The 72089-nt window shown below is 32.9% G+C and overlaps 4 protein-coding genes across 5 annotated transcripts in view; 3 read left to right on the top strand and 1 right to left on the bottom strand.

Moving 5' to 3' along the window:
• The first annotated feature begins 3729 nt into the window (after positions 1-3729).
• LOC128200725 (cytochrome P450 4C1-like) lies at positions 3730-12646 on the top strand. Its single transcript, XM_052895047.1, has 9 exons — positions 3730-3921; positions 5726-5835; positions 7378-7468; positions 7779-7961; positions 8494-8882; positions 9293-9361; positions 9682-9850; positions 11214-11393; positions 11881-12646. The coding sequence occupies exons 1-9, from the start codon at positions 3768-3770 to the stop codon at positions 12042-12044; spliced, it is 1509 nt and encodes a 502-aa protein (XP_052751007.1). The 5' UTR covers positions 3730-3767; the 3' UTR covers positions 12045-12646.
• Positions 12647-31890: 19244 nt separating this feature from the next.
• On the top strand, positions 31891-40542 carry LOC113513211 (cytochrome P450 4C1-like). Its single transcript, XM_031911263.2, has 9 exons — positions 31891-32089; positions 32863-32972; positions 34266-34356; positions 35103-35285; positions 35930-36318; positions 37702-37770; positions 38138-38306; positions 39381-39560; positions 40148-40542. The coding sequence occupies exons 1-9, from the start codon at positions 31924-31926 to the stop codon at positions 40309-40311; spliced, it is 1521 nt and encodes a 506-aa protein (XP_031767123.2). The 5' UTR covers positions 31891-31923; the 3' UTR covers positions 40312-40542.
• Positions 40543-45094: 4552 nt separating this feature from the next.
• On the top strand, positions 45095-55972 carry LOC116413258 (cytochrome P450 4C1-like). 2 transcript variants are annotated; one of them, XM_031911264.2, is made up of 10 exons: positions 45095-45299; positions 46334-46576; positions 49294-49403; positions 50547-50637; positions 51214-51393; positions 52607-52995; positions 53290-53358; positions 53446-53614; positions 53972-54151; positions 54877-55972. In XM_031911264.2, exons 2-10 carry the CDS (start codon positions 46423-46425, stop codon positions 55047-55049), a joined length of 1515 nt encoding a protein of 504 aa, XP_031767124.2. In that variant the 5' UTR covers positions 45095-45299; positions 46334-46422; the 3' UTR covers positions 55050-55972. The 2 variants fall into 2 exon arrangements, with proteins under 2 accessions (XP_031767124.2, XP_052751006.1); XM_052895046.1 differs by having other exon boundaries at positions 45095-45254.
• Positions 55973-71436: 15464 nt separating this feature from the next.
• LOC113511501 (uncharacterized) overlaps positions 71437-72089 on the bottom strand; it is a 10704-nt gene continuing 10051 nt past the window's right edge. The window contains exon 6 of the mRNA XM_052895069.1: positions 71437-71601. Coding sequence (XP_052751029.1) covers positions 71437-71601 — 165 coding nt within the window. The remainder of the gene's footprint in view (positions 71602-72089) is intronic.

Here is a 72089-nt window from a genome sequence, read left to right on the forward strand (position 1 = left end):
ATTGCTGACTGTGAAGCAGTCCGTTAACCCTGAAGTGTTGTAACATTTGATTTAACATTATCTTTTCAAACACCTTACTTAGAACTGGCAAAATAGATATAGGTCTATAGTTCCCTGGCTCAAATTTATCTCCTGATTTAAATAATGGGATTAATTTGCTAAATTTCATTAAATGTGGAAAAACGCCATTATCAATACATTTATTAAAAATAGTGGCTAGATATGGAGCAACAATATCTATGAAAGAACTAACTACTTTTACAGACATGCCCCAAAGGTCTTCCGTATTTTTTAAATTTAGCTGTTTGAATATTTTTATGATATGAAAGGGGCTAACATGTGAAAATTTAAATCTTAAAGAACAACAACCGATATTAGTCTCTAGTAATTTTTTTGCTCGAGATTGAGACGAGTCCAGAGAAGATGTAATATCAATCGGAATATTAGCAAAAAAATCTTCAAAAATATTAACTACATCTTTTGTTGTTGTTATTAATTTATTATCATAATTTAATGTAAATTGATTACAGGCTATTTTAGATCTTCCAGTTTCTTTATTTATAATGCTCCAGATGGTTTTAATTTTGTCAGAAGACTGCTTAATTTGTTTATTAAAATAATTAGACTTAGCCATAATACAAACTTTTTTAAAAATTTTAGAATAATTTTTCACATAAGTGGTGAATTTGTCATCAAATCGATAGTTTTTTTGATCGTATAAATCAAACAAAATATTTCTACTTTTAAGTATTCCTACTGTTGCCCATTCCGTGAATTTAGATTTAACATGAACTTCTTTTTTCTTGAAAAATTGTTCATATTCTCCGGATAAAATATTAATTAGCTTGGTGTAAAGATAATCAGGATTATTACTAGATTGTAACAGCAAATCCAATTTATTTTTAATCGCGCTTTTGTATTTATTAATATTGTAAACATGAAAATGAGATTTAACAGGCCCATTGCTAGCAATACACCCTCTCAGGTCGACCTCCACGCGATTCCCCCTGAAAACCATAGTGGTTAATTCTTGTTACCAATTGAGCTATGGGCCTACTGACCTGTCTTCATCCTCACCTGTCACCCTTCACTGGTGCTCCGCCAGCGTATACCGATTGCGCATGCGGGGTTACCATTCTATCTTCATTTATTAAAAAAAAACCAGGTTGACCGCTGCATGTATAAGCTGGTGAAATGTAGTTTTATATCCCAAGAGGCCTGCAACTGTAGAGCGCAATCGTAGACTATGTCTCACTTTCTTATCTGTCCTTTATGTCCCTAACCTTGCATTGTGTCTGACCTCTCGTTCTGTCCTTTATCTTGCACAAATGAGAACTTAAATAAACCAATAAACAGTGTTATGCAAATTGCTAAGTTCTGGTCAAGTATATTTAAATAAATAAATAATTAGTGCAAGGTGGAAAATGAAAAAAAAAAACAAATAAAACAAGTCGAGACATAACTGAAGGGAATACGACAATAAAAATATAAAAATAATATTATTTACATGTTATGGTTAGAAGTCATAAACTCTCATGGCGACATGCATCTGTGGTACGCGATGACAGTTTTTAACCGACTTCAAGAAGAGGAAGGTACTCAATTTGGTTGCATTTTTCTTTACTGTTTGTTATCGCATTACTCTGTATCTAAAAGGTTTTATCTTAAAGATTTTTCAAGAATCAAAAATCAAAAGATTTTTATATTTTTTTCTTTTTTTTTTAATATGAGTGGATATAAAGATAAAAGGCCGGCAGCACATCTGCAATGCCGTTAGTGTTGTGGGTGATCATCGGCGACGGTAGTCACTTACCACCAGGTGAGCCGCATGCAAGTTTGCCCTCTGTGTTGTAAAAAAAAATATATAAAGATATAATAAACATGAAAGTTCTACCATATTCTACTTTTATAAGGTGAAAAAAAAAAATTCTTTATTGCATTTGAAACGATACAACGATTAGTTCAACAACTTGTTAGCAAGGGTGAGCTTATCTCTGAAAGATATCTCTTCCAGCCAATTTTAAAAAATAAAAAAAAATATAATTCATTTATATTATTGTGGCATATATACATATATAAAACAATCCATTTCCTAAATTATTACATATACATTTCAGATGTCAAAACTTCTTTTAGCTTTATCAATAATTTAGTAGGCATTCTGATATAGTATAAACACATTTGTCAATTAGCTAGTAAAAAAAAAAACTCTCTTAAATTGCCGCAAAGGAAAATTTTTGATATTGTCTGTCCCATATAAATTTTAACATGATAACGAAATCATTTTAGTAAATTAATTTTGAAGTCAAAACATCCCATTTTGCCACAGTTTTGTCAGTTTTTTTTTTGTACAACGTAATCTTAAATTATTAAGTCTAAAAAAGTAATACGTACATATATGTACATAGATAAAAACACTACTGTATGAGACTACTTTTTTCTAATAAAGGTTCCGTACTAATAAAACTAAACTCATAATTTTTTAAAATTTTATTTTACCTTTGTTTTTTCATTTGTTTTCAGCAACATTAAATGATAAAGAGTCTGATGATGTGTGGTAAACATCGCTTATAGACATAAAAAGCATCATGAATATCAGTACACTGTAATGTGAATTCATGTATTACTAATTTTCTCAACTATGGTTCTATCCGGTATCCTGCTTTTGAAATGGAAACATAATCATGAATAAATGAATAAATATAGAACAAGGCATTTAGCCTTGCTCAATATTCTATACTCTAAGTATTGTGTATAAAAATTTTATAAGCCCATACTACCATTGGCTTATCAAATAATGTGTAATGCTATGAGGTGAAATTCTCTGAGCCTCTGTTTTTTTTAGAGCATTGTAATTTGAACAAGCCACCTCTTTAAACTCATCATAATTACCCATGTCGTGCCATTTATTAATCGTTTTTTATATATAAAAAAAGAATTACATTTTTAAAACAGTTTTTGACCATGAGCCAGGTACAAGTATTTTTTTTATATCATGTAAATGGCAAACAAAATGAAAGTCTTTCTGATGGTTAACAGTCGCTATAGCTTATGGACGCTTGCAATACCAGGTATGTATGTTACGTGCGAATTTTTAATCCTAAAGAAAATTTAATACGCCCTTTCTGACGATCCTCATATCATTTCTTGTAATTGTTTATATGTATAATAAGTTTACTATTGTAATCTTTTGGAGGAAAAAAATATCTATCTACAGTCTCTAGGAAAACCTCGACTGATTATAATATTTAACTTATTGTTAAATATTATAATCAATAAATTAATAGCAAAATTATAAAAACACAAGTGTTATTTATTTTATAATTTATTTAAACTTTAATGCACAGTAAAATTCTATGAACATTTGGCGGGCTTAACACTGGACGGAGTTCTCTACCAACTCTCTCTACGGAGTCAACCATTGGGCAAACCGACAAAATACGTAGGAAGTGCTTTTTTGAGTAAAGGAAAAATAAAGCAATACTTGATGAACTCATATAATATGAACATACATAAAATATATTAAATAAATAAATATATACGTACAATAAATACATACTTAAATAAATACATAAAATTTTACTATATAAAACAATTATGTGTATATATGTTCACTTTTTGGTTAAGGAACCCTAAAAACAATTGAATCAATTATTATTTTTACTTTTATATATTATTGTATTAACTACTCTATAAATTCATGATAACGCTGTGTATTTAACAGTACTAATCAGTAACTTTTGCTCAGTTTTGCAATATCTTTGAATATGATATACGTAATATTAATAATTATTGTGGTAACATTGGTGCTTTTGCACCTATACATCAACTACCATGAGGAGGCCAGAGAGTTTCTGAAGATACCCGGACTGAAGGACAGATTCTTGATTGGGAATGCTTTGGAAATATTTATATCGCCAGGTATTTTAGTATTGATAAATAGGTTGGTTTTTATTGTAACCGGAGTTTTGTCTTCGATTTGGTGTTACCACTTTCTAATATAGAAGTCTAAAAGCAGATTTTATACAAAAAATTTCTTTTTTCCCAATTTTGTGTTTCATTCGTCAAACAGCCGTGCTTGCATGAACGTGTTTCGGTTCGAGGAGTGAAATGGCAGTGAAGTTATTAGATACGCAGACATATTATCTAGTTCTCCGAAATATCTCTTAAATGCAAGAATTATGAGCGTTATATTGCATCCTGTAATATGTTGTGTAATTTATAAATATTATGGAGAGTAAATGACCAGAAGGAGACTTTGTACAAAAGTCGTTTGCTTGAGCACCTCTGTCCCATTCGTGTTTCTACCGTGAAGCAGATGTGTTTGCATGACTGTTTCGGTTTGAAGGGTGGGATATGGCAGTGAATTTACAGGGTACAGAGGAATAACACATTAGTCCTCAAGAATAGCAAAGCATGGGGAGTATCATGGGCGAAACAGTATACTCTGTTATGTCCATGGTACTGCTCATGTCTATAGGCGACGGTTACCACTTTCCATCAGGTGGGCCGTCAATTTGTTTGCCATTCTAAGTTGCTTAAAAAAACAATGTTATTAATACTATAAATGTAAAAGTGTTCGTGATTCCTTTTATAATACAAAATAAATAAAACAATGGGCAGTTAAAAATATCACTTTCTTGGTAGAAAGAGTTAACTGTGGCTAATAGTGTTCTCTTGTAATTTGCTATAACTAAAAAATAAGGTGCCACTGTTCCGAGTAATTTCTAAGCTATTTCTACTTGTGAGTAGTTTGTTATTTCCTTCGATTTTATACTACAATAATGAAAAACAAGCATCTTATGGAAAATAGCCCTCGTGGCTTGTAGATGCTTGTAATAATATGATGCTCACAGCCACTTTCTACCATCGTACGGCTCGCCATCGACAGGGAGTTTATCCTCATGTCCTACAGCTTCAATAGTCGCGCGGTTTCAGAGATGTTTCCTCCCACGAACACTCAGGTTGTGGAATGAGCTCCCTGCCGAGGTTTTCCTAAGAGCCTACAGCATGGGGTTCTTCAAAAGGGGGATAATGAGGTTTCTTCAGGTTCAGCAACGCACGCGTAATACCTCTGGTATTGCAGGTGTTCATAGGCTACGGTAACCACTTACCATCAGGTGGGCCGTATGCTTGTTTGCCACCTCAGTGGTATAAAAATAATAATAATAGAGACCTTATATTTCGATAATGAGGAAAGTTTAGTATATACCTTCTGAAGTGCACTTTACCACTATTTCTTCATATGTAAGGGTTTAGTCTTCCAGTTATACATGGCTTTTGATGTGGCTTTACGTGCTTTCCGAAGAACGATGCAAGTGATAATAATTTTGAATCGCTGCAAAAAAGAAGTTGAAAATTTATAGGTTTAGGATCTAGCCTAACTTTCCAAGGTCAAATTGGAATTTGACCTTGGAAAGTTAGGCTAGGATCCCCTGTTCGCGGTCAAGTGTTATTTTACTGAACTAAGATTGTTCTATTGACCTTTATTAGCTATTTTGGATTTTATTTATCCATTTAAAATTTAATGTACAATACGAATATATGTGTAACACTGTATGGTATTCTCTACCAGTAAACCATTGGGAAAACAAATAAATAAGTAGGTGGTGCATTCGTGAGTTAAGTAAACATAATCTGATACTTGATATATTTATATATTATAAACATATAATTAGATTAATATATACATATAAATAAATACTAATAATTTATGAAATTTCAGATAAACTTTTTGATTTAAGGGCTGCAGTGGCTAAACAGTTCAAAGGGATATTCAGATTTTACTCGTACCCTTACAAATCTATAATTATTTATAATCCGGAAGATGCCGAGGTAAGTTAATAAAGTTATTTATGCTTTATTATATCAATTACATTATATGGCCATGTGATATCAGCATAGAATAGGCCACCCCTTCCTTTCCTGTGGGTGTCGTAAGAGGCGAGCAAGCGAGAGCGAGGGATGGGTAGCAGCGTCTCTCTTAAAACATCTCTAAAGCTGATATGATGCTGATGATGATGATGATGATATCGATTACATAACGTTATTTAAAATACTTTTAGATAGATAGATATGTAATTTATTTATATTACTTACTGCACACAAATAATATAGACATAGATAGACATACACAAAAAAAACAAAAAGATTAAAGAACATATATACAAAAAAAAGGAAAATACATAAAAAAGTAACAGAATTTTTCCTTTCATGCGTGTGCCATAGCAAATTGCTTTGCCCTTAAAAGAGAAAAGCAATAATATTGTTGTGGCCAAAAGCGAGTACTTTGTTCCACTGTTTCTGTCTCATACTTTTTTATAAATATGGTTGAGCAGAACGTGTCTAACTGGTAACGTGTATTTTTGTGTATTTATCTTACTTATATAATAAAATTGTAAGTATACTATATATATATGCGAAGGATATTAAAGAACAATGAATATGAAGGGTCTTAATAATCCTAATACAGACCGAAAAAAATAATTTATAGAAATCTTGTCTGTCTGTTCATCTGTATTCCAATGTCACGCAAAAACTACTGTACTAATCTGGACGCAGTTTTTACACTTGTGTTTCTGACAAACACACACACATACAGAGATATAAGACAAGATGTGTTTCAAGCATGACAACTGCTGGCTAAACCCCTTTTTTGGGGGGTTCAGTGGACATGCTGATATATTAAAAAAAAGAATAAGAATGCGTAAAAGTGGCATATAACAACTTTTGTATTGCTGTATTGTGTTATCATCTGTATTAAAAACCTGTATTAAAAAAAATATCTGTATCGGAAATAAAGTATTTGATGCATTGATTTATCAAACGTTTAATTATTTCATTTATTTGTTAACAAGTTTTTACCCACAAGTTTGTTCCCTTAATTGGAATTAAAAGAAGTTAAATGTGCTTTTCCATTCCAAATATTACGTATATGATAAATATTGAGACGATCAGATGAGCCGGTTATAAATCAACTGATGGCAAACAAATTTACTTTCTCTTTATTAATATTGATAAAGATTTGAGCGCACCGATATTTTTAACCTTGACCTTGGCAAGAGTTGTAGTCTTAACGTAACTGACCTAACTGAGGTAAATAACAGATCTGATATAAACGTGACTCTTGTCACAAGGTCGAAATATTGATAGTGAAATCATTCTTAATATTATAAATCTGAAAGTGTGTTTGTTTGTTTATTTTGTCCTATTGCTAAATTTAATGATTCCATCAGTCGTTATTAATTGGCATACGCAATGCTTTATGATACTCATGACGCTGTTCTTGTATGTATATGATTCCAAATTCTAACTGGGCGACCATCAGCTTGCCTGTCACTTCTAAATGCAAAATAAATTAAAATATTATTTTTACAGATTATATTGTCTGGTATGAAATTTTCCGAGAAATCTCGTATATATGAAATTATCAAGCCGTGGTTGGCAGATGGATTACTTCTCAGCAGTGGTATGTTCATATCCATATAATTCATAATCCTTTATGGCAATAATCTAGATTAGGATTTTTTTGTCTGTTTCGTTAGTAACAATGTTTTTTTCATATTTTCTTTAATTCGCGGTAGACCTCGTATGGCATGGACAGACAGGAGAGATGATCTGGATCGCTTGTTTGGGTTGGTACGGCTTAGTCAGTAATCGTGTAACATCGAAACAAATTGGGAAGGCCTTTGCCCAGCATTGGGATACTGGATATATTGAGATAATTATTTAATTTAACAGAAAGTATTTTCACTCAATTGATTGTTGCTTAATTTTAGGTGCAAAATGGCAACAAAGAAGAAAGATCCTGACACCTGCCTTTCATTTTGATATTCTTCGTCAATTCCATATAACTATGGAGGAGAACAGTAAACAATTGACGGAAACCTTAGAGAAGAATATAGAGGAAACTATTAATATCAAGCCCGTTATCACTGATTACACGCTCAACACAATTTGTGGTAAGACATATCTATTATTTAATTTTAGTAAGTATATTGTATTCTGAAATTATACAAACGATATATTCATTTCTGTGGATACAATTCATCTAATTCGAGACTTAATTCTTACTTAAATTTACTGGGTTTACCAGAGACTGTATAAAAATTTTATGCTTGTGTCCCATAGCATAGCAAGCATATGCATAGTTGTTTTAGTTTGAGAGGTGAGATTTTAATATATTATAAATAATATATTATAAGGATGGATCAATGAAAGGAAGGATGGATAGATGTTTTGGACATTTGTTACTTTTTCACACAAGAAGTACTGAATGGATTTGAATGAAATTGTACACTGGTATTAGTTATATCCTAACTTAGCACATAGGATACTTTATATACTAATTAATATGTGCAAAACCACTGAACATAGCTAGCATAATAATAAAATTACAAGAAGTATAACTTATTTACTATTTATATTAAGGGATAAAAGTATATTATTTCAAATAATTTATGCTCAGATTAAATCATACTTTATTTTATGCAGAAACAGCAATGGGAACGAAGTTGTCAGAGGAAACCTCAGCTGCAGGAAAGACTTATAAAAATGCAGTACTTGAACTTGGTAAAACGTTTGCAGAGCGCTTCATAAAAGTGTACTTATTCTTCGAGTTTATTTTTAGTTTGTCTTCATTGAAGACTAAACAGCAGAAGACTATACAAATTGTGCAAAAATTCACAGAAGAAGTTATTAATAAGAGAAAGGAATACATAGATCAAAATGGGTCAGTTATTAATCCTACAGAACCGTACGGAGATGGTGTTTATAAGAAAAGAAAGAAAGCTGCTTTTTTAGATCTATTACTTGCTGCTGAGAATGAGGGGCAAATTGATAGAAGCGGAATACAAGAAGAAGTTGATACATTCATGTTTGAGGTAATCTAAATTTGAATTTACTTAGACAATAACAGTGGTATTAAATTTATTATTTTAGAGGATTTTTACTACAAAACTAGTTTTGTGTATAGTGTGTGTGTGTGTGTTTTATGTATATCTGTCAATGTCTCAATTTCGATAGTAAAATATTACACAATTTTTGATTATGATATAGTTAAGTTCAAAATGAATCAACAGTTTTTAAAATGTGATAGAATACTATTAACAGGGGAATGTATAATTAAATATATTATTTACAGGGGTATAATAATGCAAATATGAGCTTACTAGTCTCCATAAGCAGGATCTATTCAAGAGAATGACGGATGAGTTAACCAATATCATAAAAAAAGCTATTGATAGAATTTCATTCTGCTCTAATAAAAAATATTTTTTTATATATATTTTAGGGCCACGACACAACAGCATCTGGGATTACATTTCTACTTCTGATGCTTGCAAATCATCAAGACATACAGGTAACTGCCAGAGAGAGACTTTCTATGAAAATCGTCTGCTTTGTTAATGTACTGTTTTGGCTAGAAGAGAGGGATTTGTGAAATTACAGGGTACGGAGTCATAACATTCAAGTCTTCTGGATCAGCAATGCTTGAAGAGTATTATGGGCTTCACAGTATATTATAGTATTCACGGTCATGGTATTGTCCTTGTCTATAGGTAGCTACTTTCCATCAGGTGGAATATATATATATATATAGGTTTATATATAAAAAAAATTCATTTACCTCAATTCCCGTTTCATTATGATAGAATATCGTTAATATATGTATATTTTTAGGAAAAAGTTTATCAGGAAATGAAGAGCATCTTTGGTGATTCCACGAGACCAGCTACTACTGATGATTTAGCTCAAATGAAATACTTGGAACTTTGTATAAAAGAGACTTTAAGGCTTTATCCACCAGTTCACTTAGTGGCAAGGAAGTTAAAGGAACCGGTAAAGTTGAGTAAGTATTACCTATATATTTTTGATAATTTACAATATGTTAGTATATAAATAGATACATATTTGTTTTAATTTAAATATTCTATACTTTGTGTCATATAATTTAAAATTCAGTTTTAAAAATCTCGACTGTCAGTTAAGAGAATTGAATATATAATATATATAATGCTGTCAAAAACTTATATATTTTTTATTGTAAAACTTGGTCAATAAAGAATAAAAAAAAATATGTTTAACTTTAACAAGTAATGCTTTATTGTAAGAAATTACAATAGTAAATTTTTAATTAAAAGTAACAAAGACTGTTAATGACCTAGGTAAACCATACCGCATGTAAAAATATTGTCAGTTGAGTTTTGTATAACTCACTTGAACTAAACATACTACAATATATAACATATTACAATATCTAAGTCTTTGTGATGTTTTAAGAGGGACGCTGTTGCCTATCTTTCGACTATTAAGTTCCTTTAGTCGCCTTTTACGACATTAATCCTTCGTCTCAAAGTGGATTGTACATAAATCTTGTTCGTTATTTATAGTCAAAATTTAAAAGAATGTTATGGATAGAACGGCCGTGTGGTCCCGCCATAGAATAGGCCACTTCTTCCTTTCCCGTGAGTGTCGTTAGTCGCCATTAAGAGAGGGCGAGGGATGGGTAGCAACGTCCCTCTTAAAACATCTTCTAAACCTATATGCGGTTGCCAATCCACCTGACAAGCTAGGCAACAACTGGCAAAACCCCTCAAGGGTAGTCTTATGCTCAGCAGTGGACAGATAAAGGCTGATATGATGATGATGATGATATAGAATGATTGTATCTTTATTAGACTACCTGCTGAGTAAATTAATCATGAATTGAGTAATTATGAATGTCACAAACATGATATTGCGTTGATTTGCTTTTTATACTTTGGGTCACTGCGATACACTTTGTGAAAACATATTTTATCTTTTGATTTATATTTAAAAAAGTGTAAATAATCTGATTGTATAAAGTCGTTTGTTAATTTACGTGTGTCATTAATGGCTCAAAGAAAGTGTTTATCTATCTATCTATCTGTCTATCTATCTATCATCTATCTATCTATACTCATCCCCTTATTCTATCTCTAGTTTCTCATCTCGTCTTATGTATGAAGTTGAAATTCTTACTAATACTATAAATGGGAAAGTAAAGTTTTTTTGCCTTATAGGTTACTTTATTACGCTTTAATGGCTTAAACATTCACTGTGTAATTTAATACATACGTAATATATGGGGCGGAGAAGGATATAGGCTCCTTTTTATCTTGATTAGTAGACATATCCCAGGCACGTGAACGACGTCGTAGATAAATTCTAGTTAAATATGTATTTTTTAGGTAATTACAATATCCCAGCTGGAACCGAGTGCCTAATTTTTATATTTGACCTACATCGCCGCGAAGACTTATATAAAAATGCTCTGACTTTTGATCCTGATAGATTTTTACCTGAAAACAGTGTTGATCGACATCCATACGCTTACATACCTTTCAGTGCTGGACCTAGAAATTGTATAGGTAAGTTAAAGTTAAAGGTAAATATAAATATATTAAAAATGTGGTGGTATGGGTAGAATTGTTTTTGAATTAGAGATATCACCAGACTATACCAGATTATACCAGGATCGACCATATTTGATGAAGTACTAATGTGATTATTAATATCAATATTATGATCAATTGAGGGTAGGTTGATATAATAATTACAGTTTTTTTTTATGAAACTCAGAATGATAAAAAAGCTAATAAAAAAAAGCTAAAAAGCTAATTACTCCTCTCCATCCAAAGGTTGCCTGGAAGAGATCGCTCTTAGCGATAAGGTCGCCCATTGTTTTCTCATTGTGATTATTTCTTGTAATTATTTATATTTATAATAAGTTTATGTAATCTTTTGGAGGAAACAATAAAGAGTATATATCTATCTATCTATCTAATATATGTATTTCCTGATGGCGGCAAGTGTCATATGCTGCTTATGTCAATAATTTATATATTTTATTCCCAGGTAAAAAGTTTGCAATCATGGAAATGAAATCAGCAACATCAGCAATTATTCGACGTTTTAAACTTGAAGCAATAACCAAACCAGAAGAAATAAGGTTTGTTGGTGATATGATTTTGCGATCCATTGATCCAATTTATATGAAGGTTGTCAAAAGAAAAATATAAAATCTAAAAATTATTACAGAATCTCCCTAGTTCACTATATTTTTAAAATTTTTGTAAAATGTCAATATTTGACTTGTAACGTTAAAGAATTCCACTCGCAGTTATTAGTTTATTTTTATATCCATATTTTTGATAATCATACGTATTATGTAAATAGTAATTTTACATTTTATAAATTCATATCTATGTATTATTACATATATAATATAAAATAAAAATAAATAATAAAATAATAATATAAAAATCAAAACAGTTGCTTATTACTACGACTATTATCCACTACTATACATTTCTGAAAGATGACCCGAAATTTCTCAATTGGCTGTGCCCTGTGCGTTCTTAATTACACCACGAGACGGATATAACTAGTTCTAAAGCCTGATGTAGTTGTGTTTACCGTGTTATGAACGGGGGTTGAATTCTTGTTGAAAATATATAACAGTTCGAATATAGGTAGGTATACATTAATAACATTTTTTTGGAATTTGTGTTTGTTAAGACAAAATTCGTAAAAGTTTAAAGTAACATATGTACAATAATTTTAATCCAAATGTATTTACATGAGCAAAATTAATATTGCATAAACTTTTAGAATGTACAAATATAGATATTAATTTTAGTACGGAATTAATTAATTTAGTTATTATATATATATATATATATATATATATATATATATATATATATATATATATATATATATATATATATATATATATATATATATATATATATATATATATTATTACATTTAGCTATGTATAGTAGCAGCCATGAAAAACATGGGGAGTAAGATAACCGGAAAAATTAATTGATGTAATTATTAAAGAAGCTTCAATCAAAATGAACACAAGTAAAAATAAAACGCTATACAAAATAGAAAAAAAAAAAAAAACAAAGAGAACTGATATACAAATAGCATTCTTTTTGGTTATGATAGAGAACGCTAGGGAATATTAGGCGATAAATGCACAAAAGCAATCGTAAACCAGAAATAAAAGAAATATTTAGAATCACAATCTTGTAAGGAAACAAAAATTAAGCACTTGAAATGAGGAACAGAAGGAAATAGAAATAACAAACTAGATACAGATAATACTGAACAAGGAGATAATAAGAACAATAAATGAGATAAGATTATTGACGTAAGTAATTGAGTATAGAAAAAAAAATATATGTCAAAACACTAATGGTTAGCTGGTAGAGAATGCCATATGGCATTAAGCTCGCTATTTGTACAAAGTTTTATTGTGCAATAAAGAATAAATAAATAAATAAACACTTGGGATAAGGATATTTTTATAAAGACCGATTATTGGAATGAAAGATATAATTTAAGAAAGGAAATCGAAGATTTGAAAAGTAATAAAATAAGAAGGAAGTGTTATTTACGTGAAATTAAATTTAAGCATTTTTTTTATTTTACCGCTTGTTTCTTTCCAAAAACTTGATTATTATGAACAATAAAAAATTAAATAAGTCGTGTAATAAAAAAGGAGAAATGAGCGGGAAATTTGAGAAGTTGTTGACAATATGCGAAGTTAAAAAATATATAACAATATGTATTGTTTGCTTCATCTTGGGTGACAGCGTAGTTTTTAACCTGATAAGAAAAATGGTCACGGTTAATGGCTGTATACAAGATAAGAGTTAAATTAAATATATAATAAAACAACAACATACTTATGCAATTCCTAAAGGTTGACTGGTAGAGAATGCATATGTAGCATTAAGTCCGCCTTTTGTATCACATTTTATTGGTCAATAAAGTTCAAGTAAATAAACGAATACTCAATCACGAAGAAGAGTAATATCACATATTTGTTTTGTCATTTCATAATATAATTAACAATAGTAATAACAAGTAATTTGTTTAAATTGTTATTAATTTATTATTTTGCTTTTGTTTACAACTATAATAATAAGAAATAAATAGTTGCATGTTATTATCTATTTTAAATGGATATGAATAAGTACGTTTTTCTATTATAGAATATTCGAAACAACAATCTGTAATCATATTTTAAAAGTTAGTAGCTTTATTAATTATAAAATTAATATGTGATCAATATTTAGTAAATTTTATCTATTGCAAAAAGAATTATCGAAGTCAGTTCAAAACTGGTGACGTAATCATATAATATAATTATCAAATAATATAGTAAAACATAGTTCGAAAAATTTGCAAAATATTTTTAAGTAAATTTCTTGAGTAAGTTGCATTTCTTGTTGCGTAAATAAATAAAAAGTTGACCTTTCCAATAAATTAGATGGTTGCAAGTTACTCTAGAATTTTTTTTTATTACCAAATTCAATGATATAATGAGCATCACTATAAATAAAAAGTAACGTCTTATTAACAATATTTGTGTCAAAATTATATAAAAAAAATGGGATAACACACAAATTGGAATAGAATGTCTGTGTTTTTTGTATTCACATATGTTATAGGTGGTGTTATTACTTATTATTTTATGCAACTTAGAATTGCTAACAAGTTATTATTACTTATGTTATCATCATCACCACCACCATCACCATCATCATCATCATATCAGTCGTTAACTGTCCACTGCTGAACATACGATGTGAACAGACGCATTCAGATAATGTTATGTCTATATGCGTTCGCTCATATCATCTTTTATTTTTACTGTTCCAGTAGACAAAATAATAAACATGTAGATAAAATGTCTGTAATATATTGACCCTGATGAACCTTTATATTTACAAAGATAATGTGATATCTTCATTTTAGGGTTCTGTACTGAAAATGTACAAAGGAACCCATATGGTGCGCATTTGTTTGACTGTCCGTCTGTTAGCACGGGTACACACGTTACTAGTATAGTATTATTGTAATATAATATTATACTAGTACTGTTAAAGGATACACAAAATTTTAAAATTAATCTACTAGTTTAAGTGGGATATCATTTGAAAGGGTTTTATTAAACTCTATTTTTTATATATTTTTGTGCTGCACAATTTTGAAGTTACAACAAAAATGAGAAAAAAAACCATTCTTCCCTTATCTCTAAAGGTTTCTAAGCTTAAAATCTGAAATAATTACAGTTTATAAAGATATATGTGAATATTGAAGATAAAATAATGTTTCGAACACCATTAATTTTAAGAAATTATTAAAAAACCTCCGAAAACAAATTTATGTAGTCTAGTTTTTAACCAACATGTATGTAGTAGATATATTATCATCACCATCATCAGCCATTATTCGTCCACCGCTGGACATAGGCCTTCCCCATAGACTGCCATAAGAAATGCTCGGATATATATAACTAGATATTGGTAAAAATTTTGAAATGCATAATTACATTTTTGTTTTGCTAAAGGGTGACTAGCAGAGAATGTTGTATTAAGTCCGCATTTAGTATCAAACATCAATAATATATTTATTGCACTAGTAAATTACATTGTTAATGCATCTATAAATATTGTGAGCAAGGGTGGACTTATCTCTGACAGTCAACCCAATACAGTTAGAAAGCATGTCGTTAGCGGGCAGCTAAAGTGCTATAACTAATAATATTTAGAATACGAATTAGTATTAACACTAATCAATACATAGACAAACATACAGTTGAATAAAATATTAAAATGTATACTAAAATATTACTTAAATATATATTTTATAAATAAATATAATACCTTATTTATTTATTATTAATTGCAGTTTGTTACATTGCAGTTTTTTTCTTTTTTTAGTTATTACTGATATGCTAGAAAGCTGGCTGATTTTTGCACATACAGGTTCGCCTTTCACATAATTTATTTTCAGTATACATATTTAATTTATATTTGCGCGATCATAATTAAATGTTAAGTTTAATGCAATAATAATAACTACAAGAAGGTAGCACGACGTTTAAAACTTACCTATATATATATATATATATATATATATATATATATATATATATATATATATGTATAATAAATGATAAATAAATTTATATATATATATATATACATATAAATTAAACAAATAAATGTAGTATTAATAACATTGATTATTAGGTCTCTATTTTGTACGATGAATACAATAAAGGTCATTTTATATAATATATATTATATTTATATACGGAACCCTTGGTACATCAACTCGCACTTCACCAATTTTATCACATGGACTATCCCAGTACTTATCTCGAAATAAGTCATTCAATTGATATAATTACAATTTTTTTGTGATTTTACTTCATCACTTTACGTCATTAAGTAGTATTGATTATAAATTATAAACAAAGTGATATAAACAAAATATTGTTTTATTGATTTAATTAAACATTATATCTAAATATAATAAATTAGGTATATAATTATTTGAAAAAATATAAATTGTATTATGCATAATTACGTATGCGTGGATTTTTATTTAGTTTTATAATTTATTATACACACTAATTGTAGCTAAAAAAATATGACAGTGGAAAGTAAATGTACAAAAGTGAGTTTAACTTTTTAAGAGCTCTCTTCTAGCAAGCCTTAAGTGAAAAGGAGCATCAAGAATCACTTCTAGATGGCGTATCCAGATAAACATTCGCTTATCTTTACGTATATAATTTCAAATACATAACTATAAAAATATAAATTTAAATAATTTTTAATAATTTTGCATGAAGGGCAATAGTATACTATGTTATGTTCATATATATTGGCGACGGTTACTACATTCCATCTGATGGCCCGTTAACTTGTTTGCCATTTTAAGTTGCAAAAAAAAAAATTTTTAAGCTAAAAATAGAATAATGAAACCGGATATTTAAACAACAAATAAACAACATTTAAAATAAAACAGTTTAACTGAGATCGGAAACTGAATGATAACAAGCACATTATTTTTATTATTACAACATTAACGTAATAATTACAAGGTTATATATATATATATATATATATATATGTAATATTTATGCAATATTTATGCAATATTTATGCAATAAAGTGTTAAATAAATAATATTGTTAATTCTTTGTAACATATACCGAAGTAAAATAAAAATAATATACCATTTTTTTATATTACAAAGGTGGCAAACAAATATTTACTAGTCTGATGGTAAACGGATATTTTTTTTTTATTACAACACAGGGGGCAATTTAGCATGCGGCTCACTTGATGGTAAGTGACTACCGCCTCCCATGATCACCCACAACACCTACGGCATTCCAGGTGTGCTGCCGGCCTTTTAAAAAGGAATATGCTCTTTTCCTGAAGGTTATGTTGTCGTATCGGTTCGAAAATATCTAATGACGGACGCCTGCGACACTATGGGTATCACGTGCGCATTGTCGACCTTGAAAAAACTTTAATACACACCCTTTGAAGAACCCTATACTGTTTTCCCTAAAGAGTATAATATAGGGTTAGTACAGGAGTAGTATAGGAGTACAGTATATTTTTTAATTAATGATAATGGAATGGTAACCTCACCCGCGCTATCGGTATACACTAGCGGGGCACCAGTGAGGGTTGATAGATGAGGATGTCAGGATGGTTTTTTTTTTTTTTTTTTTTTTTTTATTAATAAAGTGATTTCTGTCGCTATCTTTGAGGCGACAACTTTCTAATCTGTTTGTAATTATATCTGTAATATTTTAACAGTGTATTTTTTTTTTTTTTTTTTTTTTTTTTTTTTTTCCTGTATTTATTATTATATGTATATATATATATGTACATTAACTATAGTAAAGTCCGAGTTATGTATTTTGTCAATCCATGTATTTAGTGCCATTCTCCTTCCCTATTACTTTAAATATCATTTTAGCGAATTGTATTAATTGGATCCTGCTGGAATCGTCTTCAAATATATTTTTTAAGTTTTCTTTTGTTATATTAGTATTTGTAAGAAATTCAAAATTTAATCTTTTATATGAAAATCTAGTACATTCTATAAGGAGATGCATAATAGTTTGCGGAGTTTCACCATCACAGGTACAATTTGGTGAATCAATTAATTTAAATCTATGCAAATATGATCTATTTCCCCCGTGTCCAGTTAATAGATGAGTAATTGTATTGTCTATCCTTACTGCTTTTAAAATTTTGTGTGCTTTTTTAATATCTGGTAAAAATTCCTTAGTAATACTTCCGGTTTTAGTTTCTGAGTAAAATTTTTGTAATGTTGTGATGGATTTTTCTCTAATTTCTCGCTTAACCAGAGACAGCGGAAATCGATCATATGAGGGTAGGGTATCATTTTGCTGAGCAGCAGCTTTAGCTAGCGTATCTGCTCTTTCATTACCTGGGATGCCTATATGAGCTTTAACCCAGTGTAAAAGAACCTTCCCTCCTCTCGCCTCATGAGCCTGTATTTGGTTGCGTATATCTACTGATAATGGGTGTAAGGAGCATGGATCGGAGACACTGTCTAAAGCCGACATAGAATCGCTTAGAATGTTCGCCTTATAATACTGTGGCTTTGTTTTCATAATTTCGAGTGCTTTAAGTATTGCTGTTAATTCAGCCTGAAAAACTGAGCAATAATCTTCCAAGCGGAAATTAGTATAAAAGTTTTCTTCACCATTTATCCAGGCTGAAACTGATCCCCCTACCTTATCGTGAATTTTACTTCCATCCGTATACAATTGGGGCCAATCATTGATGTTCTCGCTAAGATCTTTGGAGTCGTTTATAATATTATATTTAATATTGAGTCTTACAGCAGGATGAGGTAGGGTGGTAACTGAGATTAAAGATTCCAGCTTTTTCCCCGGTAGTTCCTGTAGCTGGCGGCCTCTCTTTATACAAAATAGCTCCGCGTGTTCTTGCGCCTTAAGCTTGAGCGGCAGCACACCAGCAAGGACTACGCTTGATGCAAAAGACGTGGTTCTATGGGCTTTTGTGATCTTTATGGCAAACAATCTCGTTACTCTATCGAGAATGGCCTCATTAGAGTATTTATTGGCTGCATGTGCCCAGCAATTAGCAGCATAGAGAATGGTAGGCTCAACCACCGCGCCATATATCAGCTTTAGAACTTCAGAGTTGAGTCCCCACTGTGCTCTAGCCATTTTAGAAACCGCCTTATATATATTTAAAGCCTTAGCAGTAACATTTTTTAGATGGGAATTAAAATTAAGGTTGCAGTCGATTGTTAGGCCCAAGACTTTAATGTCTTTTTGCAACTGAACTGAGACACCATCCATACAAAGCTTGGGAGTGTAATATTTAAGTTTTTTGGTGAAAAGGACCGCTTGCGTTTTATGGGGAGCAAATTTTAGTTTGAGTCGGCTACCCCATTGTACAAGCTGTGAAAGTACAAGATTCAATTTCCTTTCCACCTCTTCACCTGTGTTTCCTCGCGCTATTAGAAGTATATCGTCCGCAAACGCCTGGATATGAACACCACGATACTGCGATGGCTCCAGGACTTGGTCCAGTTGCACATTCCAAAGGATGGGACCACAGACCGAGCCCTGGATACATCCTCTGTCCGTGCTCCTGGATAAAGTACTGCCAGAGTATTTCAACATGATTTTCCTCTCCGATAGATATGACACTATAAGGTGAAGAACGTCCGAATCAATTCCTATCTCATATAGTTGCGTTGTAATGGCAGGCCACCAAGCACTGTCGAACGCACCTTGTATATCAAGGGAGACCATTACAGCGATTTGTTTAGATTTTAATGTATCCTTGATGATCTCAAGAGCGTCAAAGAGTGCATCTTCTGTGCTGCGTTGCGGAGTAAACCCGTATTGATTGGGTTGTAGTGTACCCTTGTTCGTGAGCTCCCATTGCAAACGCTTTGCAAGTATTTTTTCAAGTAATTTCCCTAAAAGAGGAAGAAGGCCAATGGGACGAAAAGACTTGGGTTTGCTATAGTCGGTTTTCCCAGGTTTAGGAATGGTTTTTATAACAGCTTCCTTCCATATCCTCGGAAAGTGACTCAGTCTCAAACATTGATTGTATATAGCAAGTAGGGTCTCTTTATCTGCTTCATAAGCATTTTGACAAATATCGGCTGTAAAACCATCCCTTCCAGGTGCCTTCTTGGGTTTCATTTGCTTCAATGCTGTTTGTAACTCATGGTGAGTGAATGCAGTGAGGTGCCTGTCAGTCGGTGGTTTGAATGTTAATAAGTTTGCCTTTTGTCTCACAGAAATATGTTCACTAGTATCATTTATAGGATCATCATGAGGAAAAAATGTGTCTGCCAATAGTGATACGGATTCATCTGGAGTAAGTGTAGTACCGTTGTTGTCTGTAAGAAGATTTTCACGTGTTATTTTGCCACTATGTTTTATAATCCTGTAGGATCTCTCCCAAACTGTTTCTTTTTCCTCGCCTGTGCAAAACTTCTTCCAGCTGTTAGTTATTGAGTCTTCTATAGCTTTTTTGTATATACTCTTCTTTTGTAAATATTCCTGTATAATATATTCCTTCCTTTGTAAATTAGCCTTTTTAATTTTATTTTTTGTCCTTTTTAGATCTGATTTTAATTCACTGAGTTCTTTTGTCCACCACTTAGCTTTTTTATTTTTTATTTTCGGTTTCTGGATCCTTGGAATACAGTTTGCACATGCTTGGGTGATTGTGTCCTGGTAATCTATTATTAGTCTTTCAAGCTCTTCAATACCTAAGGTATTCAGCACAGTATCGGGATTGATGTTACGCGTTGCAAGCGTTTCTTGTAGTGTATCACGAAACTTATTCCAGTCAACTTCACCAGTATAATAAATTCGTGTAGAGGGAGTAGGTTCTGTAAGATTAATCTGATGATTATTAATATCAAATGTGATTGGGATATGGTCGGATAGAGTACATAGGTTGGGATTTATTCTCCAGTCTGTGACTTGATTCAATATTTGGGAAGAGCAGGTAGTTATGTCGATAATGCTGTTACACAATTGTCCCTGGCGGTAAGCGGTGAATGTCGGTGTTGATCCCGCATTGAGCACTTCCAGATCAAGTTCGGACAGAGCGTCCATTAGATGTGATCCCCTGGTATCCTCCGTGTCACAGCCCCACCAGATACTTCTTGCGTTAACATCACCTGCTAAAATTAAATTAGATGCTCCTGTGTTTGTAATTATATTACGTAAGGAGTTCAAGGTATCGTGTATGTCATGGGTCTTATCGAAGTAAGCGCTTATGAGAGTAATTGTGTCTCTGCCAGTTTTTATTTTGATAGCGACTATGTCTTCAGTCATCCAACTGGGGCTCTCGATTACTTCAAGGCTATTAGGGTTCAGAATAACTATAGCAGAACGAACAGGATGGGAAACATCGTTGGGCAGTTTCTGTATTACTCGATAACTGGTACCTATCGCTAGGTAACCTTTAGATCCGACATATGGTTCCTGAAGAAGCATAATCGAAAACCCCTTGTTGACTGCTGTCTGAAGACATTCATGAGTAGCTGCATATCCTCTACCGAGATTTATTTGGACTACACTAATTTTACTCTGTGATGATTGGGCAATATCTGCCCTATCCCTGTGGCTGCTTTTAGCAGTAGATAACTGCAGATCTAGCTATCCTATCCCATTTTTGCCATTCTGGGCACTCTTGGCTATAGGATGGGTGAGCAAGATTCTCTCTTTTAGCTAGCTTGCAATTATAGCACACCGGCAAAGAATTTCTATTTGGACATTCTCGAGTATCATGAGTGAGTGCACAGTAGCCGCATCTGTTTTGTGTTTTGCAATCAGCGGCTTTGTGGTTGTACCCCATGCAATTATAGCACTGGATAACTGGAGATTGATCAATCGCAGAAACTACTTGGAGTCCAATATGCAGCTTATGTCCGTTAACAGCTCGCCATATAGATGGAGACACTTCTAGAATAATATTTTTGATATCTTGTGTCCTGCCTTTTGTCCTTCTTAGCACTTTAACTGTCTGATCAGATGCTGTGTTGAGAAGTTGGCGGTTTTGATTAATTACTGCTTTTTCGATCTGTTCATCTGTAATACTATTAACCACGCCGATAAGTCTTATTTGTGGAAATTTGTCTCTAGCGCTCCTTGCTGAAACTTGTAAGCATTTCTCCTTGATTGCCGTCTGTAGGGTCTTCCGGTCTTCTTGTGAACCACAACTCATTATCACCTTCTGGTTCTTAATTTTAGTAACGCGATTTACACCGACTCCTAGGTCGATGACATTCACGCTTTGTTTGACTTCATTTATAATGTCGTCACTGGTCTTTCGAGGGTCTGCTGATTCGAGGAGAACTGCGAAGTTTGGCCTCGATAGTGCTTCTGCATAACTACGCGGATGACGAGCATCCGATTTTTGTACTTGCGCTGTCTGATCCTGCTTCATTTGACTAGCAGCTGGTAAAGATGGAGGAGTGCTTACTGTTTTTTTAGCTAATTCAGTTTGCTTCCTGACCAACTCAGTGTTCTCCGTGACCTGGGAGCGTATATGATCAAGCTGCTCCTTAACTTCGATAAGTGTCATCTCAGTATCAATTGCAGAACCCTGCTCGGTCATAAGAGCTACTACCTCATCATGCTTGTTCTGCTTTAGATCCATAACGGCAGTGGTGACCATTTTGATATCCTTTTTAAGTGGGTCCATTTCTTCACGGAGTATTTTATTGAGATTATTTCTGCAGATGTGTGTGGCTGCACATTTAGCATCGCGTTCGGCTAGTTCTTTTCTGAGAGATCTAATTTCATCCATTATAGCATCAAACGTTGTTTGTGGAATATTTGTTTCTGTAATGTGAGCTGTAGGGAATACTCTGTCGCTGGGCATAGTATTGCGAAAATCGTCCATAAATGTTTTAATTTGCCCCAGTTCGCTTCGTACGGCTGCTATCTCCTGTCTGCACTCATAGGCTACTGTTTCCGCTTGTTTGAGTCGCCGAGCCATAGAGTTGTTCGCTAGCCGAGCAATCAAGTGCGCAGACTCAATAGCACGATTCCGCATTTCTGCTGTAACAGACTTCGCTTGCCTAAGTGTGCCAGCAATATCCAGAGCGAGATCCTGTAATCGTTCAGAGCAGTCTGCCATAGTATCGGCCTCTCTCGGAAGCATATGCGCAGATTGTGAGACTTGTGTAATCGGAGCTATTTCCGCTTCATCGATAGTTTGAAGTGAAGTCACGCTTTGTTGGCTATTGCTGGGAGATTTATGAACATTGATAGACCTCCATGACGGTAAAAACGTGTTCGATGAAGAGCTAGTAGAAGTAGAAGTTGTTGGTATGGCTGTAGTTTCTGCCCTCTGAGCCTCTGCTGACTCAGACGGCAGGTTAACCGGTCGCCTGACCGGTGACCGCGCCAGAGGCATTTTTGCAATTTAGCACCACTAGAGGCTTAATATCAAGAAAAGGAATGACGTAGGTATAGCTAAGGGGTAGTACTATCAATTTGTGGAAGAAAAAAGTAAAGGCAGATTTTTGTATTAAATGTCCACCTTATCAGTAGAGAAAAAAGGGTGGGTGGGCGGGTAAATTTTTCAATTTGCCCGCCCACCCACCCATTTTTGGGGAGAAGTGTGGTGTCTATGCACTCGGGACGGAGCGCACAGCACGGGAAAAATACTAGAAAAATTCCGAAAGCGACAGGGGGGGAGAAAATTGGGGAGAAATAGTACGATTTCGTGTAGGTAAGTAGTCAAAATTCAGGGGGTTGACGGGGGTAGGGGGATGATAGGTAGACGAACGACAACGGGGGACGAAAACTAACTATTTCAACGAGAAAAAACGAAGAAAAAAGACAATTTACGAGAGAATTTTCGAGATTTCTAAACAACAAAAAACTACTTGCAACGGGGGGTAGAAAGGGGTGAGGGGTGCAAAAACTATTTTAAACTGTAGGGAGCAACTAGACAACAACTTTGACAACTAGGGACAGCGAGAAAACAGCGAAATTCCAGAAAAAAATTTTTAACTATGATATCTGTCAGGATGGTTTCAAGGGGGAACCGCGTGGAGGATGACTTGATACGATATATTGCTACCAATGAGATTGCTAATTTCTATTACTAACAATCCCCCCAGTACAGTATATTAGTGTAGTTATTATTGTAGTTATTAAATATACCAGAGGGAGACTTTGTACAAAAGTCGTTTGCTTGGGTATCTCTGTCCCATTTGTGTTTCAACCGTGAAGCAGTTGTGTTTGCATGGCTGTGTTTCGATTTGAAGGGTGGGATATGGCGTGAATTTACAGGGTACAGAGGAATAACACCTGAGTCTTCAGGAATGGTAACGCATGAGGGGTATCATGGGCGAAACAGTATATTCTGTTATGTCCATGATACTGCCCATGTCTATAGGCGACGGTTATCACTTTCCATCAGGTGGGCCATCAGCTTGTTTGACATTCTAAGTTGTAAAAAAAAAAAAAAAAACAGTTATCTCGGTAGGAAGCTCATTCCACAGCCTGAGTATTCGCGGGAGAAAATTCCTCTGAAATCGCACTGTACGCAATCATTTAGATTTTAGCGTGCGAGTATGAATCCTCCATCGATGGCGAACGGTGCGATGATAAAAGGTGGCTGTATAAAAATAATAATATAAGATTATGTTTTACAAAAAATCGACATCAATGGCATTTTCAAAGTAGATTTTTCATTTTTGTGAAAGAAACATCCGTACTTGTAAAAAAAATATACTTGTATAAATTTGTTATCATAGCAAATTTACACAAAGAAAACCGGCTAAATTAAGAAAGCTCTTATGTAGAAGCAATTTACATAAAAGGAATTGCCTAATGAGATCTATAAATTATTTAATAAATCACCACAAGTAATCGGGGAAATGCAGCGCAATAGATTTGAAATTAAGTTACGCAAGTGGCTAGTCCATAAATGTTATAATTCCTTAGGAGAACTTAATTATATTAAATAACATTCATATAATTATGATAAATATTAAACACTAATATTTAAACACTATGCAAAATGACTTCAATAGTGCTTCTCAACAGGTAGGTCTTAAGATGAACAAAGACAAGACTAAAAACATATTTAACGTCCATGTCACACCTATACCGGTTACGATTGTGAACACTACGTACAAAGTTATCGACGAGTATGTATATCTAGGACAGCTTTTACTTTTACCAGAGGGAGACTTTGTACAAAAGTCGATTGCTTGGGTACGTCTGTCTCATTCGTGTTTCAACCGTGAAGCAGCCGTGTTTGCATGGCTGTGTTTCGGTTTGAAGGATGGGATATGGCGTGAATTTACTGAGTACAGAGGAATAACACCTGAGTCTTCAGGAATGGTAACGCATGGGGGGTATCAGGGGCGAAACAATATACTCTGTTATGTCCATGGTACTGCTCATGTGTATAGGCGACGGTTACTACTTTCCATCAGGTGGACTGTCAGCTTGTTTGCCATTCTAAGTAGTATAATAATAAAAACTTGTCCGACTAAGTAAGTCCAATTTTCGGGACGCGTTCAGAAAACTACACTACATCTTTTCATTCAAAATACTTTAAAGTTTGAGCCGCCTGAAATCACGTCTAACGTCCACCTATACCAGTTATGCTTAAAAACACTACGCCAGAAGTTGTCGTCGAGTATGTATACCTGGGACAACTTGTTAAACTCGGCAAGTTCAACTTGCATCGAGTTGTAAACTGACGAATCCAATTTGGTTGGTCAGCGTTCGGAAGACTACGTCACATTTTCTCATCTAAAATAGCTTCAAATTTAAAGACGAAGGTCTTTAACTAGTGCATGTTGCCAGTTATGATTTATGGAACTGAAACATGTTCCTACACGGTTATTCGTATAATAAAACTTGAAAAATTACTCAGCGGGTTATAGAGAGGGCCATATCCAAACTAGTGGCATACTAGAAGTTTCTTTGCGTGATCGAATCTGAAATGAGGATATCTGCAAAAGAATCAAAATAACCGACATATCCCGAAAGATAAACAAGCTGAAGTGGTAACGGGCTGCTCACTTGTTCGAAAAACCGACAACCGATGGGGAAGAAAGGATCTTGAGTGGCTACGCCGTACTTGTAAACACAATGTAAGACGACCCTCCACTAGATGCAGTGACGATCTCAAATGCATTGCAGAAAGTCAGTAGATGCAGGTGGATCAGGACCGTTCCTTATGGCAGTCTATGGGGGAGGCCTATTAACCAAACTAGGAGATGCTAGATTCGCAGGTGATCTCATACTAAGATCTTTTAACAATATTGGCATAAAAAAGATTATTTTATGTCACGACTGTTAAGAACTGTGTAAAAAATCATAATGAATAATAATAAAATGATAATTTGTACAAAAGTCGATTGCTTGGGTAACTCTATCCCATTTGTGTTTCAACCGTGAAGCAGCTGGGTGGAACTATATCCCACCCTTTAACCGAAATACAGCCATGCAAGGCTGTGTTTCGGTATGAAGGGTGGAATATGGCGTGAATTTACAGGATACAGAGGAGTAACACCTGAGTCCTCAGGAATAGCAACGCATGGGGGGTATCATGGGCGAAACAGTATACTCTGTTATGTTCATGGTACTGCTCATGTCTATAGGCGACGGTTATCACTTTCCATCAGGTGGGCCGTCAGCTTGTTTGCCATTCTAAGTAGTATAAAAAAAAAGATAATTTTATACCTTTATGAACATATATTTATTTATCAGTATGTGTAGGTATTCATATGTATATTTATATATATATATATATATATATATATATATATATATATATATATATATATATATATATATATATATATATATATATATATATATATATATATATATATATATATATATATATATATATATATATATATATATATATTAGTGTGTGTAATAAAATATTAAGTAAATTAATAAAAGATAATAAATAAATATAGAATAAATAATAAAGAATTATAAAACTTGATGCCTTTATCACCTTTTTATCACCGAACCTCTTGCCATAAAACTAGAGTTCATTCACATTTTTGGGTAATAACCACTAGTGGTAGCAACCACTGTGCCTACATCTCATTTGTTTCTACCTTGTTCGTCTGGGAGTTTTTATATGCAACTTGTAATGGCAAACAAGCTGAAGGCTCACCTGATGGAAGTAATAACAGTCGCCTATAGACATGAGCAGTACCATAGACATAACAGAGTACCTATACTGTTTCGCCCATGATATCCCCCATGCGTTGCCATTTTTGAGGACTCAGGTGTTATTCCTCTGTACCCTATAAATTCACTGCCATATCCGTATACGATGGGTTGTGGAATGGGCTCCTTTCTGCAGTTTTTCTCCTACAATACAATATGTTTTTTTTTTAAGTACTTACAAACATTTAAAAGGCTGGCAACCCACTAGTAACTTGCCTCGTATTGTAAGTGTTCAAAAACGATGGTAGTCGCTTCCTATGATTGACCTTTTGCTCATTTGACTCTATAACAATAAAACAAAAAATGAAGACTGCCCCTTTAAGGTTGGAAAATGTGTTTTAGAATTTTTTTCAATACCAGTGTGCCATAATTGTATGCAAAGTTATTTATATATTATAATTATACATAATTACAACATATAGTATTGTACTATACGAAATTTGTAATTACGTATTTATGACGCACATAAATATAGGTCACTGACCATTGTTGGCATGTTTCTTACACTTTAATTACATTTAACATATTTCTCATATATGTAAATTACACTAGTATTTGTTAATTCTTTATATTGTAATATTTTGTGTATACATAATAAATATATTATTCAATATAAATGCTATTTATTATCGTCTACCTATTAACAATAGAAATTTAATAGAACGAGTATATGAATATGTATATATTAACAACGGCTCTTACTGGACACTGCAAACTAATCAAGCATATAGTCCAACTAGCCTTAGGCTCAAAAAGTGCAGATTTTGTCACAATGAGGAAGAAACGCCGCAGCACTTAATTTGTGGCTATAGCCACACAGGCATAGAAGATACATCTCCTTTGGAAAATACATTTTATATATTGAGAAGATAAAAAACATCGCTATAAAAAAGTCTTAAAATTCATATAATTGATAGCAATTATCAGCGAACTTTAAAAAAGAGTGAGCACAAAAGGTCATGGAAAGGTCGCAATGTCACAGGTTTTTCAGCTTGGAAAAAGCCCGTCTTACATATGTATTATATATATAACTTACATGGAAATGGGTTGGTCACATAGCTTGAAGAACTACCAACCGATGGGGAAGAAAGGTTCTTGAATGGCGACCGCGAACGGACAAACGCAGTATAGGACGATCCCCAACTAGATAGAGCGACGACCTAAAGTGCATTGCAGGGAGTCAGTGGATGCAGGTGGTTCAGGACTGTTTTATATACCAGTCTATGGGGGAGGCTTATGTCCAGCAGTGGACGGATAATGGCTGAAATGATGATGACGATAACTCACATACATCCTTTTAATGGAGCGTTCTATTTATAAAATCTCTTCACAGAAACGTTGTTGGAAAAGCGACAAAAAAGTTTTGAGCCTTCTATACAAATCTTACAGCTAGAGGCAGCGTTGGCGAGGTACTAGTTTTTTAATAGGGGAAAATAGAACGATAGCCCACGCTATCGATATACATTGGTAGAGCACCAGTGAGGGGTGATAGGTGAGAGTGAAAGCAGGTTATGTACATATTGTAATATAAACATAAGCTCTTGAACTCTTTATTGTCGGAATAATTATCATTGTTAATTATATTGCATGTAGTGGTCGTATATAAAAGACTTTTTATTAAATAAAGTTATTTTTATATTATCGATTAAGTATCATGTAAAATGTAAAATGTTGTAGGAGAATTTTATTAAATAAATAATAAAAGTTATAATAATTATACGTAATTACAACATATTATATTATAAATATCGTTAATTAACATACTGTTTATTGCTAGCAACTAAATCTCCTCCTCCGTCTTCTTCTAGATCTCCTTTTCCTTTATCTCTTTTATCCATCTAGATTGAAAATATGTGAATTTATAATACAGAATTACTAAAATTGATAAATTACATTTTTATCCTTTTAGATAATTGTCGACAATTTCAGCTTAACGGGCGGTTGTAAGTCCCTTAATTTAAGGCGAGATTTTGCTTCTCTTTGCATTTTCTACCGCCTGTATAACGGATTGTGTTTTAAAGAACTCTTCGAAATGATACCTATAGCCACCTTTTATTATCGTACCGCTTATCATTGGCTGGGAATCCATCTTCACATTTTAGAACCAGAGTGGGCGTGCATAGTGAGGTTTCAGAAGAGCTTCCTCCTGCGAACACTCAGATTATGGAAAGATCTTCCTGTAGAAGCTTTCCCTAGAGACTATAGTATGAGGTTCTTCAAAAAGGATGTATTAAGATTTCTCAAGAGTCAGCAACGCGTGCGTGCCATCCCAAAGGTTACAGGCGCTTATAGGCTACGGTAACTCCGTTTACCATTACACGAGCCATATGTTCGTTTGCTACTATAGTAGTATAAAGACAAAAAAAGAAAAAAAAATAGCAGAGTCAAAATAAAACCTACATAAAATTTTAAATAAGACCTTTACGAATATAACTCTTAAATTCGTATCCAATTCGGTGTAGTAGTCTTTGCGTGACGTCGAAACAAACATACAAAGAAATTTACAAAGGCAAACATAGAAATTTTGTCTATCTGCAAAATTTCAAAAAAATATTGCTTTGATCTTATTAAGTCTACCTTTATCTTCCATGTAAAGACATCGTCTAACTAGACTTGTATCATATTAGTAAGATGAGAAAGTCAGTTTGTGGAGACACTGTATGATGTAAGGTTAGGAGTTACTGCGAAGTTACTAATGTGCGACACTTTTCATTAAATTTGCCATTATAAGAAAGAGTTTGTAGCGAACGTAAATATAAACTTATAGAGACTGAAAATTAACAAAATAACTGATAACGAATAATCAAGAAGCCACGTATCATAAGTGAGAGTATTTAATTGCAAGATTCTGATAGGTTCAGACCCATCCTCTCTCCATAGGATTAGTTGCAAATGTCTGTCCTCCAACCTGACTTGAATTTGTGAACTACCTTTAAATATTATTTACTTGAAATCAAAAATTATAATACTAATCTCACGCTCCTGACGATGTGAAGCAGGAAGGCTCGGCGTATGCAGATGTAGTAGCATACTCCGACTGACTGCAATTTCACGATGTAATTTGCCAATAACCTGGAATTATTCAGCAAAATACATGAATAAACAATATTTAAAAAGAAAGGTTTATATAAAAAAAACTTCAATGTGGGTAAATAAATTCATGATGCTTTTTATGTCTATAGGCGATGTTTACCACACATCATCAGACTCTTTATCATTTAATGTTGGAGAAAAAAAATGACAAAACAAAGGTAAAATAAAATTTAAAAAAATTATGAGTTTAGTTTTATTAGTACGGAACCTTTATTAGAAAAAAGTAGTCTTATACAGTAGTTTTTTTATCTATATATATATATATATATATATATATATATATATATATATATATATATATATATATATATCCGTTTCATTTTTTTAGACCTAATAATTTAAGATTGCGTGTTACAAATAAACTGACTTCGGTTGTCGCTAAACGAGTTATTTTGATTTAAAAACTAAACAACAAAATTGATTTTGATAAAATTTCTACGGGACAAATCTGTAAGTACTCGTATATATCTTTTATATAAAAAAGAATTTTCCAAAGCTGTTTATAACTGACAATTCCGGTATAATAAACATAAAAAAAAAATTAAACCAAATTGAGAACCTTTTTGTTTTTAAAGTCGATTGAAAACTGTACAATTACTATCATAAATTCGCACATAAAGATAAAACTGTCATTGCGTGCCATTGATGCATGTCGTCATAAGAGATTACAATTCTCCTAGCCATAACATAAATAATGCTATTTTTATTGTTATGTTCTCTTTAGGCTTGTCGTGACTTGGTGTTGATATTGTCATTGTTAACCTTCTACAGCATTATATATATATATATATATATATATATATATATATATATATATATATATATATATATATATATATAATGCTGTAGAAAAGAAAAACACTGTGAAGTATGTGTGGCATTACATTAAAAGATGGAGTAAGAAACAGTCACACTGTTAGACAGAAGTGTGGACTGAAAACGATGTAGTAACAAAACTCGAAAAAGGATTGTTGCATTGGCTTGGCCATTATAGAGAAGATGGATGAAAGAAGAATTACTAAAGAGATTTATCAAGCAAGAATGAATAGAGATGTCGGTAGGGGTCGCCCTTAATAGACGTAAAGTATTTGCAAATTTTATAAGAAGCAAATTGTAAAAAAATGATTTCTGTATTATCCATTTCTCTTTGTTCTATATCCTATTTTGAGTTTATGTGTAGAAATTCTATAAACTGATTGGCTTATAAAACAGGATGTATACAACTACGAGTATGAGGCGGAACTCTGCCAGCCAGTTTTTGTAGAGCATTATAATTTAAACAAACTATATGTTCGATTTCATTATCATTTCCCATTGCGTGCTGTTTAGATACGAATCGCAAGGCTTTTAGGTAGAAATAAAAGTTACATAACATTTTTAGAATACAGTTCTTGACATTACCAGGATTTGCAGAATTTGTAATACCAGGCGAGTCACATGCACATTGTTTCTAAAGAAACTTGAAAAGAACCTTTTTGAAGATCTTCATGCTATAGTCTGTAGGAAAACCTCAGCAATAAACTTATTATTATATTAATATAATGATTTATTGGTAAATTTATAAAAAAGACAAGTATTATGTTCACTATTTGGATAAGGAACCCTAGAAGCAATTGAGTCTTTTATGTTTTTAACTTTCATATATTAACTACTCTATAAATTTATGATAACGCTGTGTATTTAACAGTACTAATCAGTAACTTTTGCTCAGTTTTTCAATGTCTCTGAATATGTTATACATATCATTAATAATTATTGTGATAACATTGGTGCTTTTGCACCTATGCTTCAACTACCATGAGGAGGCCAGAGAGTTTCTGAAGATTCCTGGATTGAAGGACAGATTTTTGATTGGGAATGCTTTTGAAATATTTATGGCACCAGGTATTTTATTAGTGATTTACCAACATTATCATCATATTAAATACTGGTAGTATCTAATGAAAAATAACATAACTATATCAGTCGTTACCTGTCCACTGCTGAGTATAGGCCTCCCCCATAGACAGCCATAAGGAGCGATCCTGAGCTACTTGCATCCACTGACTCCTTGCAATGCGTTTGAAGTTATCACTACATCTAGTGGGAGTTCATTCTACACTTAGTTTGCCCATACGGTGTCCCCACTTAAGAACCTTTCTTCCCTGCCACTTCAGCTTGCTTATTATTCGGACCATATCGGTCACTTTGGTTTGCCAAAGAAACTCCCTTTCCATAACCCTCTTCGTAACTTAAGGCTTTTGCATGCCGGCTAAAAATTAAATAGCCTTTGAATACAAGTTGCCTACAATTACTGGTTTTCCACTAATTATAATAACAACATTGTGATCCTCATAGGACACACTGTGATATCCACAGTTCTCTCACAAAGTGTCATACCTGAGAAATAAGGTACCACTGTTTTCAGAATTTTTTAGTTTTTATTATATATTCTTTTCTTTATAATACAATGGTGAAAATAAGCATTTAGTTTACCTGTTGGTAAATGGTCATTGTGATTTGTAGATGCTTGCAATACTGAAGATGTTATGCCTCAATAACGAAGGAACTTTAGTATACAAATCCTGTAGTACATTTTACAACTATTTCTTCATTTGGAAATTAGACTAATATAAATATAAATAGTATTTTGTATATTAATAATATTGAATTTTCAGAAAAACTTTTTGCATTGAGATTTGTTTTGGCTAAAAAGTTCAAGGGAATATTCAGATTTTACGCATACCCTTATAAATTTATAATGATTTATAATCCGGAAGATGCGGAGGTAAGATAATATAATTATTTATACTTCATTAGATCTATTACCGCCCTTTGTGTCCCGGCATAGAATAGGCCACCCCTTCCTTTCCTGTGGGTGTTGTAAAAGGTGACTAAGGGAATTTAATGGTCAGGTGATGGGCAGTAGCATCCTTTTCAAAACATGACCAAAACTTAAACTAATCTAACTGCGGTCGCCAATCTGCTTGTCAAGCGTGACAACTGTTTTTTTATACAACTTAGAATGGCAAACAAGCTGACGGTCCACCTGATGGAAAGTGGTAACCGTCGCCAATAGATAAGAGCAGTACCATGGACATGACAGAGTATACTGTTTCGCCCATGATATGCGTTGCCCCCATGCGTTGCCATTCCTGAGGACTCAGGTGTTATTCCTCTGTACCCAGTAAATTCACGTCATATCCCACCCTTCTAACCGAAACACAGCCATGCAAACACAACTGCTTCACGGTTGAAACACAAATGGAACAGAGGTACCCAAATAATCGACTTTTATACAAAGTCTCCCTCTGGTAAAAATAACAACTATTGGCAACCCCCTCCCCTCCCACCCCAATAGAGAGAGGCCTATATTCATCAATGGACAAGTAATGACTGAGATGATGATGATGCTATCTACTACATAATATTATTTAAAAAAAATCCATTTTAAATATTACGTATACAATAAATACTAAAATGATTCGTTGAGCCAGTTAAACTTCAATTGGTCGCAATCAAATTTATTTTCTTATTTGTTAATATTGATAAAGGTTTGAGGGCGTCAATGTTCGGACTTTATCCTTGACCTTGCTACGTCATAGTCGCGACGTAATGACTCTTTTTCACAAGGTCCAAATATCGACGTGGTCAAATCATATTATAATTGTAAAAGCGAGTTTGTTTGTTTATTTTGTCCTCCTAGTACTTTAATGATCCAACTAGTCATTATTAATTGGCATATGCAATGTTTTGTGGATACCCATGGCGTGAATTTACAGGGTACAGAGGAATAACACCTGAGTCCTCAGGAATGGCAACGCATTGGGGGTAATATGGGCGAAACAGTATACTCTGTTATGTCCATGGTACTGCTCGTGTCTATAGACGACGATTACTATAGGTTACCACTTTCCATCAGGTTGGCCGTCAGCTTGTTTGCCATTCTAAGTTGTATAAAAAAGAAACGTTATTGTTCATGATTATTTTATAAGCGACGGTTACCAGTTTCCAGTTAGGGCGGGCGTAAATTTGTCTACCACTTCTAAATGCAAAATAAATTAAAACATTATTTTTGCAGGCTATATTATCTGGTATGAAATTTTCTGAAAAATCTATAGTATATAGGATTATCAAGCCGTGGTTGGCAGATGGATTACTTCTCAGCAGCGGTATGTTCATATGTATATAATCCATAATCGTTTATAAGATTAATTTAGATCAGGATTTTTATCAACATTGTCAGCAAGAATGTTTTTATTTTCGCATTTTATTTAATACGTAGAAGATTTCGTATATACTGGAGAGATGATCTTGACCGATTCTATAAGCACCGTGCGAGATGGAAGCAGTTTGGGAAGGTCTTTGGCCAGTTTGATTAATTGATTAGTTATTTAATTATATAATAAGTATGCTATATTTAGATTTAAATTATTATTTTATAATTAGTTTAGCTGTTAACTGTCCACTGTTGAACATAAGACTTCCTCATAAAGATTCAAATACTAAGTTATGATTATAAAGATTTTCATCAAAATTTGTCTTATAGGTTTTGTTAGAGCAACAATCTATTTAACGTTTTAGTATACTGACTATAAATAAAATAATTATTTAATATGATTAGTATTGCACCAATAGAGTCGAATACTTTTTCAAAAGAAACTTCGACTAACCGGATGATAAAGTATTTAGAATTTCCCATACAAATTTGAAAGCTAAACACAAGACGAGACAAGTGTGATAGATTTTGTTTTGGACATGTGTTTTTTGTGAAAGATGTTTAGTTCCACTATTAAAAGAAGAATTTAATGATTCGGATATTACATTGTATTTACATACATAAGAAATGATTCAATGTAAGGTTATTTCTAATATGAACTTTGTGATTTGCACTTAATTGGTTGTTGCTCAATTTTAGGTGCAAAATGGCAACAAAGAAGAAAGATCCTGACACCTGCCTTCCATTTTGATATTCTTCGTCAGTTCCATGTTACCATGGAGGAGAACAGTAAACAATTGACGGATACTTTGGAAAAGAATATAAAGGAAACTATTGATATCAAACCCATCATCACTGAGTATACGATCAACACCATTTGTGGTAAGTCACACCTACTATTTATTTTAGTGAGTACATTGTATTTTTTTTTATACAACTTAGAATGGCAAACAAGCTGACGGTCCACCTGATGGAAAGTGGTAACCGTCGCCTATAGACATGAGCAGTGCCGTGGACATAACAGAGTACACTATTTCGCCCATGATACCCCCCATGCGTTGCCTGAGGACTCGGGTGTTATTCCTTTGTACCCAGTAAATTCACGCCATTGTATTCTGCAATTATACAAGAAATTTATTCTATTTCCATAAATACAATTTACCCCATACAAGTTCTAATTCTTACTTAAATTTACTATGTTTAATAGTTTGATAGAATAATGCATAGCTGTTTTAAATTTGATAGGTGAGATTCTATTATAGACAGATGAATGAATGGAAGATGCTTGTTACTCTTTTACACAAAAACTACTGAATAAATTTGAATGAAATTTAGTACACGGGTATAAACTATATACTAACTTAACACATAGGATATTTTATGTACTGATTCACATGGGCCATATAGCTAGTACAGTAATAAATTATAAGAAGTATAACTTATTTACTATTTAAATTAAGGGTTAAATGTATATAAGTTCTACAAACGTAATTTTACACTCAGATTAAATACTTTGTTTTGTACAGAAACAGCAATGGGAACGAAGTTGTCAGGAGAAAATTCAGCTGCAGGAAAGACTTACAAAAATGCAGTACTCAGTCTTGGTGAAATGTTTGCACAACGTTTTGTAAAGGCGTATCTATTTCTTGAGTTTGTTTTTAACTTATCGTCATTGAAGTTTAAACAAGAGAAGACTATACAAATTGTAAAAAAATTCACAGGAGAAGTTATTAATAAGAGAAAGGAATACATAGATCAATATGGTTCAGCTATTAATCCTACAGAACCGCACGGAGATGGTGTTTATAAGAAAAGAAAGAAAGCCGCTTTCCTAGATCTATTACTCGCCGCTGAGAATGAAGGACAAATTGACAGAAGCGGAATACAAGAAGAAGTTGATACATTTATGTTTGAGGTAATCTAAATTTGAGTTTACTTAGACAGTACAGTGGTAACAAAATTTACTATTTTTGAAGCCTAGTTTTGTGTATAGTGTATAAGTGTGTGTGTTTTGTGTATACCTGTCAATGTAAAAATATCTGAAACTTTAATACCAAAATATTATAAAATTTCAAATTATGCTACGGTAATGATCACAATGATTTAATAGATTTTAAAATTTGATAAATAATGCAGACTAATTTGAATACTTTTAACTCAATCTGATTGGTTAGTTTACAAGTATTTAATTGATAATAAAATAATAATGAACGGAATATCAAATCATGTTTGTTGAAGGTTTCTGTAGATAATAACTGTTGTAGTCTGAAGGTTTTGTTATTAAATGATTAGATCAAATTTATTTTTATAATATTTGAAATAGTAAATAAGCTGACGATCTCAGGGAAAGTGATAACGGCTGCTTATAGATATGAAATATACAATAAATATATATTACAATAAATCAAAATAAAGAAAAGGACAGCAGAATATGCTAAAACGATGTTAACACATTTATCCTCAATAATAAAATAAACATGAATTTCTGTTCGTTACATCTTAGCGTATAAAATTTGATATACATCTACTATTCGTATATAAGATGAAGAATAATATAGGTTACTTTTTATGCCAGTTAATGAAAATATTTTGATCACACGGACGAAGTTGCCGGTAAAAGCTAATATAATATTATATTATTTTATATATAATAATATAATTGTGACTAGAAGATGTTTGTGCATGGAAGATATTTAAGAAATAATATCACGGGGAGTCTTCGTAAGACTAATGTCAAAATAATATTTTTTAGAAATTTTATATGTCTGTTTGTCGGTACATTGTTTTTGATATCACGCAAAGAATATTGCACTAAATTGGATATAGTTTCCACTGCTGTATTCCTGGAAGTTAGACTTAAAATGGGTGGACGTTTTATCTTTATTGCCATTCCTGATTTTTCAGGAATGGTAAAGTATGGGGAGTATCATGGGCGAAACAATAATAATATATAATACTTGTTATCTCCACGGTACTGCCATGTCTATAGGCGACGGTTACTACTTGCCATCAGGTGGGCAGTCACCTTTTTTGCCATTCTAAGTTGCATAAAAAAACTTGATATATTATTTAGAAGTGGTCAACTTAATTGGTTCTTCTACTTCTTAAATCCACATTTTTGAAGTAAAAGGCAGTAATATAGTTAAAGATAACATCAAGTCAAGTGATCACTCATTATTATAAAATAGCATTACTATTGTATAATTATTATATGATGATAATAGAAGAAATATAAACTATAGAAAGAAACTTTTGATAGATTTTCAATCTGCATGAGTAAATGTTTTGTTTCTTCTAGGGCCACGACACAACAGCATCTGGGATTACATTTCTACTTCTGATGCTTGCAAACCATAAAGATATACAGGTAATTGTAACTAACTACTAGAGGGAGACTTACGAAAATCGTCTGCTGTGGTGCCACTGTCCCTTTCATTTTTCTGCCATGAAACAGCTGTGCTGGCATGACTGTATTTTGGTTTGAAGAGTGAGATTTGTGAAATTACAAGGAATGGAGGCATAATACCCTAGTCTTCAGAAATACCAATATTTGGAGAGTATTATGGGGATTACAGTATATTCTGTGATGTCCATACTAGTATTCGTGGCTATAGGTGATTGTTACCACTTTCTATCAAGCGAACCGTCAGTTGGTATGCCATTATAAATTGTATAAAAAGCTTTCATGTTTATACCCGTTTCATTACGATAGACTATCATCAATGCATTCACAGGAAAAAGTTTATCAAGAAATGAATAGCATCTTTGGTGATTCTACAAGACAAGCTACTATTGATGACCTGGCTCAAATGAAATACTTGGAACTTTGTATAAAAGAGACTTTAAGACTTTATCCACCAGTTCACTTTATGGCAAGAACGTTAAACGAACCGGTAAAGTTAAGTACGTGTTGGATAATTTACAATATTCACTTTTATTATTATTAGATCAGCTATTCACTGCCCATTGCTGAACATAGGATTCTCCCTACTACAACTACTGGCAATACCGCCTGTGTTGCCAGCAGTTTCCACGCTTGGCAGGCGGGTCGGCAACCCAGTTAGTCTTTAGTGATATTTAAAGAGAAACGCTGCTGTCCATTCCTCGAACATTTACTTCCATGAATCGTCTCTTACGACATCCACAAGAAAGGAAGGGATGGCCCATTCTATACAGGAACCACACAGTAGCATAGCGGTACAGTATTTTCAGTATTGCTCACATTTAGGTCGGCACTTTAATCCTTCCTTTCAAAATGGATTGTGCGTAAAGTTTGTTCATTATGTATATTCAAAATTTAAATGGGATGTTATACACAGGTGATAGCATCCGTACAGGATTGACGGCTGAGTAAATGATGTAATTATGTATGTCACAAACATGAGGTGGTGTCGATTTGCTCGTTATACTCGTTCCCCTATTCTATCCTTACATTTTCACCTCGTCCTATTTATGAAGTTTAAACGCTTTTTAATGTTATAAATGTGAAAGTGAGATTATTTACCTTATAGCGCTTTTACTGCTTCACCAATCACTGTAAAATTCAGTATACATGTACAATATGGAGTGAAGAAGAATATGGACAATTTTTATTCAGATCAGTAAACATACCAGAGGGAGACTTTGTACAAAAGTCGATTGCTTGGGCATCTTTGTCCCATTCGTGTTTCAACCGTGAAGCAGTTGTGTTTGCATGGCTGTGTTTCGGTTTGAAGGGTGGGATATGGCATGAATTTACTGGGTACAGAGGAATAACACCTGAGTTCTCAGGAATGGCAACGCATGATACCCCATCATGGGCGAAACAGTATACTCTGTTATGTCCATGGTACTGCTCATGTCTATAGGCGACGGTTACCACTTTTCATCAGGTGGGCCGTCAGCTTGTTTGCCATTCTAAGTTGTATAAAAAAAATATATAAGCCAGGTCAGCGGATGAAGCCGCGGATAAATACTAGTTATACATGTATTTTTCAGGTAATTACAATATCCCAGCTGGAACTGAGTGTTTAATTCTCATATTTGACCTACATCGCCGTGAAGACTTATTTAAAAATGCTTTAACATTTGATCCTGATCGATTTTTACCTGAAAACAGTGTTGGTAGACATCCATACGCTTACATACCTTTCAGTGCTGGACCTAGAAATTGTATAGGTAAGTTGAAATACCGATAAAGGTTAAATAGTATAAATATAATAAAGATAATGGTACATGGGAATATGACCCCATACGCGAATAAAAGGTAACTATAGACATGAACAGCACTGTAAATGTTACAGAATACGGTGTGATGTCTATGGTATCTCTCATACATTGGCATTCTTGAGGACTATGATATTAAGCTTTTGTAGCCTATAATTTTACTGTCATATTTCGCCCTTTCAAACACAGTCCCCCTGCTTATGAAATTGTAAAGTTTCTGCCAATCTCATTTATTGCCCAATTTTCCAATTTGGATGGATGCTTTATGATAATTTATGTAATGTATGTCTGAGGTACAATCTCTATTCCAATGCACTCGTAATAATTTTTAAAACGTTTGTTTTCTGAATATTTTTTTATATTTTAATAATATAGTTCTTTTTGCGGATTTTTTTTTATTTATTTTTTTTATTAAAATTTAAAACATCTAGAAAATGAAAATGGCGGACTTAAAACCACGTGGCGTTATCTACTAGTCGACCGTACACAGAAATTATGATTATTTACTTTTATTATGTTGCAAAAATCATTATTTCCAGGTAAAAGGTTTGCAATAATGGAAATGAAATCTGCAGCATCAGCGGTTATTCGACGTTACAAACTTGAAGCAATAACCAAACCAGAAGACATTAGGTTTGTTGGCGATATAATTCTTCGATCTATTGATCCAATTTATATGAAGATTATCAAAAGAAAAATATAAAAATAATAAAAAATCCTTCTAGTGTTGGTTCGCTATATATTTTCTTTTTAATTATTGTCAAATGTATATTTTTTTACTTTGCAACTTTAAGGAATTTGACTCGCACTTAATGGCGTTTTTACCATTATTTTTAACAATCATACGTATTATGTAAATAGTAACTTTATAAAATATAAAATCATGTCTATGTATTACTACAATAAATATAAAAATCAAAACAGTTGCTTATTACTACGACTATCATTTACAACATATATATTTCAGAAATATTATCCGAAATTTTTCAATTACCGAATTTTTTCAGATAAACAATAACAAACGTATACATATTGACTTACAAATTATATAACACATACAATGGACAACATTACACAGAAGATTAGGCGACGTGCTGAAGAAGGGCCAAATTAAAAGTACTAGTAACCGACGTGCGTGTATGAAAAGATGGATGAATGTGTAAGAAGCGAAAGCAGTTTGTTTGAATCGAAGCATTTGGCGTTCCATTGTTTCTGCCTACCCTAATGGGAGACAGGTGTGACAGATATATATGTATGTATGTATGTAATAAAATATTTCCGAGGCTAGAATCTACTACTACCCAAACATTGTCTCAGTCATTAATCTAAGTGCTTTATATTATTCTCAATTTCGTGTATAATATAGTATATATCATATATGTGTAAGTATATTTATTCGTTTATATATGCAATTGTAGTATGTATGTATATCAATAATTTCTAGTACCGCATTCGAGTATTCTGACACTTCCCTATGGTTGACTGGGAGAGAATGCTTTTAGCATTAAGTACGCCATGTACACATATTTGTACTAATGAATAAATAAATAAATGAATAAATAGACCCAGTAGGTAGCAGTAGGGGCAAATAAAGTAGGTAGTCTAGTATTATGTAGAACAGTAAAGAAAAAGGATTTGATATGGAGCCTATTTGAGGAATTATATAAACAAATACCGGATACAAGATAAAACTCATTGAAATATTAAAATAACAACAACAGGCTGAAACAGGAAAACGAGTGAATTCATATATCTGTTACTTCATGGTTCAATTAACAATGATCAATCAACAATGATATCTAATATGAAATTTCCGGGGAAAATGGATTGTTAGTATTGGAGATCTAACAGCCCCATTGCTTGCAATATACCCTATTAGCTCGACCTCTACGCGGTTCCCTCTGGAAACTGGATGGGCTAACTGATCTGCCTTTTCATTCTCACCAACCATCCCTCGCTGGGGTCCCGGCAACGTATACCGTTAGCAGGCGCAGCTTACCATTCCATTATCATCTATTAAAAAATGTCCAGTATTGACATAAACTGATAGCGTAGGCAGTGTCTTACCGTATCATTATTGTTATTTAAAAACATTTGCTAGCTACTAGAAAATACTACAATGAAATAGGCTGTCAACTTGTTTACCATTGTGTGATGCATAAAAAATAAGATATGATATAAATGTACGTATACGGATACATTTTTTTTTTAATATTTTTGTAAACAAAACAACATAATTAGCATATAATAGATAAATTGTCTTGAACAAATTGAGTCTAACAGACCTCTATGTTTATAAAGATAATATTATATCTCCGTTTACACTTTATCACATGGAATATCCCAATATTTATCTACTATTTTGTTTAAATTACTATTTTTTTTAATAATTTTACGTAATTATTTCATGTTATCAGGTAATATTGATTTGATTACAAATTATAAACAAAGTAACCAGAGGGAGACTTTGTACAAAATTCGATTGCTTGGGTACCTCTGTCCCATTCGTGTTTCAACCGTGAAGCGGTTGTGTTTGCTTGGCTGTGTTTCGATTTGAAGGGTGGGATATGGCGTGAATTTACAGGGTACAGAGGAATAACACCTCAGTCCTCAGGAATGGCAACGCATGGGGGGTATCATGGGCGAAACAGTATACTCTGTTATGTCCATGGTACTGCTCATGTGTATAGGCGACGGTTACCACTTTCCATCAGGTGGGCCGTCAGCTTGTTTGCCATTCTAAATTTTATTAAAAAAAAAACATAAATGAAATATTGTTTTTATTTAATTAAATATTACGGGAAATAGGTGCCTATCAAATGTATTAAATTAGGTAAAAAGTAATATGGATACTTCTGTAACTGTTTATCTACAATTTTTAATTTTTCACCACAAAATTATATTTCTATTTTGCCAAAGGTTGATTTGGAGAGAATGCTATATAGCATTAAGCCAGCCTTTTATACTAAACACTTCTGTGTAATGTAATCAATAAAGAATAAATGAAAAAAAGAAAATTTGTAAACTTTGAAAAATACCCTATCAAGTTGACCTCCACCAGTATGTTTTTTAATGGATTAATCATGGTGGGTCAATTAACCTGTTTCATATTCACCTATGATCTCTCATTGGTGCCCTGCCAGCGTCTGCCAATGTCGCAGGTGGGGATATCATTTTATTTTAAATCTTGGTAGGTCGACTCATTCTACAACCTGAGGGTTGGCGGAAGAAAACTCCTTTTAAACTGCCCTGTACTCGATCATTTAGTTTCAAGCGTCTGAGTATGAATTCCCCGTCGATGGTGAGTTGTGCGGAACTTCATGTAATCCCTAGTATTCTGGATTCAATCATGATGATGATATCAGTTGTTAAGTGTCAACAGCTGAACGTAGGCCTTCTTCATAATAAAGGGTTTTGCAAGTAGTCGCCATGCTTAGCAGGAGGGTTGGGAACCACAGTTACCTAACCTTTGGTGATGTTTTAAGAGGGACGCTGCTACCGATCCTTCGACTATTAAATTCCCTTAGTCACCTTTTACGACACCCAGGGGAAAGTAAAAGGTGGTCTATTCTATGCCGGGACCATACAATGATTTTCAAAGTAATACGAATCTACATCTGGCTTTCTATGCAACAAACTGAAGAATCATATAATCGACAATTATGAAAAAAATGCATTTAAATAAATCACACATAAAATTTTAATAAATTTCTTAGTCTTGTGGCAATGTCGTGTATTACGAAGGTCAAAGTCAGGTACCTCATACGTAGCAATTTATAATATTGCCAGTATAAAATATATTATTGTTACCATATTTAGCGGTGAACAAAATATTATTTTGCCAAAGATATTGGGATTCAAGAGGGTTGACGTCAGGCAGGTGGCCGGTCGTAAAACTAAAAACCAAATCTTTTTGTAATATGAATAAAATCATATTACGCCGACCCCAAATGATTGGAATAAGGGTAGGAAGATGATGATGATGATTGGGATTCACGCACTATGCTATTTATATCCAAGCTTTTACCATTCGTTTACGTGGTGAGGAAAAAAATACCATATGTCCATTTTATTCCCAAATAGTATGTATATGCCAAATTTCATGTCAATTGATCGAGTTATTCGGCAAAAGATAACAAACAAACAAATTTATATTCAAATGAATTTGGTAATGATTTTATTTCATAAACTAATATTACAATTACGAGTACAGTGCGAAGATTCAATGTAAATTGTTATATTTCGCTGATAATATTATCCTATTTACTATGGCAGTTGAGTAAGATAGGAAATACAAGTGTTATTATTTCAGTCGTTAATTGGCCACTGGACATAAGCCTTCCCCATAAGGAAAGTTTTGCCAGTAGTTGCCACGCTTGACTGGCGGGTTGGCAACCGTAATTAAGCTTTTAGAGAGGGACGCTGCTGCTCATTTCTCGCTTTCCCTTAGTCGCCTATTAAGATTCTTACGCGGCGAAAATAAATAAATAGTAATAAATACAAGTGTATTTATTAGTATTTATTTATTATTAGCTTTAATCCCAAACTTTGTAAGCGTGAATTTCAAAAGTAGAAAATCAATCAAAGAAAAAGATCAATTGTAAATATATGTATTTGTTATGTATATATGTATGTGTATGTATGTATGTATATGTGTATGTGTGTAAGTTTTTATTTATTTATGTATTAATGTTATATTATTATTCATGTACTTTTATTATTTACATATGTAGGTATATAGAGCTGTTTTTATTGTGTTATATATTACATTTTTTTTTACTGGGTATTATTTAGTTTATCTTTAATTGTACGGTTATTACCCTTATACATTCTACAGTTTTCTTTCAGCTTCTCAAAGGTTGACTGTAAGAGATCCCTTTATGAGATAAATCCGCCATTGTATATTAAATCATTTACCAGTGTTTAATCTGAGTTATGTACAATAAAGATTTTACAATACAATACAATCAATGAAAGATATCATTTCTAGATGGTGATTTTTAGGCAGTATATTAAGATAAAACCTATCTTTAAGTTCAATCTTTATGAAATATTACTGTAAAAACTGTATCCAATTTGATATATTAGTTTTTGCGTGATACCGAAACAAATATAAAAACATAGACGCATAGACAAAAAAAATATATATATATTCTTTTGTTTTATACTACTCTATATTTCTTCTTTTATATCTCTTATATACAGATACCGTCTAAATCATTAAATTATTAAAATAAACAAAACTACCAATAATTCAACTATTTGTTTAAAAGGGCTTGGTAGAATTTGGTAGATTTTTAATTAAAATCAGGGAGAGTATGTAATTTTAAGATGGCCACACTCTTGGTAAGCCAAAACTCAAATAAAAAAGTATACAGCATAATGGATAATGTAATAGAAAGGGTATCCCCACCTAGACTTCGATTTTACGTCAGAAGTGGGGATTGACCTGTATTAAAAGCTTACGCAAAAATTGCAAATTAGTAACTATCTGTGTAATACCTATTAACAAAGGACAGTAATTTGTTTTTGGAAAGTAACGTAAATCCTTACTAGTCCTTACTAATACAATAAATGTGAAAGTGTGTTGGTTTGTTCCCTGCTGGTGTTTTAGTAGCTCAAAAAAATTAAAATCGTCGTAATTTGGTATACCTAAACGCATTATTTTTGGAAAAACATCGACTACTGCCGGTCAATCGATATATTTATTTATGTATTTAATCTTTAATTCACAGTGAAAATGCTTTTTCTTTATATCAATGAGGTCGCAAACAAGCATACGGCCCACCTGATGAAAAGCAGTTATCGTAGTCTATAAACGGTTGCAATATCAGAGGCAATATGTACGCGTTACTGACTCTGTAAAACTTCATTATCCCTTTTTTGAGGAACTCCATGCTGTCTCTTGGAAAAACCTCAACAGGGAGCTCATTCCTTAACCTGAGCGTTCGTGGGAGGAAATATTTCTTGAAACTGCGAAAGTTCTATGTACATTTTGCGGACATCGGACGGTGTTCTCTACTATATTATCATTTATATAATTTCTATTAATATTTGTCTCAGTTAAGCCGTCAAAGTCGCGGGAAAAACTTATCCTTATTAATATTTATTTATTATTTAAATGCTTTTGTATATCCATTTTCAATATAGATATCAGGTTATAAAGAAAATATACACAGATGGATTTAAAAATGACTTAATATTATAAATATGATAGTGAGTTTGTTTGTTTGTAATCATTCGTCAATTTAATACTATGATTGACCATTAGCATATTTCGATCGTGTAGACGAAGTCGCGGGTGAAAGTTATGTTAAAATATTTTTAATTTAATCTAGAAGACTCAAAACATTATTTTAAAAATTCGATTATATTTCTCTAGAAATCTAGTCAAATTTTGAAAATAATTTATGTGATATTTAATTTTATAATTAGTATGACTAAATAAATATATATTTATTACCGTTAACCCTGTACAATTAGTTTTTTTTTTAACGGATGAAAATGGAATAGTAACTCCGCTTACGCTATCAGTGTAGACTGACGGAGTACCAGTTACGAACTATGTAAAAAATCTATATTATAATAAAATTTAATTAAAGAATAAAATAAAAAAATGTCTCGGAACTTACTTGGATAAAAAGTATTTTTGGTCGATATTTTGCCGTTATTTTTCATAATGTATCGTGACAAATTTAACAAGAACTAACCATAATAATTTACAGGGTGAACCACGTGGAGGTCGACCTGATAGGGTATATTATTAGTAATAGGCTTTCTCTTATATACGATCACTTTACCAGATATTCTAATTATGTTTTACATATTACTGATAATTGTTTTGTCGTTGGTGCTTTTGCATCTATATATCAACTATCATGAGGACGCCAGGGTGTTCATGAAGGTACCCGGGATGAAGGACAGGTTCCTGATTGGGAACGCATTGGAAATGATTTGTGTGCATCCAGGTAATCTTACTAATCTTACTAATATTATGAGTGTGAAAGTGAGTTTGTTTATTACCTTATACCGCCTTATTTTTTTTTTGATGTGTGAAAATGGTATGGTAACCCCGCCTGCGCTAACGGGATACACTGGCGGAGCACCAGTGAAGGGTGATAGATGAGAATGAAAACAGGCCAGTTAGCCCATCATTATGAATTCATCAGGAATTAACCATGATAGTTTCCAGGGAGAACTGCGAGGAGGTCGACCTGGTTGGATATATTGCTAGCAATAGGATTCTCAGTACCGCTTTATTGGCTTAATTAATCACTACGAAACTTTATCTCGGTCATGCTTACGAAGTCACGGGTAAAAGCGAGTACAATATACAAAAATATTATCATAAAGTTTGCGAAGATGTATTAATAGATATTCGTTACTCTTTCGTGAAAAAACATGTTTTTTATACCACTGAGGTGGCAAACAAGCATACGGCCCACCTGATGGTACGCGGTTACCGTAGCCTATGGACACCTGCAATACCAGAGGAATTACACGCGCGTTGCCGACCCTGAAGAAACCTCTTTACCCCCCCCCTGGAGAAGCCATGCTGTAGTCTCTTGGAAAAACCTCGGCAGGGAGCTCATTCTACAACCTGAGTGTTCGTGGGAGGAAACATCTCTGTAACCGCGCAGTATGCGACCATTGAGGCTGTAGGACATGAAGATTAACTCCCTGTCGATGGCGAGCCGTACGATGGTAGAAAGTGGCTGTGGGCATCGTATTGAATAATTCCTCTGAGCACAATCCATTGTACAGGCGGTAGAACACGCAGAGTGAGACAAAATCTCTCCTAAGACTTAAGGGTTCGATACCACTTGTGAGCCTGGAAAACTACTAAACTGATTTAGTACATAGATAGGTAACATCCTAACTTTGCATATAGATTAAAGATATATACTTCCTATCGTTTCCTCCAAAAGATTACAAAAGTAAACATACAAGCAATTACAAGAAATAATCAGAAACTGAGAAAACATGGGTGGCTTTATCGCTAAAAGTGATCTCTTGTAGGCTATCTTTGGATGGAGAGGAGTAATTATAAACAGTTTGATCGGAGGCATGATGAAAATTCTATCATTTTTAAATGCATATGGAGATGTAACATATGCAATATTCACGCAGGTTTGGGGGGAAAGGGACTGTTAGTAATGAAGACTGAGAATCCCATTGCTAGCAATATACCTAACCAGGTCGACCTCCTTCTTCCTGGAAACTATCATGGTTAATTCCTGATGAATTAATCATGATGGGTTAACTGGCCTATTTTCATTCTCATCTATCACCCTTCACTGGTTCTCCGCCAGCGTAATCCGTAAGTGCAGGCGGGGTTACCATACCATTTTCACCCATTAAAAAAAAATCATGCAGATAAAATGTAAAAATTTGTTATGTATATTTCTTTGTATCTTTATTACTCATTTACAGTTAAGGGATTGAATAGTTTAGTTTAAAATTTAATATTAGTATATATTGATATATCCTAACTTAACACGTAGGATACTTTTGTAGTGATACTCGTACATATGCACAACGCCGCGAGAAACACCTAGTATTATTATAGAATGATTTAACATTCTCCTGTTAAAAGACTAAAGCTGATGATAAACATCTTAGAAACTGATAGCCCTCCTGATAAAGAGTGTTACCATTGTGAACGTATTAATTATTAATTCACTCTTGCGCCACCTACCCACTCACTTTTGTCTGTTTTCCTTTAACCAAAGATTGTCTATAAGAGATACTAGAGATAGAGTAGCGATACGACCGCCTTTTGTACCTTTATGTATATATTTTAATCTGTATTTTATGTTATTGTATTTCACTTGAAATGTTCAATTGTCATTGTTTATTTCTATGTTTTTGGTCCAATAAAGAGTTAAATAAATAAATAAACAAACAAATAAATAAATAATATATTATAGCTGCAGTTTTTGCAGGCTCTGGTTACCATTTTCCAATATGTGAGAAGTCAACTTGTCATTTTAAAGTGAAATACACTTTGAAATGTATAAAAAAATATTAATTAAATTTCATCCAACCATATCCAACTGTTAACTCTATTAATATTATAAATGGGAAAATTTGTATGGATGGCTGAATGGATGGATAGTATGTTACACTTTCACAAAATACTACCACTTATAATACTAGCCAAATTTGAATGAAATTTGGTATGACACAAATTACTATGGTAAAAGCATGAAAGATGGAAATTGTTGTTCTATATATTTTCCTTTTTTGTTTTTCACTCTTTTATCTTTTTTTTTGACAGTGTATGTCGGTATTATGTGTATGTTTGTATTGTTATTTGTGTGCTGTAAATAATGCAAATTAACTAAAAAAATAAATTATCTATCTATCTACACTGGTAGGTTATATCCTAACTAAGCACATAGAATACTGATTGGTGCAGATGAAGTCACGAAATACTATATATTATATATAATATTATATAATTCTATATATAATATTATATAATTCATCAAGTATTATAACAAAAATAAAGTCGATACACTACAATAATGAAGTAATAAAAATGTATTTATTTTAATAATTTTATTGACCAAAAGAAAATATCGTACAAAAGGCGGACATAATGCTAGTAGCGTTCTCTACCAGTTAATTTACAGATTGTTGTTTTGATTGACAAAATTATTTTGGATATTTGAATTTACAGATAAAATCTTTGAATGGAGAACTTCACTATCTAAACGGTTCAATGGAATATATAGATTTTACACATACCCGTTCAGATATATAAATATTTACAACCCGGAAGATATTGAGGTAAGATGTGCATTATTCCTTAATACTCTTATAAACAAAGCTTACCCTTGGCGCCTTATCAACGTAATCAATCACTATGAAATTAAGTATACAAGTATTAGATAAGAAATGGAGAAGGACATAGGCTACTTTTTAATCAAGGGGGAAAGGGATTGTTAGCAATGGAGTTTGATAGCCCTATTGCTAGTAATATGCTCTATTAAGTCGACCTCCACGTGGTTCCCCCGGGAAACCATCGTGAAAAATTCTTATTTAATTCGTCACGATGGGCTAACTGACCTGCTTCATCCTCACCTATCATTATTCACTGGTGCCCCGCCGGTGTATACCGATAGTGCGAGTGGAGTTGCCATTCCATTATCATCCATTAAAAAATAAACTTTTTAATCAGATAAGTTTGAATATATTCCGTTCGCGTGGACGAAGTTGCGGGTAAAAGCTAGTACTGGTATCTTAAAATACAATGTAATTAATTTTTATCCAATACTAGATTTAGCTCGTATTATTTGAGTTCGTATTATGACGTTAAATAGTCTATAACAATCTTCAAGAAAAGAGCTAATCCTTCAAAAATATAAATGTGAAAAAGGAGCCAAGTTTAACATTAAGAATATGCGTGGTTGTCGACTTCGCCGTCAAAAGAATTGAGATCTAAATTGGTGCCAAGGTCCCTAGATAATTTTAAAATTTATATAAACGAACATACAATAATGTAAATTAAATTTATAATACAATCTTTTGCTTTTTTTTGCTACAACAAAAAATGGCAGAACTTATTGTGACGTAATTTTTACAATACAATTTATAGCAAATACGGATCAATTTACAGGCTATAGAAAGTTTAAAAAATTGCATTTATTGTCAGGTAAAAACAAGTAAAGTCAAGTGCTGTAGGTACAAAATCAATGCGATGCAAGATCTTTATACACGCAAACGAAGTCGCTGGCATAGCTAGTTAAGTAAGTTTGTGGAAAAAAAATTGTTTCTAGTGTAAACTCTCATTATTATGCAAATAAAGAATTTGAGAATTTCATGTGGAAAACCTTTTACTAGAATACAAAAACAAAACAAGTATGAATATTTGTATGTATTTCTAAGGATACATTGCAAAAACTTGTATCTATTTATGTATTTTTTTTACAGATTGTATTATCTAGTACTAAATTTATAAAGAAATCTCGTTTGTATGACATCATTAAGCCTTGGTTGGCAGATGGATTGCTTCTCAGCAGTGGTATGTTTATAATTTCAAAATTTTATGAAAAGGTGATGTCATATATCATACATTAATATTAATTTACGATTTTTCTCTTGCTCCTAATCTATTTGAGGATTTTCTCTTCCATTCTCTTTTATCTTCTTTCACAATAATTTGTTTTTAGGTCTTTATAATACTTTTTTACATTATTCGCTATATATATATATATATATATATATATATATATATATATATATATATATATATATATATATATATGCATATCATCATATCAGCCGTTATCTCTCTGCAGATGAATATAAGCTTAAAGGGGGTTCGGATAGTAGTTACCACGCTTAGCAGGTTGGCAAACGCAGTTTGGCTTTGGTGGTGTTTTAAGAGGAACGCTGCTGCCTGACCCTCGTCTATTCATGTCTCTTAGTCGCTACGACATCCACGAGAAAGGAAGGAATATCTCATTCTATGCCGGGACCACACAGTGAAAATTTATATATTGAAAATTAACTATTCACATCTATATGTACATTACAGGCTTGTACTGAGACAAATAGCTTTACAACTTCTCTGTTGATAGCAGCTAATCATTTTCAGGGGCAAAATGGCAACAACGCAGAAAGATCCTGACGTCTGCTTTCCACTTTGATATTCTCCGCCAATTCCATACTGTCATAGAGGAGAATAGCAAACGATTGACAGAAACTTTGGGAACTTCAGGGGAAATTGTTAATATTGCGCCCATTGTCACCGAATATACGCTTAACACTATTTGTGGTAAGAGTAAATGTAGTTACTACAGTACCAGTTTACCAGAGGGAGACTTTGACAAAAGTCGATTGCTTGGGTACCTCTGTTCCATTCGTGTTTCAACCGTGAAGCAGTTGTGTTCGTATAGCTGTGTTTTGGTTTGAAGGGTGGGATATGGCGTGAGTTTACAGGGTACATAGGAATAACACCTGAGTCCTCAGGAGTGACAACGCATGGGGGGTATCATGGGCGAAACAGTATACTCTGTTATCTGTGTGTCCATGGTACTGTTGTATACTCTGTGTCCATGGTATTGCTCATGTCTATAGACGACGGTTACTACTTTCCATCAGGTGGGCCGTCAGCTTGTTTGCCATTCTAAGTTGTATAAAAAAAAATATGATGATACGGCCAGAGTGGAATTGAATGTGGAAATGACTGTAAATAGAGAAGAATGAAAGAGAAAAACCTATTACTCTGAGTCCAAATAATAATTAGGATAAGAGCAGGAAGATGATGAGTAAATGTAGTAATATAAGGAAGGAATAGGAAGTAAGGAATGAATAATTAGAAGGTAGATAATAAGGGTTTCTCGTATTATCATAACATCAGTTATTCATATATTTGATATTAGAAAGGTTATTGAAGGATTGGAAACTACCAGCTTTTAGTCCGCTACTCTTATTTCGTATGCGTGAATTTCAGAAATAGGAATATCAATTAAACAAACCACTCCTAGGTGACGTACCAGGATAAAACATACATAGATATTAAGTTAGATTTTTAGAAACGAAACTGAGAAAAGCATATGACGAAACAAAGGTACAGAAAGACAAACAGACCAAAATTTATAAAAATCTTTGTTTTTATTATTACGTTAATTAATTTTCTTTATTTGCCTCCTATGCACAGACATCGTCTAGTTACAATCTTAATAAATTATTAAGATAAGATTTTAGAAGTATGGAATAAGAAAGAGCATACTGAGTCTATACGGAATATCAATGTGGGAAATAAATGTTAGGTGAATAATTGGGTTTAATGAAGCAAATATTCAGTGCGAATTTAGAAGAAACCAGCTACCGATAGAGATCTAGACTAACTTGTAAGTTAGTCTTATCTGAGAATTTATGTATGTGTCAAATAGAAATATAAAGGGACGAAAAGAGGGAAAAAGAGCGGGTTAAAATACTTTCTTGTATAGATAATTTAATACTAAATCATGTTTTACTTTATATAGAAACAGCAATGGGTACGAAATTATCAGATGAAACTTCAGCTGCAGCGATGTCTTATAAGAATGCATTACATACCCTCGGCAATCTATTTATACAACGTTTCATCAAGTTGTATTTGTTAATCGAGTTTATATATAATTTATCGTCATTGAAGATTCAGCAACAAAGGACTATAGATGTAATAAAAAAATTCACAACTGATATTATTGACAAACGCAAAAAATACTTAGAGCAAAATGTATTAACTAGTAATCCAACAAAACAAGATGAGGATGATGTTTATAAGGGAAGAAAGAAATTTGCATTTCTTGATTTACTGCTAACTGCAGAAAATGATGGAAAAATTGACAAAAGTGGAGTACAAGAAGAAGTTGATACGTTCATGTTTGGGGTATGTTACATTTGAGATTTTAGTTAGCTTTAAATATTTAAACGTTTTAAAAAGACGTCTTAATTTTTTTTATATATATTTTTCTATTATTACCATCTGACGCAATTACGTTGGCAATTTTGAAATGATAGTTATTGTAGCAGACGACAAGATTATTACATCCTATATTAATTTTGTGGTTTAAAATACATAGCTGATTATTTGTGAATGTGATTTAAATATTAAAATGTATTTTGGGGACTAACTATTAAAACTTAATCTTCGACAATAAAAAATATATTGTATATATTTTAGGGTCATGATACAACAGCATCTGGGCTTTCATTTTTGTTCCTGTTACTAGCAAATCATCAAGATGTACAGGTAAAGATCTTCATGTGCCATTTATAATGGTAGATTGGACGGGGGTGGGACGTTGATATAGCTACTATCATTTATTAATATTTTCAGGAAAAAGTATATAAAGAAATACAGAGCATATTCGGCGATTCTACAAGAATAGCTACCACTAGTGATTTGACTCAAATGAAATACTTGGAACTTTGTATTAAAGAGTCTCTAAGGCTTTATCCCCCAATTCACTTTGTAGCAAGAATTTTGAATGATCAGATAAAATTAAGTAAGTAATACTATAATATTAAATATCATTAGCACAGACTATAACAGACTAATTTGTTAGGAAGTAGAAGTATTATTAGTCTAGAGTTGGTACATTTAAAATATATTTTTTTCTTTGCTGCAGCATTTCGTTAGAAATCCTACAACAGTAATTTACTGCACTATTTCTGATTTTCTATTTAACTTTGTTATTCGCAAATAAGCTAAAAGCCCATCTGATGAAAATGTGTAACCGTTGCCTATAGATTGATACCCTTCGTGCGTTGCCATTTCTGAAAATTAAGGTGTTATGCCTCCAACGATGCTTTTTAATGTTAGAAAGTATTCAATTTTATTATTGTATTAAATTTTATTACAGGCAATTACACGATTCCAGCTGATACAGAGTGTCTAATTCATATATTTGATCTGCATCGTCGTGAAGATTTGTATAAAAATGCTTTGACTTTTGATCCTGATCGATTTTTACCTGAGAACAGTGTTGGTAGACATCCGTACGCTTACATACCTTTTAGTGCTGGACCTAGAAACTGTATAGGTAAGATTATTAATAGACAATTAGTAAATGAAAATATAGCAAATATTATATATAGCAGAATGTAATATGTTACTTCATTCGCCATAATTTAAACTCAAATATTTTTTTTTAATAAACACAGTTTGTCAAATTTAATATGTAACCATTACTTATCTCAAGTAGTGTTTTTAAGTATATTGTTATAAATGTTTAATGGTAGGATAATAACAATTATAAGTATTACATAATTACACCAATTTCCGAGAAAACGAGAATAACTTGTGCTATTAGGATTCTAAATAAATGAGAATTGAGCTAATTTTGTTTCGACATGATGTGAATAAAGATTAGATAACCGTCTATTAAGACAGTAGTTTTTATGAAAAAGATCGAATTAAGACAGAAGGAAGTTTATACTAAAACAAATGGAGCAAAGATGACAACAAAAGTTAATATTGCCGTAATACAAGAATCATCATCATCATCACATCAACCGAATACTGTCCACTTTTTAAAATAGGCCTCCCTCATAAGAGGGGTTCTGTCAATATTTGCCACGCTTGGCAGGTAGGTTAGCAACCGCAGTTAGGCTTTGGTGATGTATTAAAAGTGATGCTTATGCCCATTCCTCGACTATTCAGTTCCGTTAATTACCTCTTACGACACCCATAGGAAAGGAAGGGCTGGCTTATTCTGTGCCAGGACCACATGGCTATAAGAATATAGAACAAAAAAATTATTTTCAGGTCAAAAGTATGCAATGATGGAAATGAAATCAGCAACGTCAGCAGTGATTCGCCGTTACAAACTTGAAGCAATAACTAAACCAGAAGAAATTAGGTTTTCTGGTGATCTGGTTCTGAGATCCATTGATCCGATAAATATAAAAATTATCAAAAGAGATGCAAAAAATATGTAATAAATATGAGAAAAGGGGGACAGTGCACTTTTGGAGGGCAATACAAAAAATTAAACTAAGTTTGTGAATTTTAGAAATCTACGCATAATGCCATGACAGACCAGAAAGATCATGGGTTTGAGTCGAATAAAATTTTGAGTAATTTTGTATTTAATATTTATAATTACACATTAGTATTTAATTATAATTTATATATACATAGTGATTATAAATTATATTATAATAACGTTTCGTTTTAAATTATATTATAGTAGATTCAGTTTTCTGGCCGGTTGTAAAATTAAAAATAAAAGAAAAGAATACAATTAATAAAGTTATCTCATTTATTTAGGACTGTTTCTCGTTTTTTTTTTCTTTTGCCACTTATATTCAAAATTAGAACGCAGGATTATTTTTTTCTGTTCTAATAACAAACTTCTGCAGTATTTGACAAATTATCTATGTTGCTATTTATAGAAAAAAAAAAAAACGAGCAAAAGGGTTTCCAGCAAACAAGAGAAACGAGCAAGAGAGATAAGAGCTGAATTACCATCATTGTGCAAATATTTGACTCTCCAAACAAACATTTTATTCACATTTATTTTGTACCGATGAAGCCTCGTATAGTAAACAAGGGAGTCTTCTGTACAAAATTATGTTAACTGAAATCATGTTATAATTCTCAATATTCTTTAGGTGCTCTTATTAAGTTTCTAACAGCGCGCTGTCGCATATCGAGTTTGATGGCGTCCTTTTACGAGTTAATATGACACGGAACGCGTACAGAAAAGTCACAATAAAGGGGCGTACATTGGATTTAATATCAGCTTCCGAAAAATCGTTTAGTGTGGCCACTAAAAAAGAAAGTTGTTAATGTAATTTCAAATTTTTGTTCCGAAAAAATGTTGAATTTAATTAAGGTAAATTACTTATTAATTATTGCATAATATTGGTATATAATAAAGTGCTAAATAAATAAATAATTGTATTGTGTAGTATGAGACTAACAGAAGTAAATGCTATCAAATGCAAGAAATTAATGCTAAATTGCAGAATAAAAATGATCTTCCTACTGAGGCTTTCCCTAGAGACAGAACATAGGGTTCTTCAAAATAGGCGTATTAAGGTTTTTTAAAGGTTGGCAACGCGTACATGATATTCCTGTTGTTACAGGCGTTTCTAGGCTACAGTAACCTTGTTTACCATCAGACGAGCCTTATGTTTGTTTGCGATCATAGTTGTAAAGAAGAGATACAAAAAATAGAATAGATACTGTCATAATGTGGTACTACTATTTTTCATATCCCAAAAGTCGTGAGAGGCGATTACGGGAAAAAAATAACACAATAAACCATTGCTAGAAAAGGAAAAGTCATGACAGTGAGACAGCAATGTGTTGTTACGCTGATTTAGATGACTTACAATATCTATCAAATAAACACATAAATATAATTGAAAATAATAATTGCAAATATAAAAAAAAAACACGTACGTAAATACTATTTAATTAATTAATTATATTTTATTACAATTGATTGATAACTACTTATTTTAATTATTACAAACTTCTCAGTGACACAAAACATGTTTAATGTTACAAATTTTATTATGAATATGAAGTATAAACTTTGAAAAAAAAAACATGTCAGAGTTTCAGCGTTGTTGGCGATTTACGAGTAAATTAAAACTTTAATAGCTCAATAAATTTACGAAATATTTTAATTCAGACACGTAATGATCTTATCTTACTAATATTGTAAATATAAAGATTTTTGAATATTTATTACTTAATCACATAAATGTTATAACGGATTTCAATGAGATGTGCCGTTTGCTTGGGTGCCTCTATCCCGTTCCCATTCGTATTTCTACCGTGAAGTAGTTGTTTGCATGGCTGTGTTTCGGTTTGAAGGGTGGGATATGACAGTGAATTTACAGGGTACAGAGGTATAACACTTGTGTCCTCAGGAATGACAACGCATGGGGCGAATCATGGGCGAAACAGCATACTCTATTATGTCCATGGTACTGTTCATATCTATAGGCGACGGTTACCACTTTGCATCAGGTGGACCGTCAACTTGTTTGCCATTGTAAGTGGCATAAAAAATAATGGTAGTTTAGATTTTAACTTATCACATGGATTACTTTATGTATGAAAATCAAAACTGCGGAAAATAGCTAGTCCTTCATAACTTTGAAATTACTTACGGAACATCACCGCTGTTTCTATGGCTCGTTAGCCTTTAAGGGTAAATTGCTGTTCTTGTGTACGCATTTAGCATGTGTTTACTGTTTCGGAGCCGATAAGGGCTGTTACATTGTCGTCTTCGGCGTTTCTCACCTCACCATCATGTTTGAAATTTCACATAGTATCTCCATGTAAATTTCAAGAAAATACCCAAAAATATCTATATTTGTTGAGTGAATAGGAAATATTTGAGTTTGTGTGTTTAGGCTTAGGCTTTATTGTCACTTAATGAGATGAGGATGAGATCGTTTAGTAAGAGTTTGTGATTAATTGTGTACCCAAATTTAATATAAGAAAGTGATCATGGATATATGAATTCGAAATTATTAGTTTTTCATTTTATTAATCGACTTAATGTCTAGTTATAGATCTCATGCTAGAATAATATTTACTAAGATATTGTTTTATAAAAAATATTGTTGGCGGTTCCGAAAAGTATTATCTAAACTAGACAAGGTCACTTTATATAACTAAGGAAAAAACATCGTAGAATTACAAATATTTTCCTTTCTTGAGTTTCTTATATAAAATCTAAAAAATGCTAACAAACAAAATAAGTTATGCCAAGTAAACCATAAAAATGTTGCTCCCAATAAAATCAATATAAAAATCCTTTTACTTGGATATAAATTGACAAACCTCTGTAAGACAGGATTAATGCACACGAGCGATGAGCAAACCAACTATGAAGTGATAATTACAATAGTATAATAAAATTGTTACCAGGTATTAAGTTTTTTTTTATACTACTGATGTGGCAAACAAGCATACGGCCCATCTGATAGTAAGCAGTTACCGTAGGCTATGGATGCCTGCAAGACTTGGGGTATTAATTGCATTAAAAGATTTTTATATATTTGTAGAAAATTTCCTTGGGGTTGCCGGCAATTGGGTATCCAGGAGACTGGGGCTGTATTGCTACTTGCAAAATTATAACCATATTTTTATTACAATTAATGAAGCATTAAAAGGTATTGAAACAAACAAACATACTTTCATATTTATAGCACTAGGAAGTATATATTTTATACAGCGTATAATCGATATCCGTTTAAGATAATGTTACCAGTGAAAGGAAATATTTTTTCAATGAAACATGGCTCATAAAGCAATAAAATATTTCAAGTCTTATTGAAAATGCGCGTTCAACTATTAAATTAGCAGTAAAATTGAAATGTTTGTTGTTTTTTTTTAGTCCAAATTCTTTGGCAAAATATATCACTGAATATTTGTCATTGGTAGTGAATAAAAAAACACAGTAAAATCAAAGAAATAAAAAGGATGCCAACCATTTCGATTTCGCGCAAGTACGCGACATTTAGTCTCCTATACTTTTATCCTGTTTAAATGTTTCGGCAACTAAATGTAGCGCGTCTGCTCGGTTTTTATACTGTGAAGGAATTTAATACCGGCCGCATGCCGACGGCACCACTAGATCTTACTACACGCGAGATTATTGTACTCGCACAAAAGAAATAGGGTGATAGCTCCAAATGTTAACTCGTATTTTATTAGACAAGCGAAAGTTAATACTGTATATAGTGATTTATAAGGAAAATTATTCTATATTTGGAGTTAACTAGAGGGAGACTTTGTACAAAAGTCGATTGCTTGGGTACCTCTGTCCCTTTCGTGTTTCAACCGTAAAGCAGTTGTGTTTGCATGGCTGTGTTTCGGTTTGAAGGGTGGGATATGGCGTGAATTTACTAGGTACAGAGGAATAACACCTGAGTCCTCAGGAATGGTAACGCATGGGGTGTACCATGGCCGAAACAGTATACTCTGTTATGTCCATGGTACTGCTCATGTATATAGGCGACGGTTACCACTTTCCATCAGGTGGGCCGTCAGCTTGTTTGCTATTCTAAGTTGTAAAAAAAAAAGTTAACAAAATCAACAGGACTGTGATTTTTACATTTCACATACTAGGTTTTCAGATTTAGTATGGAATTAATAATATTGTTATGATATATTTTGAATGCTTGTATTTAATATAATCTAATATATATAATATATGATATTTTTATATTTAGTCAAGTGACATTATCTTTTTTCCTTCTTGATAATGAAATATGGGTTTTAATAGTATGCACTAATTCATATATGTATCGTAAATTATAAAGTGAAATAATATTAGATTTTTTTTAAATACTAACTCTGCAGCAAGTGAAGCAAGAATTAAAATCCAAGATTTTTAATATTATGAAAAATCTAGCCATGTGGTCCCAGCATAGAATAGGCCACTCCTTTCTTTCTCATGGGTATTGTAAGGGGTGATTAAAGGAAATTAAAGTTCCAGGGATGGACCAAACATCATGAAAACTCTAACTGCGGTTGCTAACTCGCCTGCCAAGCGTGGCAACTACTGGCAAAATCCTCCTTATGGGGAGGCTTATGTTCAGCAATGAACAGTTAAGGACGATGATGATGATGATAAAATATCTGCTGAAACCACTTTAGCCTGCATTTGGCATCAATTGGGCTTTTTATCCCGGATAATTCACTTTTCTTGATCACTCGGACGAAGTTGTGGGTAAAAGCTAGTATTTAAATAAATCTGTCAAAAGAACTATTAAGTAGAATAGATAGCGATATTTAATTATAAATACACTTGTCACGCATAATAAGCACAAACCGCTGTAATTACCGCTGTGCTCACAACTGGTCCGCTTACCCTACTTCGATTGAGGTCGACCACTAATGAGATTCTTGACTTATCTAGGCTTTACAATTAAACCCATTGTCTTTCAAGTATTCTGAGCTTTCATTCACTTAGCGGATTAATTTAGTCTGGTACTAATTAGAAGGTAATATTGTTTTGTAATAGGCCATCATTATTGATGCCAATTACCTTCAACTAGCATCATCAAACCAGAGTCGTGAAAATAGAGTAAGTTTTGTACTCAAATCAAATGATAATAAAGTGATAGAGCATGATCATGATAAAAACTGCATACGAGATGAAAAGACACCAAACAAAACATTGACTGAAACTGCAGTGTCCAAAAGATTTTGAATGAAAAAGTGTATATCTAGAACTCTGTTATCTGTCTGTAGACTGTTAAGTGTTTTATCAAAAAGAGATTTTTTTTTTATACAACTTAGAATGGCAAACCAGCTAACGGCCCACCTGATGGAAAGTGGTAACCGTTTCCTATAGACATAAGCAGTACCATGGACATGTTTTTGGTGTTTAATATATAAATGTAGTTAGCGAAATTTGACCAATATTTCTTTTATTAATTTTTTTTACTTTTATTATATAAAAATACAATAAAATGCAAAAACAATAAAACAGAGAGTAAAATAAATAAAGCATAAAACGAAAGAAACGGTTTTTTTTTCGTTCTCCAATTTGTGGTTACATAGCAAAATGTAAAGAATTTCGACACGATTCAGATTCGGCAAATTGGATGAAAGTGTTATTAAAATGATAATTAGAAAGTAAAATACAGTTTAAAAGTTCAAAGTATGTAAGATCAGTATGTAAGATCAAAATATAGACATAAAGGTACAAAAGGCAGTCTTATTGATAAGGCAATCTCTTATAGACCTATCCTTTACTTAAAGAGAACAGATAGAAGTGACTAGGTGGTACAAGATTTTTTATTTCACATTTCTCCAAGAATTTCATATTTCGCGAACAGTTATTTTTTACACAATCTTGCGAAAAAAAATACCCAATCTGGCAACGCCGCAGAGAGAAATAGATAAAAATCAAGTAAATAATTCTAAAGAGTGTAAGTAAAGTCGAGTAAAAGTTAAAGCACTTAAGTGTAGAAGTAAAGGTCACGAAGGTGAGTGCCTAATCTCAGCATCCTACTTAAGTTGCAAATTAAGTGTCGGCGAGATATTACCCGCGAGCAGGGTCTCAAAATTTGCAACACTAATTAATGTACACTCACCGTGGCGTCTTTTGACGTTTTGTACCTTTTATCTACCTGATTACACAGAAGGTTTGGAGAGGTAGTAAATTAAGAGTACCTATTTTCTGCCAGATTGATCTCCACTTTATCATTTTTGGAAACTATTAGGCTCAATACCTGATTGATTTGGTACTATGCAATTGATCTAACTTCATTCTCATCTATACTTACTCACTGGTATTCTGCTTGTGTAAGTCAATAGCGTTTAATATTACTACTTCATTATCATTCTTTACAACTTAACTGAATAAAGGAAAAGCATTGTTGCTATTTTTGAAGGGGACTGTAAATTACAAAGATTAGTAGTCTTATAGCCAGCAATAATATCTATTAGATACATCTATAAGATTTTTCTTTTAAATCATCAAAGTCTATTCCTGATTAATTGATCACCATATCATCATCATCATCATGCCAGCCGTTATCAGTCCACTGCTAAACACAGGCCTCCCAAATAAGGGGAATTTTTCCAGTAGTTGACATGCTTTATAGACGGGTTGGTAACCGTAGTTAGGCTTTAGTAACGTTTTGAGAGGGACGCTGCTGCCCATTTTTCGATCATTAAATACCCTTAGTCACGTTTTATGACACCCGTATAAAAGGAAGGAGTGGCTTATTTTATGCTGGGACCACACGACACTTAATTGATTACGTTGAACTAATTGATCTAGATCAGTCTTTCTGATTTCATCTTCAGCTTTTAATCTTCACTGATACACCAGCTGCTTATAGTAACCGTGTAGCGTAGAATTACCATTCCATTGATTTTTTTCTATTGAAAAAACATTTGACTTTAAAGCAGTAAACATTGATTTTGCTAGATATACAATGCAGTAATAGTTATTCATTCACAAATACAACATTCTCAGAATGTTTGACGAAATTTAATTATAATAACGAGCTCTGCTTAGAGTTTCAGCATTTGCTTCTGTAAATTGGCTCGGTTTGGATGTTTTGTGTTGTTCTCCCAGGTGTTTCGCTATTGAATTATACTTGTCGCGGCACGATTCGCCGAGATGTCGGCACTTACATTCACTTAATGAAATCGACAAGCAGAATGAATTTTCTTAGCAACAGAAGTAATTATTATAGCACTACGGGACATTTTTTTTTAATGGATGATAATAAAATGGTAACCCCGCCTGCGCTGTCGATATACGCTAGCGCCCAGCTAGTGAGGGATGCCCTAATAATACATATAAATAAATTCGATATGAAAATGGAATCACGACAAACTGTTACAAAAGCCACTATCTAGATTCAAACAATGGTCAAATGACTTACCCTTTTATTTGCGAAAATTCCTCTAACTTATACTCAGATCGCTCAGTTCCTAAAGCATGCTAAAGTTACCTGAGATTACCTCGTAAATGTTATAAGTTCTAAGAGTTTCGGTCTCGAATTCTCCTATAGATGTTCGAATCTTGAAGTGTCCTTTTAGCAACAATCCAGCTGACTATTTACGTAATTTATATCGTTTATAACAACAGTATTAAATTCCGATATATTTCAAGATTGTGGAACTAACTTCGTTATATTGTAATTATTTAAAAGCAACGATAATTTTTTATATTTCTGTTTGAGAGAACGGACACGTAACAACTCTTTATTTTTCTTTTTACCTCCAATGACTGTTTTATCGCCACATATGAGAATAAAATGTTCCTATTGACTATCAAAGTGTTGCCATGCAATTATTTCGTTTAAATTGAATAAATATAAATATATTCTTTTATTTTAGTGATTAAAGTTTAGGACTTAGAATATTATTTACAAAAGTGAACTATTAATGAGAATTTAATCCTTTATTGAATATTGGTTGCTTACTCAATATCTCCAGTATTATTTAGTATTTTTCAAATAATAATGATATGGTTTTAAAGGATTATTTAAAACTCATCTTGGTAGACTAAAAGTTTAATCTTAAATAATATTTCTATTAATCTATCAATGAAATTTTGGACTTATATAATAGTGTTTATGAACTATATATAGCAGAATACGAAATACTAGTAAAATATTTGGTAATAGATTTATGTGCATAAAGTCTTATAATTAACATTTTGGTATACTATCGAATGATTTTTTAAAAAATTGTTTTGGTCGTGTAATGTTCGCATATATTTGGTTACCCATTCTTTTTTCGTGGGTGTCGTAAGAGGCGGCTACAGTAATTTAATGGTTGAGGGATGGGCAGCAGTGTCCCTCATGAAATAACACCAAAACCTAACTGCGGTTGCCAATCCGCCTGCCAAGCCTGGCAACTACTGATAAATTTCTCCAAGAGAAAGACCAATGTTCAGCAATAGGGAGTTAATGGCTGATATGGTATGGTATTAAAAATTATTTAATAATTTTTTAAAATCGACAGATAAACGTTGCTTCTGTTCAGTACGGACTTTGGATTTAGAATGGCTATATTGCAAGTATATATTACAATTCAAGGCTATATTACAAGTATTATGGACTACTTCAGATAAGTACATATAAAAATCTCATAGGGACTTACTTGATTTTATCTCGAAATAGATCTTCTTAAAAATTTCTTGACAAGTTCTTACGATAAAAGGCCTCAGTCGATCCCCAAAGGATACGTTCGGTCTGATATTTTTCTGAAAATATATTTATAAAAAAATATACTTCGTTTATTATGTAATATTTATAGTATCTTAAGGCTTTGAAGCTTCCATATAGTTACGCAGATCATAATAAAGAATAAAAATCTTGAGTTCGTGACTTTATTTCATGGAATAGGCAGACAGAACCGAATGCTTCAAAAATAAAGGTAAAAAAATTTATTCTAAAACTCTTATTTCATTGAATCTATTGGGAATATATATATTTATGAGTTATATATATATATATATATATATATATATATATATATATATATATATATATATGTTTATGTACGTAGGTTTATTATTTTTTACTATATTATATGTTTAATTTTCATTAAGTAGTATTAAGTAGCTGTCCGGTTTTTTCCCTTGAACATTCTATAATTTTTTTCAGCTTCTTAAAGGTTGACTGTAAGAGATTCTTTTAAGGTATAATTCCGCCTTTGTAAATTATATACAATAATTATTTTACAATACAATAAAGAGCTCTATCTTTACATATCTTCATATATTTAATTGTATAATTCGTCTCATTTTGGGAGGAAAGGGATTGTTAGTAATGGAGACTGAGAATCCCATTGCTAGCAATATACCCAACCAGGTCGACCTCCTCGCGTTCCTAGCTCATCATAATGAATTCCTGATGAATTCATTATGATGAGCTAACTGGCCTGTTTTCATTCTCATCTATCACCCTTCACTGGTGCTCCGCCAGCGTATCCCGTCAGCGCAGGCGGGGTTACAATAACATTTTCACGCATCAAAAAAAAAATTCGTCTCATTCACGACATAGTCTTATTATTATCTTATTTAAAGCAAGCTGAAATGTCAATAGGCTGGTCACATAGCTCAAAAAATTGACAACCGATGAGGAAGAAAGTTTCTTGAGTGGCAACCCCGTATAGACAAACGCAGCGTAGGACGACCCTCAACAGGATGGAGTAGTACTATTAGAATGACACGAATAATAGTAATTACATTAACAAATATACTATGAAATACAACAATTCTAAATGTAATTTCAAGATTAGACCATATTTATACAAATTTATTAGTTTTTTTTTTATACAACTTAGAATGGCAAACAAGCTGACGGCCCACCTGATGGAAAGTGATAACCGTCGCCTATAGACATGAGCAGTACCATGGACATAACAGAGTATACTGTTTCGCCCATGATACCCCCCATGCGTTGCCATTCCTGAGGACTCAGGTGTTATTCCTCTGTACCCAGTAAATTCACGCCATATCCCACCCTTCAAACTGGAACACAGCCATGCAAACACAACTGCTTCACGGTTGAAACACGAATGGGATAGAGGTACCCAAGCAATCGACTTTTGTTCAAAGTCTCGCACGGTCTTTAGTCTCTCGCAGGCAGCTGCAATTGACAGTCCCGTAACGGCGGTTACTTGGTCCGACCATTGATTAGGCGATCGTCCGCGTGGTCTTTATCCCTCTATCTTGCCTACAACCATTACCTTGGTCTTGGTAATGGTGTCTGAGTCTATCTTTTATTCGGAGTTGCGCCAGGATGGACATGTTCGTGCGCTTTGCTGTTCAGGGAATTCGCAACATTCTTCGCTAGCACCACATCTAGAGAGCATCAATCTTTTTTCGTTCCCTTGATCTTATTGTCCATAACTCCACTCGATATAAAAATAACGAGAAAATCAGAGTATGTACCAGTCTTATCTTGGTGAAAATGGAATAATTATTAAAACTGATAAGAAAATAGTAAATATATCGCATAATAAATGCAAAAGAAAACATGAAGAAACTTGTTTCTTTTTAACACAGAGACAAATTAAGAAGCTTCTTTTTGTACTGACTTAAAAAGCATAAAACACTAAAATTTCATTATTTCGAGACAAAGAGCCGAGAGCAATTTTTAGCGTAATATCATAATAACCTCGAAATTCTAGACGCAAAACGTTATAGTGAGCTCTTATTTGCATGGAATTACAGCGAGCTTATGCGGAATGACTGCATATGGTATGTAACAATCAATAAACAGTTTAATCTTCATAAAAAATCTGTTAGTACCAAAACATTAGTAAATATAATAATATGTCATATGGTTTTTGATAAGTGCATTGGTAAATCTGTAAAGCTCGCTCGCGTGTATGTGTGCGTGTGCGTGTGTGTGTGCGTATGCGTGCGCGTGCGTATGCGTGTTTAATTTAATTTATTGTATATATCGTCATAGTCGTAGAATACTGACGGATATATATAATATATGTAATATTTGTCAGATCCGTCAGTATTATACGATTATGACAATATGTATTGTAAATTTTATTTATATATATATATATATATATATATATATATATATATATATATATATATATATATATATATATATATATATATATATATACAACCTGATGGAAATATATAAATTGATATAAGATATTGATATGAAATCCCTTAGAGAATACCCTTAACTTCAAGCTAATCAAGCGATTATAATAATTTCAGAATTGTAGCAGCTGTCACAACATCCTACTTAATAAAGGCTCTATATAACCGAGTAGATTCATAAAGCATATAGAATAATAAATAACCATTAATTAGTGCTACGAAAAATATCACATGTAAATGTCAACTAAATATAAACAAAAATTATAACTAATACTTCTTGATATTATAAATGTGAAGTTGATTTTTTATTTTATTTTTTTGACAAGATATCAGCTATTTAGCTGATAACGATCGATTTCGATCGTTCCTCAATTTGGTATATATGTTGTGTTTGAAATGAATAAGTACTTTTTATTATAGGTTACTATTTATCGAGTCAGTTAACGTAATATGTTGGTAACGCGAAAGAAGTCGCATGTAAAAAACTAGTGTTAAAGAAAAATGTAAAAAAATATCAATTAAACATATAAAAAAAAAATCAAGGCGTCTGTATGATTTGTCTCAGTTGTATTAGAGATTTAATAAGTAATTTTAAATAAAAATAATTACACGTATGTAAATTGGAGTAACAGTATACTACCATACCGCAACCAGCTCAGGTGTGCGCTGTAGGTATCTCAGCTTCACCTCAGTCGACAAACACTCCTTATCATTTAAGCATCAGCGGATTACGGAGATACAAACGGAATAATTTTAAAAGGGCAAAAGGTGAACGAAATGTATTGTACTTGACAAAAATAAATACATTTCAGAGAAATGAAAATCGTGTTTAGGACATACTTAGATTATATAAATTGAGAGTCAAACGGGTTCATAACATTCTCAATTAATTTGAGGTTTGACTATCTATCTACATTTTCAAAAATTTTTTTTCAAACCAATACAAAGCTTTGTACAATAGTCGATTGCTTGGGTACCTCTGTTCTATTCGTGTTTCTACCGTAAAGAAGTTGTGTTTGCATGGCTGTGTTTCGGTTTGAAGGGTCGGATATGGTGTGAATTTACTGGGTACGGAGGAATAACACCTAAGTCCTCAGGAATGGCAACGCATAGAGGTATCATGGGTGAAACAGTATACTCTGTTATGTCCATAGTACTGCTCATGTCTATAGGCGACGGTTACCACTTTACATTAGGTGGGCCGTCAGCTTGTTTGCCATTCTGGTTGCAAGTAATTGGATTAAAAAATTTCCAGATAAGATCGATCTTTTAAATGTGAATTGAGACTATTTTTTGATATAACATTAACTCAAGTGGCTCCCTATACATTTTCGTCGTAATATGCTTATCCTATCTCTTCATTCCGCAATACTTTATAACCCTGTTGCTTCTGATTATCTAAAAGACCGATTCGTGTTTCTCAGTGAGGCTAAAGACCATACTTTTTTTCCCGTTCATTCTTCTTCCTTTTATTCTAAATCCTATACTGTCCAGGCAGTTCGCCTGTGGAACTCACTACCTACTTCTATTCGGTGCGTTCAAGCTGTCTCTAGCTTCAAAACCTCTTAAATCCTACTATCTCTCCCTTTAGTTTTTTCCTGTGTTCTCTCTTCATTTTCCTCTGTCATTCTCTCTTGTTGTATGTGTACTTTCAAATATGTATATGTTTACGTATATATTTGTTTTTATATATTTATATATGTATGTTTGTATACATTAGTACCTGTAAAATAGTGGGCCACCTACCCTTTGTCTTTTTCTCAATGTCTCTACTCAAAAGTTGTCTAGAAGAGATTGCCTAGCGATAAGGTCGCTTTTTGTATCACTTCTCATTAATATTTATTGTAATTATTCTTTGTTGCTTGATGCAATAAGGTGTAAAATAAATAAATAAATATACCAAATTTCTTAGTAATTTGTTAAGCTGTTAAGGCGCTGTAAGATAACAAAAAAAAAAAAAACTATCACATTTTGTAATATCAGTAAGGATATATAATGTTCTACATCACCTAAAGCCTTTGTCGACACATCCGGCCGTCAAGGCTGAAATTTGTCAGGGTTAATTTAGTATGGAATTTCGAGTGGAACGAATTGCCACTAATGTTGGGTTTAAATTAATTAATTAATATGACAAACTGTTCCAGGTTATGATAGCTAATTGTTTCCCCCTGCTTCTCTCACCTCCATCAAGGAGTTACTATGCGAAATGTCATATTTCTATGTCAACAATTACACAGGCCACTTAATCCTTAGGAATGGTATGAGACCATTAGTGCATGAGATTTAACACGGTTATTCGTGTATTCATCATATTATTATCAGCCTTTAACTGTCTTCTGCTAAAAATAAGCCTCCTCTTTGGGGACTTTGCCAGTAGTTGCCATGTTTGGCAGGCAGATTAGCAAGCGCAGTTAGGTTTTGGAGATGTTTTAAGAGGGATGCTGCTGCCTATCCCTCGCCCTTCCTTAGTCGCCTATTACGAAACCCACGGGAAAGGAAGGGTGGTCTATTCTATGATGGAACCACGGGGCCTTTCTTTTAATCATGTATTTTATGCCCATAATTATGATAGGCAATTATCTTTTTTGTAATTCCAAGACTTAGAAGACTTTTCATAGTTTCAATATTAATAATATCTTTTACTTACAACTAGTTTTTTTCTCACTACTTCGTACTCGTGGATTTCTGAAGTAAGAAACCAATGATATTCCTGATGCATTTCTAGATGACGTATTAAGACAAAACAAACATTACATTATAAAATATATCTTCAGGAACATAACTGTCAGAACCGACTCCTATTTGTTGCAGTTGTTTTTGCGTAATATCCATATAAACACACAGACAAATAAATAGACAGGCAAAATTTCTAAATTATTGTTTTGGCATCTATTAGTCTTATCATTAAGACCTCTTATATTACTTGATGCAATCCATAGACTTAAAGTTATTATAAGATATTTACCTTTTTGAATGCGTCTAAAAATACTACATAATATTCTTCCAGAAATAAAAACATATTTTAAAGAATGTAAATTTTAAAATCTACAAACTTACAGCATAAGTTTGTTTATCAACTTCCCTCGCTAACTGTAGATAACTTATAACAAATTACAGTTTAACTATGTAAGTACATTTAAATACATCGAAGATACCCTCGTTTTATGAGTTGTTGAACTCGAATTAAAGTCGCATTATCCGGGATACCATAAGGGCTTTCTTATCGACAACGGACGCTTCTTTTTTGTGAAAACTAAACTTAAGTGCCTTGAATACAAGGTCCCTTGTCGGATAAGTTGAATTTGCGAGAGATTATCACCGCACAGTAGTCGTATTAAGTTTTTTTTTTTGGTAAACATTTTCTCAGATTTAGTATTTAAAACTAATTATAAATAATATTTTAGTCAGACAGGGGGAATCCCTATCCTTAGAGACTACTTACTGTAGTCTAAGGATAGGGATTCCCCCTGTCCATGGCGAGCAGTGCCTAAATATAGTATATAGATTTAGATGTTATAGTGTGAAATGTATATACTTTATAATGGATTATTATATAATGGATAAAAAAAATTACCTGTTTTTAGCGAAACATTTGTATCTAGATTTAATAATAATACACTTGTATTAATTATGCGAGAGGAATGTATACGAGGTTTGTCCGGAAAGTACGTATAAAAGTTTTTTAAAAATTTTATTTTACAATTATTCAGGTAAATCAATTTTATCCCCTTCAAAGTACTCCCCCTGTGACATAATGCACTTGTGCCAACGCCGTTTCCACTGTGAGAAGGCTCCTTGAAAGTCCTCTGGTTGTAGGTTTCTCAGCTGCCCCGTCGTAGCTTTTTTTATCTCATTTATGTCCCCCAAATGCCGCCCCCGAAGTACCAATTTGGTTTTTGGGAACAAGAAGAAGTCACACGGGGCCAAATCCGGCGAATATCACCGTAATGGAATTTTTACTCAAAAACTCACGGAACGATCTTGGCGCAAATTTTTTTCATTTGAAGTTCGTTTCTTAGAATTTCGTGGACCACGGTTTTGCCCAAATTAAGCTCTTACCTGTCTGACCGTTAAACGACGGTCCCCATTAACACAAGTTCGAATTCTTTCCACGTTTTCGTCGGAATGTGAAGTGGAAGGACGTCCTGAACGTGGGTCATCTTGAACGCTTTCTCGGCCCTCTCTGAATCTTTTTAGCCACTTGTGGACGGTTGGTTCCTTCACAGCATCATCCCCATAAACTGTTCTGAGATCGGCAAAAATTTCACGGCCATTCTTGCCGAGTTTCGAGAGAAACTTGATTACGACGCGCTGCTCTTCAACGGAAGCGGGCTCCATGCCGACGGGGTTTCGTTAAGAGGTAACTTCACAGATGGCGTGACAAGCCAGTTCGCACCGCACGGCGGTCAGACCAGAACTGAAGCATTGTTAGGGACATAAGGAAGGGGTCCTGCGCTTACCTGGCCTCCCCACTCCTCTTTCTCGCATTCCAGAACACTTTTATACGAACTTTCCGGACAGACCTCGTATTATAAGGACAAGCTGAAAAATAAAAACGATACGAATATTTTACGAATATATCTATTTGAAATTATAAGGTAAATAGTGGATAATTATTCATAATAATGCTTATCTGTACAGATTATTTTATATTTGAGTACATACTTAAAATATGTTTTCCTTTATAGATCATTGAAAATTGAAAAGCTGCCATTTTATACATTTATATTAATCTATAAGAATACTTAAATTATGTATATTTATATTAAATCAGAAATATATATATATATATATATATATATATTTTAATACGATCTGGTATCGTTTTATTCTTACTACTTGCAATACCGCCGTGTAGGTCTCGGCATAAAATAGGCCACCCTTTCCTTACCCATGGATGTCGTAAGAGGCGACTAAGAGAATTTAATGCTCGAAGGATGGGCAGCAGCGTCCTTTTTGAAACATTACTAAAGCTTAACTGCGGTTGCCAACCCGTCTGCAAAGCGTCACAAGCATTTCCTCCCCCCCCCCCCACCCTTATAGGACTATGTTCAGCAATGGATAGTTCACTTGCAAAACTGAATAATAATAATATGTCCAAACTTAATCAGCCAAACGTCACTTTAGCTGACAAAATTTTTACTTATTCTTGATATTCGATGTTCTATCTACATAATCTTAAACATACAGATATAACTTGACTCTCTTCATAACAAAGAGTGCATAATCAATTCTTTAAACATTTAATATTCAAAGAAGACAATAAATATTACAATCACAATATGATTTGGTACAAATATATTCGCAGTGTTGGTAAACTCTACGTTCATTAATTTAGACAACTGACTGTGGTTTGGCCGTGGATCCCCGCCAGGACAATTTTTGTACATCATATTACGGTCACAGTCCTGTAAAAATGAATTCAGTAAGCAAAAGCTAAAATATTAGCAGTAATATAAAAGCATAATATAAAATACTATTCACAAAACCCCGGGTAAAGGGCTTCCGAGCTCCGTGACTTCAGAGCTCAGTGTTCCCCCAGGGATGTGTCATTCCTTAACTGCATTCTCACATAAGAAAAAACGCTATCGTTGTTCTTCATGCTACTACGTATTGCTCTTTAATAATAAAGTATAATTGAGAGTGATGAATTAAAGGCCGTATGGTCCTGGCATATAATAGGCCATCTCGTCCTTATACGTGGGTATCGTAAAAGGCGACTAAAGGAACTTAATAGTCGAGAGACAGACAAGAGCGTCTGTCTTAAAATACCCAAGTTTTTTTTATACCACTTAGAATGGCAAGCAAGCTGACGGCCCACCTGATGAAAAGTGGTAACCGTCGCCTATAGACATGAGCAGTACCATGGACATAACAGAGTATACTGTTTCGCCCA

The sequence above is a fragment of the Galleria mellonella genome, unplaced genomic scaffold, assembly GCF_026898425.1.
Source record: "Galleria mellonella isolate WM207_F2 unplaced genomic scaffold, CSIRO_AGI_GalMel_v1 utg264, whole genome shotgun sequence".
Lineage (NCBI taxonomy): Eukaryota > Metazoa > Arthropoda > Insecta > Lepidoptera > Pyralidae > Galleria > Galleria mellonella.

What these genes read in the sequence shown, in the direction of transcription:
- LOC116413258 (XM_031911264.2), top strand. Translation starts at nt 46,423, where the DNA reads ATGTTTTACATATTACTGATAATTGTTTTGTCGTTGGTGCTTTTGCAT. An exon ending in AATGATTTGTGTGCATCCAG is followed by an intron (nt 46,577 to 49,293) that starts GTAATCTTACTA and finishes TTGAATTTACAG; the next exon opens with ATAAAATCTTTGAATGGAGA. An exon ending in TACGCTTAACACTATTTGTG is followed by an intron (nt 51,394 to 52,606) that starts GTAAGAGTAAAT and finishes TACTTTATATAG; the next exon opens with AAACAGCAATGGGTACGAAA.
- LOC113513211 (XM_031911263.2), top strand. Translation starts at nt 31,924, where the DNA reads ATGTCTCTGAATATGTTATACATATCATTAATAATTATTGTGATAACA. An exon ending in TTGATACATTTATGTTTGAG is followed by an intron (nt 36,319 to 37,701) that starts GTAATCTAAATT and finishes TGTTTCTTCTAG; the next exon opens with GGCCACGACACAACAGCATC. An exon ending in AAACGAACCGGTAAAGTTAA is followed by an intron (nt 38,307 to 39,380) that starts GTACGTGTTGGA and finishes TGTATTTTTCAG; the next exon opens with GTAATTACAATATCCCAGCT.
- LOC128200725 (XM_052895047.1), top strand. Translation starts at nt 3,768, where the DNA reads ATGATATACGTAATATTAATAATTATTGTGGTAACATTGGTGCTTTTG. An exon ending in TGGATTACTTCTCAGCAGTG is followed by an intron (nt 7,469 to 7,778) that starts GTATGTTCATAT and finishes GCTTAATTTTAG; the next exon opens with GTGCAAAATGGCAACAAAGA. An exon ending in TGGACCTAGAAATTGTATAG is followed by an intron (nt 11,394 to 11,880) that starts GTAAGTTAAAGT and finishes TTTTATTCCCAG; the next exon opens with GTAAAAAGTTTGCAATCATG.